Genomic DNA, 72,089 nt, shown 5'->3' on the forward strand with positions numbered 1-72,089 from the left:
GTGAAAGTCCGTATATATGATTTAATACATAAACATTTTATGATATATTAAGCCGTTTATTATCGAGTTTATGGCATTTAGATCTTCAGATCATGGCTTCTAATACTAGATGACGCTTTTGATTAATGAAGCAGAATAAGTGATTCGCACTTATACAGGTTGATTTTGAAATAATCATCCGATTTCAAAGTTATTTATTTGTTTACATTTCAGCGCAGAATCATAAGTAATACATGAATATAATGGGAAAATGTTTGAGTTTTTGTTTCAAATGTCCAATATGACTTTCCTTAGTCACATGTATATTATACGTGGGGCTAAAGTACACACGCCCGGACCTTATGTTTCGTATAAGGTCCAGACGATATGAAAAATCTTGAAAAACTCGTTTTAATAGAAGTCAGATGCAGACATTGTCCACCACAACATCCTCTTGCATGTAAAGGCAGAAGTCTTTTCAGTTCATCACTGAACTTTGGAACTTGTATGGTATGCAATTTGTATCACTTGTAGCCCAATGGTTTCCCAACGCAAGCCAAAAAAGTTCAGGAACACTCTGAACGTTGATTACCAGCTGAATAATCTAAACGGAAAGGATACAGAAATCTTTCTGCTAACTGTAGTTAAGTAAGCTATACATGGCCGGCCTGCATCAGACCGGGAAGCCAGAAAGGATCCCGTTTCGCACAGCTGCCGAAGCAAATGCGTAAATATTTTCGGATTGGGCAACCACCTGTGGGGAAAACGATCACCGTACATTCATGCGGCTTCTGTGGTACTTGCCGTTTGCAGCTCCGTAAATGAAATGCGTGTGTGCTTTTTCAGTATTACTAAAGCGCACTATTATCCCGTACGTTACAACTGTAGAACGGTTGCACGTTGGAATAATTTCACAGGACTGGAGTCCACGCTTTTTATTCACTGTGACGCAGATACATACGGTTATCTTCTTCCCCAGGTTACAATCGCATGCATAGTGTTCTTGTTCTCCCGATAAATTTCAACAGGGGTGCGGTTTTAATGTTTGCGGAGCGACCGTCTCGAAACGAGCTAGCGCGTTTACGTTTCACGTTAGACCCTGCATTTTTTGATGGCAATTTTTTGTATTGGTGTGTTCTATCATCTCTTAAAATTTTTTCCCTCTTTTCTGAATCACCCCGTAGATGAATGTTATTTCACTTTTTCACAAAAAATCTTCATAAATGACACACTAGAGTCATTGAATGTTCATGATCTAAAACTTAGATTTACCCTTTATATTCATATATTACTTGCCATTCTGTGTGTTTGCAATTTCAAAAAATATATATATGATGTTGAAATCTGATCATTCTTCCTGAATCACTCTGTATATGCTGCTATTAATAATTCAATACCCAAAATATTTGCAGATGAAAATTATAAGGATCTTGATTCCGTTAATTATAGATTCTGCAATGCTAAAATTAAATATGAAGAAATGATTTTATGAAAAAATACAACATATTTACTTTATTTTTAACTTGAAAGGAATTTTAAAAACAGAAAATATTGTCACTAATCATATTAGAATGTGAATCTCGCGAGGCTTAATTAATCCTAAAACGTTTTTCTTAAAAATTAGAAACATTTAGTTTCTCTTTTGGGGTCATTCAAGTATTACTTCAGCATCGATGGGGAAGGGGGGGGGTCCGATTAGCTGACTTTTGATGACAATGGGGGAGGGGGGGTTTGAATTATGCTTACGTCATCAACCACCCTTTATGAAAATGTGAAATATTCCTAATGGCATCTTACTCTGTGCGAGAAAAATCTTCCGCTCGTTTGTGGGCACCTGAACTGACATACATTCTCCCTAATGATAAATCCCTTACAGAGACACTTCAGCGATCTCTAAATGTTTCATGGATCCTTAAAGTGCTCTGGAAATATGTCCGGGCAGCTTGAATGCGCTGAAACTGTGCACCGCATCACTCAAGTGATCCGTAATTATGCCACGGATCACTTAAGTGATCTAGAAATGTTCCGCGGGTAACTTGAGTGATGTAGAACCGCACTGGGTGGGGAAGGGGGGAGAGTGCTCGAACATTGTGCCACATGTCACTCAAGAAGTCTCTAAATGTGCCACGATCGTTTAAGTGTTCTAGAACTGTGCCGCACGTTACTTAAGTATCTTTGAATGTGTCACGGGCCTACTTCAGTGATCTAAAAATGTGCCGCGGATCATTTAAGCGATCTGTAAATGTGCTGCTTGGTTCATTTTAATAAAATCGTGTTTGAGGTTGCAACCCATATCAAATAACCTTCAGGGCCACATTTGGTCAGCGGGTCAAGGGTTTACCGTATATGGCTTAAAGGGTGGGCCGCAATGAATGTCTTAAAGAGAAATTTTGAGTTCTTAACCTTCAAATAGCACTGAAATTAACAGAAATCGATAATAATAACATATAAAGGTATTTTCTTTCGAAATTTTAATTTTTTTGAAAGGTTTTTTATATTAAAAAAACAGGTTTTTTTTCGTCTGGGGGGAAGTGCCCGCGCGCGAGCCTCCTCCCTCCCGCGTACGTTTCTGATTCCATCAATATGTGTTAGGGGGTGGGGGCAGTGCTGACGAAATTTTGCTGACAAGGGGGGGAAGGGGGTTGAAAAATGGCTGGAAATTTGTTGACGCAATACTTGAACGGCCCCTTAAATGAATTTAATGATATTAAATGAATTTTAAAAAATATGACAAATATGTGAGATGAATATTCTTATTTGTGTTCGTGATTATCGTAATGCAATTTCTGAGTTGGGAAGGTAATTTTAATAGTTGATTCGAAGAATAAAAGGTGGAAAAAAAGTGAAGTTGGCTTTCGGTGAAAAAAAACGTGAAAAACTGACATTTTTTGCAAAAAAGTCGGCACAGCTAAAAAAGCAGAAGAAACCTGGACTGTCCCGTGAAATACGGGACATATGGTCACCTTACACAAACTGAGAAAGGAGGTCGCCTGCGCTAGAACTCGTCTTAGAGTGCGCGTGCATCCTTAGTGACGTCACTTATCGAATTTTCCAATACATGGCGTCACTGTTCCAACCAATAAAAAAAACCAGCCCCAAGAATAATTTTTCCCAACTCTAAAACAGAACCACTAAAAAAAGCAGAAATAGGAAAATTTTTTTTGGAATTTTTCTTTCCGGGGAAATGGAGAAAAAAATCCCCCAGAAGAAAAGAGAAATAATTCCGGAAACCTGAAAAAGGAGGACAAAAAGGCGAATTTTCCGAAACTTAGGAGGACGCTTGAAATGACAGAAAAAAGCGGACATGTCCTCGTAAAGGAGGACGGTTGATAACCCTAATCCTGCATGCGGGCTATTACGTCGAAATAGGTTTACCAACTACCCTCCTTTAGGAGAACATGTCCGATTTCTTGATGTCATTTCATGCGTCCTTACGTTTCGGAAAATCCACTTTTTCGTCCTCCTTTTCAGGTTTACGGCATTATTTTTTCTTCTGGGAAATTTTTTTTCTCCACTTTGAAACACATATTTATTAACATGAGTGTATTTTGATTTTTTCCCACACGCTACCACCAATAGCCGTCGAAATTCCCGAAATTTTTTTGTGGTTTTAGCGGTTCTGTTTTAGTTGAGAAAAATTTATGCGTAGCCGGTTTTATTGATCGGAATAGTAGTGCCATCTATCGGGGAAATTGGGATAAGTGACGTAACTAAGGGTGTAAAAGTAAAGGTAAAAGTACTCCTTTCTCAGTTTTCGTACCAGGTAACCCTACCCTAGGTCCATGGCCAGTGCCATCTTAAGGCATGGGCCCACCCGGGCACGGCCCGGGGGCCTCAAGAGAAAAGGGGCCTCACAAAAATGAAATCTGGTTGGAATTTTCAAGAATTTGCCTGGTAGGGCCTCAGAAAAATCACTTGGCCCGGGGGCCCATGATGCTTTTAAGACGGCCCTGTCCATGGCCCCCACAAGGGGAAGGCTGACAGGTCTCCAGCCCTGGGGCCCGGGACGATTCTCATCATTTTTTTGTTTTTTTCACGCCATAAATTCACTAAAGGGACCCTACTAAAAAGTCAAGTCTGGGTCAAAGTCAGTCCATTTGGGCATCGCCAAAGGTCCCATCCTAGGGGCCCCATATCAGGATGTGGGGGTCATGCCTAGATCCTGACTGAGAAAGGAGGACGTCTGCGCGCATCCTTAGTGACGTCACTTATCCCAATTTGCTCAATACATGGCGCCACTATTCCGTCAGATAAAACCCACCACAACAATCATTTTTCTCAACTCTAAAGGGCCCTACACACGCTCAGTTATACCTGCGCAGTTATGCCTGTACAGGCCAACTGTGCAGGCATAACTGAGCGTGTGTAGGGGCCGTCAGTTGACCTGCACAGGCGACCTGAAGGGAATGGTTTTTCGATTCGGTATAACTGTGCATTTATGCCTGCGCAGGTATCACTGAGCGTTTGTATGGGCCATCAGGTATAACTGCGCAGTTTTTTTTCCCCGCTTTCTTATATTCGCCCTTCTCTCTTTCTTCCCTCTTCTTTTGTCACTGATAATGTAATAGAACAACTGAATAACTTGTTTTGGAGAGGGATTCCATTTAATTAGAAGAAATTTTTCTAATGGCGTAATTTTCACGATATTTTCTTGCAATTTCATATCGAATAAAAAAATCGAAATAAAATTTTAGAAATATTTCGACCATTGTTAAAAATCGCAATTTTGTTTCTGAAATCACTCTTTTCAATAAATTTGCCCGAAATTATGCACCGAAACACACAAACTCTATATTCAAATAATGTGCTATAACTATTAATTGTTCATTGATTATTTAGAGAAGAGGTTTTTAACCAGGGTTCTTGGAGATTTTAGGGGCCCCGTGACATCAGATTATTTTAGTATTCTTTCACATGTACTTCCTTTAGAAATCAAGCAGGTGTTTATACGAGTCAGTTAATGTTTGCAATTGTTTGCAATTTCAAACGCCGGATTCCTACTCCTTTCTTGACCGAAAACCAGCAAGCATCAACAGGACAAAAATCACTGTAATTTACCACTTTCTTTTACATTTCTTTTACATTTAATGAATCTCATTGAATTTGTTTTATGGACACATCTCGTCAGATTGCAACGAATTTCAACTTTCAGCTCAAACATTGAAAGAAAAAAATTCAGATGAAATTACGCTAGTTAAACGTAAGGAAACAATCGAAAAATTCTTTGAGAGAGATATACGATTGATAATATAATTATATCATTGAGTAATACTGTTAATATACATACTATGCTTAATAATAAGTCAATTTCTGAGTTGAATTAATCGTAAGAGGTCGCGTGAAAATGCAGTTTTCTTTCAAGGAAAAACACTATGTAAGTTACCGTAAAAATTTTCAAGTCAAAAAAATTATTTTTTTTTAAATCGACGCTATCGCGAGAAAAAAATGCTATCATACGAGCATGTATCCCCTATCTGTATATTCAGAGGAGAAACGATGCTTGTTTTCGAAGATACAGTCGACGCTCGTTATGACAACTTCCCGTTATAGCGATCATTCACGTTATAGCGACAAAGACTGTTAGGGTAAGTCCCAAATGTTTTATGTTTTACTTATATAACGACCGTCCCAATCAGGCCCGACCACAACCCCAAGTCTCCCCCTCGCTACGACCTTGCTCCAAATATAACGTCCATTTTCGATGGGACGAAGGGGTCGTTATATCGGGCGTCGATTGTAATACCAAAATTTCTCTTTTATTGCCTATACGTATTGTCATAATCACTGTAGATATGGATAGCAATCTTGATAAGCATGAGTAGGCAGTAGTGCCTTTTACTTAAGTCATGAAAATCGGTCATTATGAGAGGTTTTAGTAACATCAAAATACATTATTGTACTTATGGTGCAGATTCAACAAACATCTTCCGTTACAGCAGTCTTCCTCAAAGTGTGCGTCGCGGCTCTTGGGCGTCATCCCCCTGCCCCTTCCCACCCACATCCTGCCGCAGGGCACAGAGCCTATTCTCTTTGCCGAGCCGCCACTATAGTGAATTTTTTAACGTTGGAAAAAAGAATGATTGGAATCATCTCGGGCTCTGAAACCAGAATCCTGATCCCAATCCCATCTTTGTGGGGGTTGGGGGAAATGGCTCGAATAATGACAATATTCATTAGTAAAACCAGCCCCCGGGGATGCAGGACCCCAGATGGTGTGAAGATCTGTGACAGTAGGCTTTACCGATCAATTTACAGTTACAATACATCTGGAATGTACAGCGCACATTCAAAGGGAGCTTTAGTTCTGATGAAACAAGTACGAATTTCTGTGTGCAATATTAGTTTTCTTTTTTCTTTTTTTTTTGCCCAAGGCCCATATTTACAAAAGCTTCCTTGGTAAAATGGTCTGAGTTTTCGAAAACTGATGTTTTCCTCTCGTCCCCCCATCACCCCCTTGTGTCCATTCATAACCTGAATAGTCCTACTTTGGGAAACACCGATTTGAACACTCCATCAGAGTTTAGTTCAGAGTTCAGTTTAGTTTTCACGACTCGAGGTTTATAATGACGAGCGATCTTCGAAACGGGCAGCGCGAATGTTTGGAAGAATTCATTGAAATGTATAGGAATAAGAAATGCTTGTGACAGGTGAAAACTAAAGATTACCATAACAAAATTAAGAAAGATGATAGTTATGAGAGATTGGTGTGGAAAATGAGAGAAATAGATCTTCTAGCGAAAAGAGACAGTGTTGTTAAAAAAATAAACAGTTTGCGAAGCAATTTCCGAAAGGAACTGAAAAAAAAAGAAGCTTTGAGTAGGTACCTTGATCCATTCTGAGAAAATTATGCCAATCTTTTGGTGCAAATCTCAATTCCTGTAATAATTTAACGTGCGAATATTGTTGCCTTTTTTTTTTAACCAATCTTTGTACCACGTTACCCGGTTTTTTTTGAGTTAATAACTTTCAGTGCCATAACCAATCCAACTACACCCAAAGCATCATCTGTGGAAATCATACTAGAAAATTCCGAACTTTATAGACTATGAAAAAATCCGAACTGATCAAAAGACCGCGAAGACAGAGATCGAAGAATGAAAATATCCCCACAGATTGCCTAGAACCGGTTCCAGAAACTTCGCCTGCACAGGTATAACTGAACGTGTGTAGGCCCCTTATCTGGCTAAAAATTACTGCCTATCAATTCAAAGTACTCCGAATCTTGAAAATTTGAACATCTTATTTTCAGGAGGTCTGCCTCTTCTGCACCTCCCCTCCCCGCGGACGTGCCCATGCGTAAGACTGCACTGGTGAGTAGACCAAATAGCAATAATAATAACAACGAGAATGAGATTCCTTCCCCTTCAAGAGATGCATTCAATCCGAGGTAAAAGAGCAAAAAATAATAGTAAATAAAAAAGAACGCAGGGAAAGGGGGATTGTAAAAGCCTTTTGTGCAAAAAAAAAAAAACCCTTGCAAAAGGGGGAAAAAGAAAGCGTGGCCAACGCCTTCTTAGAAGGGAGGGTGGGGACGCGGCTCCCGGAGGCCTTTTAAAAGGACACTGCTCACTTGAATTTCTACGGCTCGCGGCTCGTCACGGTTCATTTGTAGCCAATAGGAGCAGGCATCACAAGCGAAAAAAGAAGCGATTCACGGTTCATTTTCGACCAATTACAGGAGGCGTTTTAACAGGAAACGGTTCACTTTCATTTCTGCGGCTCACGGCTCTTCACGCTTCATTTGTAGCCAATAGAAGCAGGCAACACAAGCGAAAAAAGAAGCGATTCACGGCTCATTTCTGACCAATTACAAGAAGCGTTTCAATGGGAAATGGTTCACTTTCATTTCTGCGGCTCTCGGCTTGTCACGGTTCATTTGTAGCCGAAAAAAGCCTGCAATATGAGCGAAAAGTTCGTATTCCGCTCATGAGCAGTCACTTATCAGTTTAATAAATATTTGAAATCACAGCGATACTCCCCCACTGGGGGAGGGCTGAGTTCGCAGTTATTCTTACCAGGACCGTAACTAGAGGGGGTGGAGGGTGACGGTCCCGGGCGGCAGAATTTAGGGGGGCAGTTTTAGGTGGGCACAAAGAACACCATTACAAGATAGTCGAATTTTATCATTATAAATCGTTGTGGGGCAGCGAAAATGATGTTTGTCCCGGACGGCAGAAATCCTAGTTACGGCCCTGATTCTTAGTTTTCTACTTTCTAACACTATAAATTAACTATAGAGGGGGCCCTTGAAAAGTCCCGGTCGGGGGGCTTGCTACAGGAGGGGGGGGGGTTCATGATGACAGACAGATTTATGGTTTTTTACACCCTTTTTTCCCCAATCTTTTCATACCTCCAATCTCCCAGATTTGAAGTCCATTTGATGAATACATATAATTCGTGTCTGAAACATCTTTTGGTCTGGGCCGATTTCTGCATTGACGAGAGGGGCGTTTGCCCAGATATCCTTAATTATGTTGGGCCTCAGAAAACCCAGGGGCCCATGAAGCTCTTAAGACGGCCGGCCCTGTTAACGAGTACAGACATCCTGGAAAGTTTTAGAATAGCCAAAGATTTTAACGAACCACGCCTTTATAATTTCTAATATATCATGCTATCATTTTTATAATATATAATAATAATAATTTTAAAATCAATAACGCGACGACCGTGAGAAAACCGTATTGAAAACCACGTAACTGACATAAAATGTGCATAAAGCCATTGTTAAAAACAAGGTAATAGGCATGCTATGCTGCATTATTATTATTACTTTTTTGACATTTTCGGCTATTCTATCTTTCAAGTTGAGTCTTGTTTTGGTACATGAAAAATTGGTCAATCATTAGAAAAATGTGAACACGAACGAAAACACAACACACACACACACACACTCCATAGCCTTTTTTTTCTATACATTTATTTACAGAAGTTGTGGGCAATCGACAAACTTTTTTCACATAATTCATAAATAAAAAATTGTGGGGAATCGGTTAAAGCCGTCCGGATATTACACATATTTTTCCTTGTGGTGGGAAGAGAAGTCAAAGCCGTCTGGAGATGACACTCGGTGTTTTGGTTGAGGTGTCACATGTTGTCGCGTATGTGTATGTCCGTTCCATGCGTATGTAGTGATTTTTGTGATTTGTTTTAGTTTAATAAATAAATTGAATAGATTTTATCATCGTTAATCACTACAACTGGTGACCTATATTGTGAAGAGGACAGGCAACCAAAGGATTTAAGCAAAACAAAATGGCAGATGAAAACGCAACTGGTTCGGCAGAGATCGCCCATGTTTCCGTAAAAGCTCCACCGTTTTGGCGAGCAAATCCGGAGATCTGGTTTAGGCAGATGGAAAGTCAGTTTCTTCTGGCAGGAGTGACAGCCGAGGTGACCAAGTATCATCACATCGTATCTGCCTTGCAACCAGAGGAGCTGTCTGTTGTCGGGGACATTATCACCAGCCCACCCACCGCAACATCTTACGCTACGCTAAAACACCGTTTGTGCACGCAGTATGCGGACTCGGAGGAACAGCGGTTGCGCGACCTAATTTCTGGATTGCAACTGGGTGATCGGAAACCATCACGCCTTCTCCTGGAAATGCGAAGTAAAGCTGGGCAACGGGTGAGTGAAGTCTCTTTTCCTCCAGCGGCTGCCTACAAATGTTCAGCAAATAGTAGCAATATCCAATGATAGCCTGGATAAATTGGCAGAAATGGCTGATGCCATACTTGCCGCCGCGGAAAGCTCCACTGCAATTCATGCGGTGTCAGCTGAAGCTTCGCAAATGCAGACCATTCTAATGGACATTTCTTCGCGTTTGCAGCGTCTCGAAACGCGTGCTCGATCCCAATCAAGAAATCGCCGAGGATCTCGTCAGCGTTCCAGCAGTCGTGACGGAAATTACCAGCACTGCTGGTACCACTGGCGTTTCAAAGAAAAAGCAACCAAATGTGTCCAGCCTTGCAGTTTCAACCAGCAGGGAAACTAGTTGGGCCGTCACTCGATACTCAGAGTGACGGCAAACTCGAGTGCTTCCGGCTATATCTGTCTGACCAGTCATCTTCCGTGCAGTTCCTCATAAACACTGGCGCTGATGTATCGGTACTGCCACTACGCAAAGAAGATTCCCGACGTCAGCCAGACAAGCTTCAGTTGTTTGCTGCAAACGGAACTGCCATACATACCTTCGGTCAACGACTGTTAAAACTAGACCTAGGACTTCGTCGTGCATTTCATTGGTCATTCATCGTTGCTGCCGTTTCACGTCCAATCATCGGATCTGACTTTCTGCGGCATTTCGGACCGCTTATAGATGTTCGTCGCGGTCAATTAATCGATCCACTCTCTCAGCTTCGTTCACATTGCAAGATTGCTGGTGCGGACGTACCATCCCCAGCAGTGAAATGCATCCGGGACAATAGTGAATTTCATCGAATTCTCACCGAGTTCCCTGAACTGACAGAGACTGTAGCAACGTTTAATGCTGTTAAACATGACGTCCAACACTGCATTGAGACCAAAGGCCCGCCGGTTGCATCAAAACCTCGCAGGCTTCCACCGGACAAGCTGCGTGCAGCCAAGTGGGAATTCGATCATCTAGTTGCCCAAGGAGTTTGCCGACCATCTCAAAGTTGCTGGGCAAGCCCACTGCACATGGTACCCAAGTGCAACGGCGATTGGAGACCATGCGGCGACTACAGGAGACTGAATGCTGCAACTATCCCTGACAGATATCCCGTTCCGCACATCCAGGACTGTCTCCAGGTGCTAGAGGGGAAACAAATATTCTCCACCCTAGATCTCGCAAAAGCTTTTCATCAAATCCCTGTGAGACAAGAGGATATTCCGAAAACAGCCGTAACAACACCATTCGGGCTGTTCGAATTTCTCTTCATGCCTTTCGGACTATCGAATGCAGCTGCAACATTCCAGAGGTTCATACATATGGTGTTGCAGGGTTTCACCTTTTGTGTACCGTATTTCGACGATGTTCTCGTGGCATCTACAAACGCTGAAGAGCACAAGGAACATTTGCGACAAGTATTCAAACGTTTTTCCAAATTCGGAGTTCGCCTCAATGCTGCTAAATGTGTTCTGGGGCAACCATCAGTTCGATTTTTGGGTCATTTGATCTCTGCAACTGGCGTTGCACCTCTTCCTGAGAAAGTGTCGGTCATCGCTCAATACCCAAAGCCAGACACAGTCAAAGAGCTCCGACGATTTTTGGCCCTCCTCAATTTTTATCGTCGCTTCGTTCCAAAAGCAGCAGAGACGCAGGCACTCCTGTATAAATTTCTAGCGGGTTCCAAGCGAAACGATAAGAGGAAGATCGTTTGGACCAAAGAAGCCGATGAAGCATTCCTGAAGTCTAAGCGGGATCTGGCAGATGCAACAGCTTTGGCATTTCCAGTGGCAGCAGCATCTTTGGCTATTGTGGTAGATGCTTCCGATATTGCCATGGGCGCAACTTTGCAACAACGTGTGTCAGGATCTCGGCAGCCACTTGGGTTCTACTCCAAGAAGTTATCTCCTGCACAAAAGAATTACAGTGCCTATGATCGAGAGTTGTTGGCAGCTTACTCTGCTATCAAATATTTCAGGCACATGGTTGAAGGCCATTCATTCGTCCTGTACACGGATCAGAAGCCTCTCACATATGCCTTCAGACAGACTACTGACAAATGCTCACCTCGTCAGCTTCGACACTTGGATTTCATTGGCCAGTTTACCACAGAAATCCGACACATCAAGGGTGCAGAAAATGTTGTGGCAGATGCATTGTCTCGGATATCCATATCTTCCATAGACACACCATCTCCCACCGATTTCAAACGAATGGCAGAGGAAGAACTCAAAGATGAGGGTATTCAGCAACTACTCACCAATCCTTTATCTACTTCCTTGAAAATCCACTCTCTTCCTGTTGATGAATCAAAGCTTCAGCTGTACTGTGACGTCTCTACAGGACGCATTCGACCACTGGTTCCATCCTCGATGCGTAGGGACATCTTCACTGCCTTGCATGGACTGTCACATCCTGGCGTGAAGGTCTCCGTGAAACTAGTTCAAGAGCGTTTCGTGTGGCCCGCACTGAAGGCTGACGTGACCACTTGGTCACGTACATGCATTAACTGTCAGAAGTCTAAAGTGAGTCGGCATACGAAGAGCCCACATGGGAATTTTCACCACCTGATGCCAGGTTTGAACATGTCCACATTGATATTGTAGGCCCTTTGCCTCCATCAGAAGGCTACACATATTGCCTCACCTGAGTGGATCGCTTCTCTAAATGACCTGAAGCCTTCCCTATGCCGGATAGCTCTGCTGACACCGTGGCCAAGGTTTTCTATTCTGGATGGGTTGCTCGGTTCGGTTCACCTAACAGAATCACCTCAGATCAAGGTGTCCAGTTTGAGTCCTTTTTGTTCAAGGCTCTAACCAAGTTCTTGGGAACCAATCGCCAGAGGACCACATCATACCATCCACAAGCAAATGGTCAAGTAGAACGCTTTCATCGAGACCTTAAGTCTGCTATCAAGGCTCACGCAACTAACCGCTGGGTAACAGTACTTCCTACGATTCTGTTGGATTTTCGAGCCGCCTGGAAGGAGGACTTGCAAGCTACAACTGCGGAAATGGTGTATGGTGCACCTATACGGCTGCCAGGAGAGTTTTTCGTACCTAGTCGTCATCACCCAGATCCATCAAGCTTCGTTGATCAGTTGAAGACCACCATGGAAAATTTAAGCCCAAGACAGACTGTTCGCCACTGAAAACATTCTGTTTTTGTGAGCAAGGACCTGCTGTCTTGCTCATATGTTTTCCTCCGCACGGACAGAGTGAAGAAAGGCCTAGAACCTCCGTACGAGGGACCTTACCAAGTACTGTCAAGATCAGAAAAGGTCTTCCAAATACTAATAAAAGGTCGACCAGTATCTGTAAGCATAGACAGAGCCAAACCGGCTTACATCTGCGGTGATGACCTGCCCTTCAATGCCCACAAGCCTTCCAACGATCAACAAGCAACAACAACTTCACAGCAAGCAACAACAACTTCACAGCAAGCAACAACAACTTCACGGCAAGCAACCACAAGTTCAAAGCATCAGCAAGCAACAATAATTTCAAAAGATCAACAGACTTCCAGTGACGAGGACCAACCTTTCATGACCACCCGCTCAGGTAGACGGGTCAGATTCAGGTTGCTTTGCAGGTAGTTCTCTCGCTATCGCTGGTGGGGGGACTGCCTGTGGAGAATCGGTTAAAGCCGTCCGGATATTACACATATTTTTTCTTGTGGTGGGAAGAGAAGTCAAAGCCGTCTGGAGATGACACTCGGTGTTTTGGTTGAGGTGTCACATGTTGTCGCGTATGTGTATGTCCGTTCCATGCGTATGTAGTGATTTTTGTGATTTGTTTTAGTTTAATAAATAAATTGAATAGATTTTATCATCGTTAATCACTACAAAATACATAAAAATGAAATGAAATACATTGAGTAACAAACCCCTGCTTGCGAACTAATCTGGCTCACTTAAGTAAAATGTACCCATGAATTTCAAAACAAAATATTATAATTTGAGAAATTATGCATTACCAAGTGAGGTCGAATAATGTGTTCGGAATAGAATCATGTTATGCATTATACATTTTTTTGCGATTACAACAGTGAAGAATATAAGTCAGTACGACATCATCATAGGCGTAAAATAATAGGAAATGTCGGGAGCAGTAAATAGTGGTTGGGGAGGAGTGTTCAAAACCCAATATTTGGGTAGAAATTTAGGAATCACAGAGATAGAATAAATATTGCTGGGGGTTTGGGGTGATGCTCAGCACCTATCAAACATTCAGCTTACGCGTACTCTCAGCACATATTAAACATTAAGTTCACCCTTATGCTCAGCGCTTTAAAACATGTGTTGAAATTAATTTTGTCTGTTCTTTTTTTCCCATTGATATTTCGCTCGTGGAGTGGTCTAACAGCCAAATTGCACATTTTAATTTCTACTTCAATATTTCACTATTTGGGAAAATTGTAAAGTAATAAAATATCAAACTGAAACAGTATTTTTGTGCTCACTCATCAGAATTCAACAACTTGCAAAAACGTTAGTGTGCTTCTAAGCACCGCAGCCGAATGGGCAATGCTGCACTTTCTTAAGATTATCCTGAATATCATACAGTTTAGATAACGATTGTGGACTCTTTTTAAAATATTGCACTGTTTGCTTCACTTTGTTCACGGTCTTTTGCATTGATTTAGCGACCACGTTCTGGACCACAAGATTTAAGGAGCGGGAAAAACACGATACGTGACGCAAATTCAGTGAAGTGGCTGCAGCTTTCATGTTTGCGGCATTATCAGTTATTATTGCAGATACTTTACAGTCAATTTTAAATTATTTGGTTACGTGCCCTACCCACGCCGAGATATTTTGTGAGAAATGATTTGCTTAAACTCATTACATTCCAGTGGATTAGACTTCAAACATGGGGGGGGCTTCATTTATGGAATGAGCGGTTACCACAAAAAAGCTCACATTTAGACTCGTTCAACCGTCGGATGTCAAGCTGACCGCTTTAGCCTGTTTCAGTTCGTGTTCGACTCTTTTTAAAAACACGTTACACAATATTGGCAACAAAGAATTGGATAAAGTTTTCCTGCTTGGTAATATCTAAGTTGGACAGAACAGATTTACAAAATTTTGAATTCCTCATCTTCCGCCTGGGAAACGGCTGGTTCTCCGTACAAGTCATTTTTAGAACTTGCGAATCTAATAATCTGCCCTTATTTGCGGGGATGGGTATCGTGATTTGACACTAAACTTTTTTTTTCACTTTATCGCTGGTCTCCCGTATTGACTTAGCGACGACAAGATTTAACGAGTAGACAAAACAAGAAATGTGCCGCAAATTCAATGAAGTGGCAGCAGATTCAATGTTTGCAGCTTTACCAGTTACTATTGCTGATATTTTATAATCAATTTAAAAATTTTTGGTTGTGTTTTCTACCCTTGTCACGACGTCGATTTTTCGGCCCACACCCTATCAGCCCAGAAGTTGGACATGTTTTCGTTCGATACATTGGATACAAATATGATAATTTGCTTAAATTAACACATGAACATGAGAAAATTTTAATAATATAAAACATTAAACTCTAACAGCACGCACTCACTCAATGAAATTCAATTTGTGATATGCTAAACCATGTTGCACATACTTTTTTGTTTGTAAACTTTATTTCCCCCCCCCTCCCCATGTTGGCCCCCAAAGCAGAATATGCTGAAATTCTCGACGTACGTCGCAGATCAATTGGTGCTACCGCGGAACGATATGTAAGAATTTTAGGAGAAAACGCGGACAACACTTCTACGGGATTTACCGCAGAAAATTTCCAGTCAGCAGAGGGCTTGCTGCAGGACAAAGCAAGAAATTCTGCTTTGAGACACGTCGGGATATGGTTATTTCTGACCACGACCTTGGGCGGAGGTACAGGGGGCGGGGGACATTGCCCCCCTCCCCCTCCAGCATCAAAGGAGAAGTCGACTGATCTAATGCATATATGTATAGATGAATCACCCTCCCCCCTCCAGACTTCCAAGTCTATCTCCGCTTATGACCACGACCTATTAGCCTATTAGCCGAGCAGTTTGAACTATTCTCATTCGAGACATCGGGTACAGATAAAATCAGATAATTGAATTAAAATAACACGTGACATAACACATTCACATTAATTCAAACTTGCAAATTCGGAAAAGGTAATGTTCAATTTGTTGAAATTCGTAAAAATGGGTTTAGTAGCAATATACACATAGAACTGTCTTTATAACAATTCGCAGTTCTGATTCAGAAATAAAATTGCTGAAATGTTTTTGGACGATAGACGGTTTCTTTTTTCCGTGCAAATTTGTCCTGCTTTCGAAAATATTCTTTCGCAGGGCACGGAAGTAGCAGGAATGCAGAGCCTTTTTAACACCATTTCATACAAAATGGATAAACGGTTATTTTTGAATTCCACCAAACTATTGGGTCACTTGTTCGTGCAAGATAAGGTTCTGCCATATATTTGTCGAGTTCGACAATTGCAGCAGCTGATGGGTCGTGTTTAGTTCGTACTTTAGTCACTACTTCGTCAAACTCCTACCAAACTGAGCCTGTTTGGATGACGGTAGACGAGACTAGGGAATGGGCCGTTTCCGGCTGAGAGTTCTGCTGTTTGGAAATGATTGCTCTCATCTTTCCAACTAGACCTTGGTAAGCATATTTGTAACTACTCCCATCCGGAAAGCCCTTTTTTTTTAACCTAGGGTCCAACAAAACTGCCTGTGTAACGAGTTCATTTTGCTCTTTGTTCCTGATACGCGTATTTAAGCCCTCAAGAAATTCTAGTGCCAGCCGTTTAACATCCTCGTTGACCCTTGGATGTTTCTCCATGTATGTATGGGTCAGTCTGGCCAAAATACGTCCCAAAATAATAGTTTTGGACAGTGTCACATTTTTTTCGGCCGATATTTCAACCGTTACTTCGTTGAATGGCTTTAGAAGTTCTATACTATCTTTCATTGTGTCCCAGTCTCCTTCACTGAAAGCCACTCCAATTTTAGACCCTAATAGGGCCATCGTGGACACAATAGGTTCCTTATTAACATAAAAACGCTCAAGCATGTCAAACGTGGAATTCCATCGAGTGGGTACGTCTTGTTTGAGTTTAATGCGTTTTTTTTTTAAGACTATCCTGCATATCATACAGTTTAGATAACGATTGTGGACTTTTTTTGAAATATTGCACTGTTTGCTTCACTTTGTCCACGGTCTTTTGTATTGATTTCGACCGCGTTCTGGACCACAAGATTTAACGAATGGGCAAAACACGATATGTGCCGCAAATTCAGTAAAGTGGCTGCAGCTTTCATATTTGCGGCATTATCGGTAACTATTGCAGCTACTTTAAGGTCAATGTCAAACTTTTTGGTTAAATGTCCTATCCATGTCGAAATGTTTTGTGCGGAATGGTTTGTTTCAAATTAATTGCACTCCAACAGGTAGGACTTTAAACATGCGGCTTCATTAATAAAATGAGCAGTTACCGCAAAAAAGCTCACATTGTTTGGGCTCGTCCAACCGTCAGATGTCAGACATACCGCTTTTGCCTGTTTTAGTTCGTGTTCGACTCTTTCTAAAAGGTCGTTGTACAATGTTGGCAATAAAGCGTTCGATAAAGTTTTCCTGCTAGGCAATGCATACATTGGGCAGAGCAGATTAACAAATTTTTTGAATTCCTCGTCCTCTACCAGGGAAAATGGCTGGTACTCCTTACAAATCATTTTTAGCGGTTGCGAATGTATTAATCGGCTCTTATCTGCCGCGATGGGTCTGGTGATATCCATAAACCTGGTTAGTGTTTGTTGACTTCTAGGCATAGAAGATGATGAAGATGCAAGTTCTTGTGAGTTTAGTGAGCTGGTTGCCTCAGTTGCGGATGCATCACAACCTGCTGCTTCTTGAACACTGGAAGTAGCTGCAGCTTCATCGGGTATCGTCTGGTATGATGTTTTGGAAATATCTGGATTTGCCCTATCAAGAGAAACGGTTAGATGCCGCAGCTTCAAATGTCTCCTTAGATTTCCGGTTGATGCGTTTGGCACGGCAATTAGTCTTTTGCAATAACGGTATTTTGCTTTCCCATCCTCTCTTGTGAAGTGATACCAAATGTCGCTAGCCTATCGTACGGTCGACATCTCGTCTAAAACAACAGTGAAATAAGAAGAAAGGGAATGGGATTATTTTATGTGAAACTTCAAAAAAAAAAAAACATTTCGAAAACTCAATGATTATCTGAATTTTGAATGTTTCGTGTCTGTGAAAAAATGGGTATTTAAATTTTTACCTGTTCCTGTGATTTCAGCGGACATTTAGTTTTATTTCGCAAATCCAGCCCGATGTCATAAGAGGATCATTGGCCCCGAGCAAAGTTGTTTTTCTGACCCTCCCGCTCCCCTCCCCATTGACTAGAAATATGTTATTATTAATTTATATATGCTTGATCGCTGAAATTTATATCAGGTCTCGTAATCATTAGCCCCCCGAACCGTCAACGGGTGAACCCATACATACAGTAGACGGCACTACCAATAAGTAACCATTAGGAATGGATGGCTCTAGTATTGAATTTGGAAGGTGAACAGAAAACAGAAAAAAGTACTTATCATAAACATTTATTATTGGTTCTTTTTGCTTTAATTTTAATTCCACTACAAAGGGCGATCCGCATGCATTAGAAAATGAAGAGTAATAAAATCAATATAACCATTGCTGTACGTACGGGCAAATGAAGCTTCTTCTCTGGTTGCTGGAAATCGTTCTTCCTCGTAATTCCTCTCTAATAAATCATCATGCTTGAACTGTTAGTGCGATTCATCACCTGCAAAGTCACGAACGCATTTTATTTACTGTGAATCGTCTAAACATCAAGTCACATTTCTCATGCATATGAAATTTTAAAAATCAAAATTCATATTCGCGATATTTTCACAGCAATCTCATTGGAAACAGATCCAGAAAATCTGCCAGCCAACTTCTGTGTACTAATTTACTCCCTTTCACCCGCAGGTGCCTGAACTTAGGGGTTGAGACAATTTCCGCCCCAGCCCCAAAAAACAATTCTTTTGTGAGGGGCTGAACCCCCAATAATTGTGAAAAAAACAACGCAATTTCCATTTCTGCTCCTGCGTACGTATATTCGAGACTACCGGAAACTTTCAGCTCTTCCAATGTTTCCTTCATGTCGGCGGTGCTACCTCCACCCGATTTTATTCCTCCATCCCATTTACGTTTTGTCTTCCTCGGTTTCACCGTGTCCGGAAAATTCACCGCCAGCAATTCACCGACAACAATTCACCGCCGGAAAATTCACCGACCAACAATTCACCGCTAGGAAAATTCACCGACCAACAATTCACCGCCATGCAATTCACCGCTAGAAAAATTCACCGACCAACAATTCACCGCCATGCAATTCACCGCTAGGAAAATTCACCGACTAGCAATTCACCGACAACAGTTCAATGCGAGGGAGTGAGCGATTGAGTTACTGAGTGAGTGACCCAGTGAGTGACTGAGTGACCGAGTGAGTCAGTGATTGAGTGACCGAGTGAGTGAGTGACCAAGTGAGTGACCAAGTGAGTGACCGAGTGAGTCAGTGAGTGAGTGACCGTGTGAGTGAGTGACCCAGTGAGTGACTGAGTGACCGAGTGAGTGAGTGACCCAGTGAATGACTGAGTGACCGAGTGAGTAGGTGATTGAGCGGGTGAGTGACTGAGTGACCGAGTGAGTAAGTGATTGAGCGGGTGAGTGAATGATCCAGTAGTGACTGAGTGACTGAGTGAGTAAGTGATTGATCGAGTCAGTGATAGAGCGGGTGAGTGAGTGACCCAGTAGTGACTGAGTGACCGAGTGAGTAAGTGATTGAGCGAGCGAGTAAATTGGTTAGTGATTGAGCGAGTGAGTGAATTGGTTAGTTAGTTAGTTTTTAACCTAGTAGTGTCACAAATGATTAAAAAATCCGATTGTTCCGAAAACGTATTTATGATTAAGTGTAGACTTGAAGACACTTGGATCGGGCGTCCTCTTCGTCGTGGCGGTCGTCGTCAGCCGCGCTTTGACATCGACATTTGGAACTGCTTTAAAGGAACGCGTAACGATTTCCCTAATACCAACAATTCTAGCGTTCCAACAGCAATTATCTGCTCACCACCCAGATATATGGAAGTTCATCGGTGCCATAAAAAGAGAACAGAGTTTGAATGAAGTTTGGATGGAGCAAATTGTAAGTGGACAAAACCATCACATTGATTAGGAGAAAGAAATACCGGGACTCTGCGCAGAGATTAAAGAATTTACCCTTGACCGAATTCGCAAATTTTATGGGGTCCCAGACTGGATATACCTTGGACTTCCACTATCGCAAGGACCCCTGGAAATGAAACCTTTTAATTTCCCCATGAAGGTATATGTGCAATCCCCGGGTATCCCGACCCTGTATGTTGGGAGCACTGGTGATATATGTATATTTTACGTATACATACCTCTCGGCATGACCCCCACGAGGGCAGGGCTGACAGGGGCCGGAACGTTTCTTATCGCTTTTTGATATTTTCACACTATAAATTAAGCACAGAGGGGCCCATGAAGAAGCTGGTTTGGGGGCCCGCCATCCATTTCAGCTTGGGGGACCTGCTGTAGGATGTGGGAAACTCGGTGTACATGCACATTACTTGGTCCCGATGTGTCAAATGGGTCCCGATATATGCAAGAGTTAAATGAAAACTTGACCCCAAAATCGTAACCGACTTCCGTAACACAAAAACGTAACAGATTTCCATCACTCAAAAAACGTCACCGACTCCCGTAATAAAAAAATCGTCACTAATTTCCGTTGCATAGGAAGTATATATATACGTATATAGTAAATATAGAGTACATATACTAGATACGCACTAAGGCGGGATTTTTGAAAGTTCATCACGTGAAATCGCGGGTAACAGAAATCCATTGGTTACTGATGATCAGCGATGTTTTTTATAACATCAAAGTGATAACAGGAGATGATTTTAAGCATTTTTATGAAGTTAATTCATCGCGTATCCACTTACTTTATTATCTTTTAATTCTGTTATTATCCCTTTTAACATTTCATTAGAAGTTTCTCAGTAAAACAGAGTTAATGGAATTTTGTTGAATATACTACCTTGTATTGGGCAACAGCAATTTGTAATTTATACAAATACAAGGCCACAACAGGCAAAATGCCCAGCGAGGTGGCTGAGAAAAAGATGCCCACAATAAATATGGATGTCATATATTTAAAAAATACAGCAACCCGAATCCGTATCATCTGAATTTCTTCTCATAAAGTCATTATTTAAACTTTCCGCCATATCTTTAGGACATGGCACTTACTCACTCAATAGATCACTCACTCACTAGATCGCTCACTCACTAGATCGCTCACTCACTTAGCAGCTCGCTCACTCACTCACGGACTGACTTACTCGCTCATTGAATCAGTAACCCACTCGCTCACTGAATCACTTACTCACTCGGTCACTCAGTCACTCACTCACTCAGTAACTCAATCGCTCATTCCCTCGCTAACTGACTCGCATCGAACTGTCGTCGGTGAATTGCATGGCGGTGAATTGTTGGTCGGTGAATTTTCCTAGCGGTGAATTGCATGGCGGTGAATTGTTGTCGGTGAATTTTCCGGCGGTGAATTTTCCGTAAACCCGGTTTCACGGGGTACATTTTTAATTTAATCAATAAAATTAATGAGAAAAATTGGGGTAAGGCTGTGTCATAAACAAAATCACAAGTTTTGACGTGAATACGTTCTTTGTGCATTGAATTGCGTGGCAGATAATGACTTGATCAAATGGATATCATCGGATTTATGCATAGGATCGCGTATTTATCAAACGATACCACTGGCTTTCACTTGAGCTGTGAACCTCTCGAAATATTGCGGAAACGTTTCATTACGAATGCGGTAAACGAGCCTGGTGCACACACCTGACGGTGTATTGCATCTTTTTTACCAGAGTTTCGCCTAAGGATTTGTCTTCACGAGATCTATTCGCAGAAATCAAAAACATGGATACATTCTGGATGGTTTTTGAGATATGAGCCTTTGAAGAAGTGGTTCTTAACCTTTTTTTCCATCTCGTCCTCCGCCCTGTGCGAAAAAACATTTACTTTCTCGCTCCCCCTTGGATAATGAACTTTTTAAAATTTGGTTCTTTGTAATTACATTAATTACCCATTAATTCGATTTTTCTGAATGTTTTTATATATTTTGTAGTTCCTTTTTCTGCCGATGGTTTTGGGCTTCTATTTCTTTAATCTGTTCAAAAGCCAAACTAAAACGCCTTGCTACTTTTTAACATTTCTCAAAATTCGAGAGAAAATGATTCAATGAGTTTTTCTTCACTTATTGACTTCAGCCCAAACAACAATTTCCATATGTATTTTTAGCACCTGATAATTTCTTTAACCTTTTTCCTGCTTACGAAAGTATCAAATTCAAGCGCAGCATGCATCATATCGGCACACATGATTGTATAGAGCAGCGGTTCTCAACAGGTGCTGCGCGGAGCCCTTGGGGCTCCATGTGCACTATCTAAGGGTACGTCCATAGTGCACCGCTTCCCGCTTCTCGCTTTACTGCTTAAACCGCAGCAGTTGTAGAAGGCGAGATGATCCCGCGCGATTCTAGCTGGCGGTGGTTATAGTGCACGACTCGCGGGAGCGTCTGCCTGCATGAGCAGTTGCATCATGGAGCTATCACGTGGGGATCTATTGTGTTTTTGTTGGCAGCAAAAAATATTTATCATAAAATTAAACATGAAAGAATGACGAATGTACATGAAATGAATAGAACTCGCCTTGAAGTTGCAATGGGATAGTGTAATCACCAATTATAGTTAATTAATTGATGATAAATCAGCGATTTTTCGCTTTTAGTGACAACAAATTTTCGATTAGAAAAACGAGAATTAATCGTTACAAAATTCCGTTTAATTTAGTTTTATCGTTAATTAGTTTATTAACGATAAAATTAAATCATGATCCATAATTAGTTAATAAACTAATTAACGATAAAACTAAATCAAACGAAATTTTGATTAATTAACGATATCATTTTTATTATGTCAACTAATTAACGATTAATATTAACAATAATTAGTCGTCATAAAAACTCCGTTGGATTTAGTATGATCATTAATGATCCTTAATTAATTAACGATTTCACTTATTATTATCGTAACTAATTAACGATTAGTATTAGCAACAATTATCCGTCACAAAAACTTCGTTGGACTCAATATAAGCGTTAATTAACCTTAATTAATGATTACTTAATGATATCGCTTTTATTATGTCATATCTAGTTAACGATAAGTATTAACAATAATTATTCGTCATAAAAACTCCAATTGGATTCACTATAATTGTTAATTTTCCTTAATTACTTAATGATTAACAATTTCGCTTTCATTATGCCATAATTAATCAACGATTAGTAATAACTATAATTAATCGTTACAAAAACTCCGTCGATTTACTATTCCACTATAATACGAATAACGAAACGAATACGAGGAACATATCCGTTTTAAAGTGCAAGCGGTGAGCCGGTCAAGCGAGAAAAAGAAATAATGATTAATTCTGGTAAAAGCGAGTAAAAGCAGTTTGAGCCGGTAAATGCAGGTAGGCGGGCGCAGTAGAAATTATATACCAGAAAGGGCTTCGCGAATCATAGAAGGTTGAGAACCGCTGGTCTAGAGACGTAAAGGGGTCACTTCTCTTTTTTTCCCCTTAGAGGGAGGAGATTTCTTTTTTGCTGGGAAAAAGCCTCCTAAGATCACAGCTGAGTTGGCCCTACCCCCTCCTCCACCAAACGACAGCGAGATTACCTACCACTGTGACTTCTATGAAGCTTCTTTTCTGAAGCGTAGGAATAAATACGCAAAAATATTTTAAAAAACTAAATTTTTGTGAAAAAATTCTTAATTCTTTCTTTCTTGTGTATATTGGTATAAGTAGAGACAGGTCCGGATTAATCATAAAGGGAAAAAAAGCACATGCCTAGGGAGGGCATCAGCAGAAAAAGAGCACCACAAAAATGATCAATTAGTGCAATTTTTTGTAATGTATTTTTTTTCCGTAACATCAACCATCCGGTGGGAAATCCTAAAATTTGAGAGCACTCTTGATCGAACAATCGAAGATCTATATCGAAAGGTTGACCAGGACCGCAGCTGGGGAGGGCGGGGGGTCTGATGTCCCGCGGCGCTGGACCGGGAAGGGAGCTGATTATATTCTTTTTTCCGGTAAAAATTGCTTGGGGGATGCCGAAGTGGATACAGATCTCGCAAGTGACAGTAAATTTTCGTTTCTAGTTGCGGCCGTGAGGGAAGGAAAACAGAAGAAAAAATAGCAGAGGAAACTAAGTTAAAAAATTGCGAACAAGAGCTCGTGTTAATACTCAGTTTTTAATTGAAATTCCATAAAGTAAGCCCAGAGCCGTCTCTACAGCGCCATAGTTTTCTGACCCCCCCCCCCTCCTCCATCTTGCTATAAATGCCTGCCCACAAATTCCACGCTTTCTCTCCAACATTTTAACCACATAGAATTGTCACATGAAGCCTCAACGGCACTTGAAGCTCACGAGCAGTGGCATCTGAGTCCTCGAGCAAAATGATTTTTCGGCCCACCCCCTCCCGACCTAAAAATACCTGCCTACCACTTACCATAGATATTATCGAAAATTGCAAACAGACCTAATAATTGTTATAAGACCCCAGGTCACGCGTAAGGGTTAAAAGTGAAAGGGACGGGGAGAAGAACAAAAATCCCTTGAATGCTCAGTGCAGGGCCGCACAGGGGCGTAGCCAGAAATTTCGTTCGGAGGGGACCACTTTCATTTCGGGGGGGGGGGGGGGAGGGGACCAAAGTGATAGAACAATAGATTTGGCCATCTTTTTCCTTTTTTCGGTCATTTTCTCACATTTCGGGGAACCAGAACCTCAGTCCCCCATCGCTATGCCCTTGCGGCCGCAACTAGGGGTAGGGGGAGCAGGCGGGTCTCGTGCCCCGGTCGCTGGACCAGAGGAGGTGCAAATTTTATTCTCAAACCTCTCCTTCAACATTATAAGGGGGCGTCAAAATGCGCACTTGCCCCGGGTGATCGAACATCTAGTTGCGGTCCTGGTTTAGGGCTTTCGTATAGGTTAATCCGGCCCTGAGTATAGAGAGAAAAATCTGCATTTTCCCACAAAATCTGACAAACAACCCCTTCCCTTCCATTGTTGATGCATTGATTACATTGCTTTCATTATTAGTGAAATTGACTGTATTATATTTATTTATATTATTGATGGATGAAATTTCGATATGGTGGACAATGCATCACCATCAGTGCGCACTATACTGTGATTTTTTTCTCCGCGAAGTAGCAGAAATCGCATCTACATATTACGAGCAAGAAATCACGGTGTGTGTGCAAGGATTAATTACTTTAACAAACTCGTGTTCACACTTCAGCCATGCATTGGCAGCATTCGCGATGCCATATAAAATATATTAAATCCACCAATCACTTCAAGGAGAGTGAAAGGACATTACACTCATTGTGTTGTACAATAAGACAAGATAACCATAAGTATCCTTTATGGGCATTGTATATAATATTCTAACATGTATACATGATTGTTTGTAATTGCATTTTTAATTGGGTTGCTGTATTTTTGAAATTTATGACCATCCGTATTTATTATGGGTATCTTTTTCTCAGTCACCTCGTTAGGCATTTGCCTGTTGGGCCGTTGTATTTGTTTTTGTACGAAAAGGGAGGATTTTTGAGTTCTAGCCCCCGTCCCCCCAGCCGAGATTATAACGTTATTTCGCAGGAAAAAACGTATACCTCCCCCCTACCCTCTTAAGAAATTTTTTTTAAATTTCCCCCTCGTGAAAATTCTGGTGTACGCCTATTATTACAGTATTCAAAAACTACTTTTATTTCTCTTAACACCAACTAAATGAAATTTCAGATTTTTCATCACATTCTGGTCGTTCTTCATTCCTTTGAAAACCAAGTCATTGCGACATAAAATAGTTGTGCAAACTATTGTACTTTTCCCGTTACTGATTTCATGGAAATATCAGGGAAATTTGCTATTAAAATCGAAAATTCGAAGTAATAAAGGTAGGGATCAAACAAGAGTTGGTCTGGTTTGACAGAAAATACAATACCTGTCCAGCAGCAATGAAAGCAATCGTTAGAATTATTATAATCCAGCTTCTATCCATATTTCAAATGCACTCAAGTGCTCATGTGCGCGTTAACTATCAGAGACATGGACATGAAGGAAACATTGGTGCGAGGGGGAGGACTGAAAGTTGCTAATCGTCCTGCATATATGGGACTCGAACGCGTACGCAGGAGAAGGAAGGTGCATTGCATTGTTTTTTTCAGAAATTATCGAAGGAAGGGGCTCTCAAATGGCCTCAGCGCCCTAGGTTTCGGCGCCTATGTTAACTATATTCCCAGCGATGCTTTTTGCTTTTTTTTGGGGGGGGGGCAGACTCTTTCATCCCATAACACACATTAAAGAAATATACAATCTCATTGTGTATTCTTATCAATATAGGGGAAGAGGGATTGGGCTTCCTGCATCCCCCCTTCCACTTTATACACCCCTGCACATTTGATGTAAGTTTATATTTTTGTGAGTGGGGTAAGTTGCATAGCATTCCCTTATATGTTCACGACATGTTTTCAAAATATACCTCGTTTCAAAACGTTTTCCTTTGAATTAGCGTACTCCATGAACACCACCTATAGAACAAGGCCTCCGCACGAAGCTTGTGATGTCAATGAAGGCCATTTGTCCTGTTGTTATTGGATATACTGCAAAAAAATGGCCTTCAGTTATGTGACGAGCTTCGTGCGGAGGCCTTGTTCTGTAGGGGGTATTGACTCCACACCTGTTTTTTTCCACCTGTGATCCATGGAACCCTAGGAGTCCGTGAGCACCTTATTGGGGGGGGGGAATTTTCACGGGATCTTCTTTTTTTTTTCATTCACTACCATTGCATGCAAGACACATTTGGTGCTATGAAATTGTAACTTGGTACTACATTTTTTTATGACATGCAAACTGTAAAAAACACTAAATTTTGGATTTAATGGGAGGTGGGCGTCGAAATTAATCTTCGGATTCTACGGGGAGTCGGCGGTGCATTGACCTTCACGACAAGAAACGTAATAACAAACAGTTTTGGAAACACGGCTCTGTACGTTCTAGTTGGTTTCTTTTTACTCTGCAGACCATTTTTTCCAAAATAGAATTCACAGAAACATAAGTTAATTCGCGACCGGTGAACAATGTGTTTATAAAAGTGAATTGAGTCTTAATGGACACCTACTAGTCGGGCTGGGTTTATCTCATTAAACGCAAATCCCACAGTTAACCAACACAATACACAGTTTCGGTTAATAATTGAATAGTAATGGTTTAAATTGGGTATGGTTTTGTAATATTTGTATTTTTCTGCCCAAAATGAATTCAGAAGTGTACCAATAAGCGACTCTCATTTGAAGCTCCGTTTTCCGTATGTTTTAAAATGAAAATTTAACGACAATATCATAAAACTAATCATGAAATATAAATGTTAATGAACACATTTATTAAAAGGCTTTTGATAAATCTGTATGCTGGAGGTAAAGGGCACTACGTGCATTTCCGCCAATATTAAAATAACGCCGTTAATGATTGGCAGTACTTACGATAGTAGTACGATAACATAGTAACGATAGCAGTAGTAACGATAAACATAGGTACAGGGCACTAAGTTCTATTTCAATTAATAACAGAGCTGTTCCACCTTCATAAAACAAACGATCTCCATATAAAGACACACTAAAAAAACTTTAAACGGCTCTTCTGCAAAATTTCCCTTTTATGTGTGTGTGACATGGTGCCCTTTACCTCCGGCATATCGAAATAACAATGACATTTTACCCAAGTTTTTTTTTTTTTGGTTCGCCAATGATTATCTGCAATTGAAATTTACCAAGTTAATACTTATCCTGAATTCATATTAATTAGCGAATAAAGGGCATTTCTAATGATGAACAATTAGTAATAAACATACAGCCAACATTGTACGTGCACATAATTACGTCGAATCTCGATTTAAACGCGTCAATGCACTGCTATGTATATGTGCGAAGAATTTTTTAAAAATCGTATTACTGTTAATATTTTTAGTTGAATTTATAATTTTACTCATATTTTCTTTGAAAAAACGGTTGGGCGTACTTACACATTTATGAACCGGTACTTTCATATCATGAATATATATATATATATATGTATATATATATATATATATATATATATATATATATATATATATATATATATATATATATGTTATATATATATATATATTATATGTTATATATATATATTACAGTTTCTCTTTTACCAGTTATTATGTTTTACCTCTTAATGGATTTATCCTCCTCAAGATTATCCTCTTTTATCTCTTTAATGGAAAGAATAATGATAGAATAGAAAAATGAAATAAATATTTGAGCATTTAAGAGATAATTGCAGAAGCTTGTTCGCAGAACTAGTGCGCTAAAAAGTGTTTGACGGTATATCGAATAATGAGTAATCGAATTTCAATCTCTGTACAGTATACAAGAAAAATGTGTTTCCTGAAATGTTATGGAACTGAGTGGGGTTTGCGCTATTTCGAGGTTCGACTGCATTTGTACGATATGGGTGTCGACTGCATTAAACGAGGGTACTTACCATTTCAGAAGAATCTTGTCCCAGCAACCTGATCTGCTCTTCTTCGTCCAGCCCAAGCTAAGCAACTCCTAGGACACTACTTCTACAACGTTAAGGCGCGTTTACACACACCGTTTTATCGTACGTTCTGGGGTGGACCAAACCGGTCTGAAAATCGTGTCATTTTTTGGGGGTGTCTACACGCAACGATTTTTCAACCGTTTTATCTTGCGATCCAGCCCAGCTTGTGACTGTTGATGGATGTCCACAATGGAAGACGCGCTCTTGCTATTCACTCTTTACCTCTTTACCAATTATATCAGTTGTAGAAGAGCAGGAAGAAAAATAAAAGAAATCGCAGGTCAGAGACATAATTTACTATATTAAAGAATCGATGAAGTGGAGGGAACATAATATAAAATTAAAATACAAAAAAAAAAAAAACCGAGCTATTCACAAAAAACGAAAATTACCCACCAAAAAAACGTTGGCGCACTGCCATGGGTGGAGATACGCCTGGGGGGGAATGCCTCCCCCCCCCCCAGCGTCAAAATTGAAGTCGACAGATATAATGTATATGCGTATATATGAATTGACATCATCATCATGCTCTCCCCCACCCCCAGATTTCCAAGTCTATCTCTGCCTATGCGCAGGGCAAGAAAAATACGTACAACTAAGGTCGGTAAAAGGCAAAAAGTGCCCTGAAATATGTCTTCTGATACGGGAATTTTATAGACTCCTTTGAATGGACGCAGACCATTTCAACTTTCGGGGGTCGCCGAGAGATGTGCAAAAAGTTTGACCGTTTTCTTCGTAATTGTTTACTTAATCCGAGGTGGCCTCGGTCCGATCCTCCTCGAATTATCGAGAGACTGCCGTAACTCTCTACTTAAGTTAAAATACCACTTTCAGAAGTTTCTCGATAAGCAAAATGGATTATGGCGTGGAAAAAAAAATTTCGTACTGCCCTCAGCCCGAAATTCCGTATCTACATATATAAAAAGTTTTAGGTGCCAATACTGAGAGATCAAAAAAGGTTTTTGACTAGTTCAGCAATTGCAGATCACAAAGTTATAATTAAAAAAAGTACTTTATTTATACAGCCAAACACGGTTAAAATAATATCGAAGTTTCTGCGAAATTTTTTTGGTACAAACGATTCGTCCTTAGTAGAGCCCGGAAGTTCAGGCAAAATGCCATAAATGCTTATTTTTACTTATTTTTAAACTTTTCCGGTAAAAATGCCGTTTGTGAAATTATCGTGCCATAAATGCCTATTTTAACAGTTTTAAGTTTATTAGTGAATTTCAGAGGCATAATCTGTAAAACTTGAATATTACGGGCATTGAAAACTTCAAAAAAAATCGATCTTTTTAAAATTTCACAAATCTCAGTATTACTTATCGTCAGAAAGCTGCCCTCCACAGCCCCATTTAGATGCAACTAAGTGATCTGAGAGATTGGTGTTGGCATGTAATAATTTTGCTTTGACCGGATGATATTAGCCGTAAATGATTTTGTTTCAGATGAACGCAGTCAGTGTTAGAAAACCGGAGGAAAGTTAGAAATTTGTTTCTCCTCACAGGCTTCATATAATATGTCTCGCTCAGGCATTGGACTGCGTTGTATGTGTATAGTGGACCGATGATTGTCCGAAAAGGTCTTGAATTGGCAACATGGCTTATGGAAGGCGGAATAGGAGCAAACAGGGCTCTGGGGCCCATGTTGTTTGGCTTTATTTTTTGCACCATAAATGCGCTGCAAACAACCATGGTTATTTATTAAACATGCACATTTAAAATCGATTAAATTGACAAGAGTTCCCCCTCCTGGGTGTGTGACAGATGCGGTCATGCAGGGCCCCACGCTTGAAGTAGTCTTGTATACGTAGTAATATAAAAATATTTTTTTCTTTTTACAAAAATAGAACACGATAGCCATGTTTCAACTATAGAAATTATAATGATTATTCAAAATGATACGACAAATAAACGAGAATCATTCGCAACTCGAGATAGCTCCACAGATCATTATCCCTACCGACCCCGCGTCTGGTAATCGTGGCCCTGGAATTGGCCTAATCCTGACGGTCTAGTAACATTTTTTTTTTGACTTGAAATCCATTTAACTTAAATAATAATGCAGTTATTATACATTGTAATTAAAATAATAGACGATCGATTGTACAATCGATTTTTCAGCTATTTTTTGGGCCCTCAATACCTTAGTTTTTAGTTATTTGTAGTTTTTTTTTTCATTAAAATTCTCTAAAAATTTTTTTCATTAAAATGTCTTTTTTTTGTGCCTATTTTATTCATTTTTAGTGCCTTTTTGCCTGCCTATTTCGACCATCTTTAGTGCCTAAACTTCCGGGCTCTAGTCATTACAAGCGAGGCTGAGGTACTTATTTTTTGGATCAAAAATGTAATCAGATGAAATCAAATATAATGTAAATAAAGTGTTCATTGACCATAATTGATCTAGAACAGTACGGTGAATTGGTATCATAAATACGAGGCATCACCAATTTTTGCTAAAAATATAACCGATTGTAGGTAGAATTATCGAAAATTGGGAAAAATGGAGAATTTTCTTAAAAAGACATGCCATAAAAACAAAAGAAAGAGTGACAAAAAAATGAATCGTTGTTACCGAGGGCGTTGAATTTCTTCGACGTTGTAAGCAACGTTCATGAAAATTCTTCTGTATGGGAATTAGTCATTCCGCCAAGAATTGTTGTTATAGAAAAATTGTCATTGAAACCGCGATCGTTATAAATAAGTCTGACTGGGAAAAATAAATTCAGGAAATTAAAATAAAATACAGTGGATGCCGCTTATAACGTTTTTCAAAAAACCGCCATGAGGAAACGTTGTAAGCGGGAAAACGCTTTTAACGGGAAATCTCAATTAGAATTACCTAGACCCCCAAAATTAGTTGCATCAAGCGGGAAAACGTTATAAATGGGAACGTTATAACCGGGATCGACTGTACACGAAAATTCATTCCATGAAAAAGGGTGCGAGGAGGGAAAAAACTGATGACAAAACGGAAACGCGTTTACACGCACCCTTTTATCGTAGGATTTCACGGAAAACTATTGCTCGGCCACCAGATTTTTTGACGCGACCTTGAACCACTTGACCTTCGACTTTTTTCCGTCTACACGACACCATCTTATCGCAGACACTCCCTCTTTTCCCCGGCCTTTACACGCCGGTTACACGCCGGTTTACAAGTCGGTCTTTTTCTCATACTAATATATACCCCCATATATATACCCCCATTTGTTATTGTCGGTGCTCCATAGAAAAATTTGTCAAGTATGTGACAACTTATCGGCACCACCATACTGCTACTTCTGTAGTTGAACGGGTTTTCGGTGCCTATCAAAAGACTTTCTAGGAAGGTGGAAGTTCGATCAGCTATATAGTGTCTAGACATGTGTGCGTTTTTGCCATGTATATGTCACTAATGTATATATAATTCAGCTTATATTTAATGCCATCTGCAACGTTATGTATCTTCTGGAAAAAAAATACTCTCTTGGAAATCCACAAACACATTAAATAATTCGAAGATACATATAATATATATGTTATTGCCAAAGCTCCAAGTTGGCCACCTCGTAAACTGGCCGGCCCAGTTGATCTGGCCAATGTCCGAAAATCGAGCTTTCGCCGGTGCTTATAATATAAGCGATATATTATATCGAGCCCTATACATCCCTACATATGGATCACTGACATATCGATATTCAGATTCCTTTGATAGTTTGGGTTGGTACAAATAGCCGTATAATATGGCTTATTACAAATAGCCGTAATTATCACAAAAAATAAGTCAATGCGGTGATTACCCCGAATTATATAAATACTCTGATATGTAGGGCTGGCCAAAGGCCCAATTTCGGGCATTGGCTGGGTTAACTGGGCTGGCCAGTTAGCGAAGTTGCCAACTTCGAGCTCTGGCAGTAACATATATCAGCGTAGGTTTACAATTATCTGATTTTGAATGATTTCAAAATTTTATCGTTTTAGTAGTCATGTTTACACATCGCAGAATAAAAGGTTATTAGTAGAGCCTGGATTATATGCAAATGCATATGTGCATATGCATTTGCATATTTTGGCCTTTTTGAGCATTTATGCATATAAATGCATAAAATCAAGGAATTTTCAGTATAAGTTCATATTTCGGAAGGTTTATTTAAGCTCACTCATTTTCGTATAATCTTTCAAATAAATATTGTTCATAATATTTTCAAAAATCGGTTTTTTTCCCCGCAGGTGAAATTTAGGGAATTAATACATATTTATAAAGTATTTTACGAATATTAACCGTTTTATTGTAAGTCTATTTCTAGAGATATGTCAAAGTGTTAAATTTTTTTTTATAAATAGTGTCGAAATTCTTTTATTACTGGTATTTTTTGTTATTGAGCAGCTACAACAAACTGAAAATTAAAAAATGCCTGAATAAAAAATATGTAGAAGTTATTTGCATATGCGGTATATATATATATATGAGGGGATATTTTTTTGTAAATGAAATACATACGCACGAAGAAATAGAAAAGATGCATTTTCTGTACACATCTGTTTTTTTTTTGTTTTTTTTTTTGCATGGTAATTTTTTTATGCGTATTTTCTCATTTTTTTGTACATATTTCGGAATTTTTGACTTTTCAAGATTTTTAGTTTAAATGCATATTTTGGTATTTTAAGAGCTTAAGTGCATGCACATTTTGGTACAAAGTTTAGATACGCGAAGAATTCACGCTAAAAGGTGTGGTATCGATCGTCTTGAAAAAAAAACAGTGCCACATTATCTTTGCCATTGTCAAAAGTTACCTGTTATCAGGACTCCAGAATCAAGAGCTCATTCAACACCCCCAAAGAAGAGGGAAGGTTCTTTTGGGAGTTTTGGTTCAATACGGATGAAAGTATTTAGGGGAAGGGGGAACGCGAGCATAGAAATGAGTACGTACGCAGAATGCCCCCGTCCTTCGCTTGGATTAGGGGTTAAAAGCGGACGAGACATATGCGGACATGTCGGAAATCGGGACATATGCGGACATTTTATGTTTACCAATAATCAAACGTTACTGGCGAGTAATTCTGGCGATTTTTAAGGTACGTTCTCTGGTCGCGATCGGGTCAAAATCGGACATTTTATGTTAACCGATAATTTAACACTTATTGGCGAATGATTCTGGCGATTTTTCGAGCTACATTTTCTAAATGTGTTGAATGAGGGGAGGGGGGAAGAATAAGTTCCTGGAAAGTTTGAAGAAGAATCAATATATGTCGGCTGCCGACCCCATGGGAGATGGTACTATGAAGAAGAATGAATTGACTGAGAGCTGGGAGGATTAGAGTCAATTGTTGCCTTGTTTTCTTCTGAGAAACGTCGTTTTCTAACATTGCCGTCCGTACCTCCAAATACGACTCTTATCCAGCCCCAGTGGCGGATTACCGCACAGGCGCATGAGGCGCGCGCCTGGGGCCTCGGCAGAGCGGGGGGCCTCCAAATAGTTGTGTGCTTCATCCTACATATGAATTTACATGCGCATCAACAAATCTCCTGAACTAAGTACAGTATCTGCTCTCCCTTTTTTTTTAACCGCAATTTTTTTTTTTTTTTATGTATACTGGGGGTGTACCACCTTCTGATTCTTAATAACCAATCATCCATACGTAAGAATCGGTTCGTAAGAATCACGTTAAGAATCGAGCTCCGAATGCAACCACGATGTGATTGTTAAAAGTTATTCTTAAGGTCACGTGACGATGGACAGGCCGATAAATTTCCCTTTTGGGGAATTTCGCCATTGGCCAATCAGCGCCCAGCTAAAAATTAACAACAGCTCGTTGTTGACGAGATAAGGAGGAAAAGAAATTTTAGAGCGACGCTAGCCTGAAAAAATGGCGGAGATTATTTCAGCAAATGTGAATACGGTTTTGAAGAAATGATAAATACATAATATTTTTTTAACATGTTACAGTAAAAAACAAACATATCCATACTTAATCATCCGATATGATTCGAATCAAAGATTCATCCCACGTTCACTGGGATGGATCCCTGCCACCCTCCATGAAGAGGGGCTATGCTGTACATGTTATGGTGAAAGTGATAAAGAGCTGCGGTTATTATATAAATATTCACCGGCCATTTAGGTAAGTTTGATAAATTTTGCTCATATACCGTGAATCTATCACATTTGTAGGTGCTAACAATAATTTTTATAACATGCTTCATGTTTCTTTAAATTAATTGTCATGGCGAAATGAACGTGGTACTGTACATGTATTGCATAGCTGCTTCGTGGCCAAAAAAAATAATATATAGTGATCAGATAATACACCAATATTAAAAATGGTCATCGCTTCTGTAATGTTGGCTTTTTCACGTACACCGAAGTATGTGAAAAAAACAGACGAAGCAGCAGGTTAATAATGATTTTTAATTTATGTACAATTATATTTCGGCCGATTGAAACTTTATCTCACATATTTTGTGGGCGAAATTCAATTTTCTCTCAAGTTTTAAACTAATAAAAAATTTCAAATCATATATGATTTGAATTTAATAATTCCATAATGTGAGTTATATTAAGTTCCCATAATATGAAAAAAATTGTGTTTACGACTCATCGATCATGATATTTATGGATTGAAAATTTGAGAATTATGCATAATCACTGGTAAATGTGATAAATGTAGCAAAATTTATCAAACTTTATTGAAATAATCCGATATTTTATCACTATTATCAACATATATGTGCTGTATATAGACTCTAACACTGTTTTCAACTCTCCCACACAACCTTCAGATAACTTTTCGATAACTTAAAAAGTCTGACGAATTCCTTATTTTGAAATAAAAATGCATTGTTAATTTTTTTTTCCATTTTTTAAAATATGAATCATAGAAAACTTCTATTAAAGAAAGAATTTAAGTTATCTCGCATAGAAGAAAAAAAATGTTTACTAAGAATCAAGCTAAGAAGTGGGTTGCCTTGGTTCTTAACTATGGAACAAAAACGATTCTTAGTTAAGAATGTGGTAGCAAAGAAAGAAGAGACATTGTAAAGCGATCATTCAGGGAGGGATTAGGGGTTAAAAGCGGACGAGACATATGCGGACATGTCGGAAATCGGGACATATGCGGACATTTTATGTTTACCAATAATCAAACGTTACTGGCGAGTAATTCTGGCGATTTTTAAGGTACGTTCTCTGGTCGCGATCGGGTCAAAATCGGACATTTTATGTTAACCGATAATTTAACACTTATTGGCGAATGATTCTGGCGATTTTTCGAGCTACATTTTCTAAATGTGTTGAATGAGGGGAGGGGGGAAGAATAAGTTCCTGGAAAGTTTGAAGAAGAATCAATATATGTCGGCTGCCGACCCCATGGGAGATGGTACTATGAAGAAGAATGAATTGACTGAGAGCTGGGAGGATTAGAGTCAATTGTTGCCTTGTTTTCTTCTGAGAAACGTCGTTTTCTAACATTGCCGTCCGTACCTCCAAATACGACTCTTATCCAGCCCATGGATAAAAAAGTAATTTTAAAACTTTGAGAAGGTTTAAATCAAAGGACTTTTAAGAAGGTGTTTTGCAATAATCTCTGCCTCAGAATTAACAATCGCTGACTTCTGCAAACATAATTTAATACACTAATACACTACATTCCCCTTAATTTTTATCCATGAAGCTTTGCAAAAAGTGACTTACACAGGGACGCCGTTATCAGACACGGGGCCATCTCAAAAATTTCGAGGCATCAAAAATGTTTAGGACACCCTTAGCCCCGATTTTATATATTTTGTGGGGGGGGGGGGGTCATCAGCTATTATTTCAGAATGTGTAGGAATGCTGAGAAATATCCTAACAAAAAATTTTACATACGCAATAAAATGTAAATAAAAAAAATTAATGATAATTCAGTACTTAAAGGTAATTTTAAAGTAATGAGAGGAAACAATATTCCAGAAACTGATGAAAATTTTAGAATTGAGGAATTGAAAATAACTAAAAATGGATCCAACACCAATGAAAATTCAGAATTAATTAGAAAAATAATAGAATTGATTTTTTTTAGAATGAACGGAAGAAAAAATTCTAGAATTGATGAAAATTCGGAATTAATGCAAGAAGTAATTTAAGAATTGATGGAAGCCTCCAATAAGTTACCGTGAGTGCGGGGCCCGGTGCAACCGCACCTGCCGCACACATCTAAGGGTGGCTCTATACTTACAGAACCATAAATTCCGTTCGGGACCACAGAGTAATAATACTATTTATATCTTAAGTCTATGTTTGGGACGCATTATAGCCAGATTGCTTTTCAGGCAGAAATTTCGAGTGGTTTGACACGTAGACTGCTCAACACTAATTTTATTGCCAAAAAATTTTTAGTGATTTCAGGGTAATTTTGAGTGCTGATTCTATGTGTGAATCTGGCATTATTTTTTTTCAAACGCTCTAATTTTTAACATAAAGTGAAAACTAAATTTCAGTAGTACTACAAAAGCAGCACACAAATCGCATTTAAATCTGCGAGCAGTTTACATCACTAGAAAGCTTGAATCAATGGAATAAATCAATTTAATCATGAAAATCAATACATAAATCGGAAGATAAGTCAATACTGATGATACTAAGGACCGGACTTGGGCAAGTGTGAAGGTTGGCCGCAACCGGGGCGTTAAATGTTAGGGGCCGCAAAAACGCGATGAAAGAAAATACTTTGATTGCATTTTAATTTAAAAACTTCGTTTTCAACAAAGCGAATGCATTTAAACCTCGCTACAACGATACTCAATATAACGATAAATTACTCTATAACGATATTTTTTCAAGCCTTGTTTGAAAATGCCTATACTCTAATGTTAAATTGTTACCTCTCGACATAACGATATATAATCCCTACATAATCTACAACGACATTTTTTCTTGGTCTGCAGAGTCGTTGTATCGAGGTTTCGCTGTAGCTTAAAATTTTGTCTAAAATCTTTAAAATTCAGACATCGAACCCTATTCCTCTTGTCTAGGGTTTTCACAGAACCCCTTCCTCCAAGTCAACTAAAGGATGGAGGTGGATCTAGTGCTCCGGACGATGGGTTGCTAAATTATTCTTTTAAAATTTAAAAAATTACACAAGGCATACATAATGCATACTTGCCCGGCTGAAAGAGTATGAAGTTAAGGTCCTGGGTAGGCAATCGGTTCCATTTCCCCGACAGCTCTCCAACCTTTAAATGTCTGGAAGCAGCGGGCAATATCGTTTAAATTTATTGTCGAATAATTTTTTTCTCTGTGACCATGAAATAGTAGTTTGATGTTCATTCTGCCTATGTAAACCTGGCGTGCTCCAGGGTGTTCATGGTTACTCAGGGATTAGGAAACTCCGTTTTCGAGGGCCACTAAATGCTTAAGCCCGTCCTTGATAATAAAATAAAATAATGCGTATTTGTAAATCAATAAATGCACATCTTTAAAAACACTCCACTCAATTATCAGATTTCAATATGCAGGCAATGCACGTCACACGAAATTTGTGGTACATTTATGTTCAGAATAAAAGTAAAACAATATATGTATGTATAATATACATACATATACATTATACATATCGTGCATGCATTTATATATCGTATACGTTCACTACACGTACACGCACATTTCCGCAAGTACCGATTCGTTTGGGGTTCCGCGGGGGGGGGGGGAGGTGTGGTGTAGCAGTAGTAGGTAGGGCCTGCAAAAAATGGCTCAGGGATCCATGATGTTCTTAAGTCAGCCACGTCGTTGGGCAATTTGCCTGTCCTGGCGTTGTATTTGTATAATATATGGAATGAAAATAAGGGAATATACTTAGGATATCAGAATAGATCAATGCAGTAATGATATGTTCTATAATGTTGCATTTTGTCCACTAAAATGAACACAAAATGATATTAAATTAATTCAAGGAGAAGCACTTGCATGATTTTCTGTTATGGGTTTTGAATGTCTTTCATAGGAGGCTTCGGTAGAGTAATCAGCCATCATACGCGAAGCTCGAGCTTGCCTTGATAATTCTGTTCCATTACTTTCATATCTTGATGAAACCGCCTCTCTCGTCATTAAAATGACTCAGATTGTCTGTGAAATTGGACCAAGTAACTAAGAAGAAAATGCGCCTTTGTGCTCATATTAACAGCCTATTTTTCAAACGTTTGAAAATTTTTAAATTCAAATTACAAATTAATCGTATTTTACTGCAATTCTTCATCGTTCTCTGCTTTGTCAAAAAATTCTCAACAACCGATACGAAACATGATCAAACTGAAGATCGACCGGATTGGACGGATATTGATTAATATCCGTCAAAAATGCTGAAAATTTCGAATCTTTAAGAAATTTATGAATTTGAGAACTATCAAAAATCCCTCTGGCAGCTTTTCATTGTTCAGTCCAGGAAACGTTTTACAAATTAATTGGAAGCACTCGCCACTTTATTTATTGAGTACCTTTATCAAATTGCTTCACTAAGCCGAGTTTTATATGAAGTGTTGGGAGATGTATTTTGTTTATGAACCGCTGGCTCTCTAAAAATATTTTCTTTGTTGTCCCAGTAAGAGGTTCATCAGCTCAAGATCATGACAAATAACGAATGTCTGATGATGTAATACGTAAATTTTGCGCATAAAATTTCGAAATTTCGCAAAAATAAATTTTTCTAAATCGGAGATTTTGCATTTATTCGCAAAAATGAACAAAACAAACGATACATTTTTCCTTCAGGTTTCATTTTGAAGCGAAGTAATAAAGTACTTAATTAAAAGCTAATATTTCAGTAGTCTCTCCATATCTCCTTCTTTAATAGTACTTCCCTCTGTGAGTAGTAACGGCGTTGTAGGTACATAATACAGTCGACTCTCGGTTTACGAAGTTAATTCGTTCCTGAGGTAGGTTGGCAAACCGAAACACATTTGCCCATAGGAATTAATGTAAAAATAGATTCATTCGTTTCTAAGACCCCGAAGATTCCTACAGTGTAAATTTTTGCACTTTTTCACGCTCAAGTGAATAACTCGAAACCTATTGAAGTAATCATACTGACACTAAAAACACTTTTTTCCAGAGAAAATCCAGACTTTACGAGAAAACGGGCATGTATGCTATATATGGGTAGAGCTGTACCCATGTCTAGTCTGATTAATTTCATCTATTAATCTCAGTGTCAAAGCTCTCGAAATTTCTGCCTGCAAAGCAATCTGGCTACAATGCGTTCCAAACCGAATTCATGGTTTTATAAGTCACTTGTTGCCAAACATCATCAATAAGTTCTATGAGCAATGTGGAACATTAAAATGATGTTTCTAGAAATAGATAGTAGTAATTATATATGTGTCAGAGGTTATTGCAAAACGTGTTTCAAAAATTTCTTTGATGAAAACCGTCCCAAAATTAGAAATGACATGCTGATCTATGAGCTGGATAAAAGGAGTCGAATTCGGAGGAATGTATTTGAAAAAATCGAAATGCGGCCGTAGACACTTCAATTCCTCCATTATCATTTCGAATTTAGTCAAATATTTTCCTGCTTGCGTGTTCGTAAACCGAATCAATTTTTGTTGTTGGTAAACCGAATTTAACGCAAACCGAGACGTTCGTAAACCGAAGGTTGACTGTGTCAGCATTCTTGCTATTAGCGGGACTACGAAGACTTTGAATAACTGCCTTTGCAAAGTAGGTAGTAGAATTTCATGTGCATGGCCATCAACAGAAGTCTTTTAGATGACTACTGAAAGTAGTATGATTCTATTTATCAATGACTTCATACCATGCCATAACGTTGCAAAAAATATTATCTTGGAAAAGCTTCTTTCCAAAGTACAAAATTTGGGTGCAAAGTTGATGTAAGTGTTGTCACGGCGTCAGATAGGCCCAGCATAAAACCACTGTATATGCTGCAGAGGTTAATTTGTTGCGTCGAATATCGTGTAAAAAATAAATGTATTTAAACTCTTCTGTCAAACTTTTTTCTGTCTTTTCGAAAAAAATGGCTGTGACTTTTGCGTTCATGAGAAAATTAACTTGATGCGCAAAACGTGCGCGAATGGATATATAGTAGTTTGGTCCTTTTATAAATAGTCAATAACATCCATAATTTTCGGATAGAACTCAGAAACGGAAGGCAACTGAACTCTTAATTCCCGAGTTAGAATTCAAAAGCATTTTGCTCAGCAAAATCACTACCTATTTTCGCTTAAAATTGTAAATGTTCGAAATTTTGAGGAAAAGTTATAAAAATCAAAATTTTCGTATTTATTCATCTACATCGGCTAATTTCACTTTTATCGCATTTATTCCGTAAATATGAAAATTACGCTTCCTTAATGATATGAATGAAATAATATTGAGAATAAGTTAGGAAAATAAATAAAAAAACACAAAAGTAAAAATTTGCCGCAAAAAATAGTGATTACAGACTGCATTGGAATGTTGAGAATATGTACTATCTCAAAACTAGTCATTTCGTCAAAACCAACACCAGTTTTGGAATCAGCAGCCCACTAAAACCTTTACCCTAAAACCGTTGAAGTTTCTTTGGTAAACTGATTTTTGTTTTGTTTTGAGCAGTGTTATAGAGGATATTTTAACACTTCTAACGAAATTAGACATTGCCTGTGTCTGCCCCAGTCTGGCTGTCTCTCTCTAAGGGAATTCGCGCGTTTTTAGTTTATTCAAAGTTCTTTATGACTTTCTTCAAAAACGCTATAAGCGGGATCCGAATTGGACAAAAACCGAGACTGTCATGTAAAGCCAACAGATCTATCCACCCTATTTTGTAGGTTAACTATCATTCTCCTTCGACGAAGAAAAAGTTTACCCCCCCCCCCCCGCACGCACGAGAAAATCTTCCGTACACTACTGAATGGAATTTACTGCACACACAATGTACTTACAGTTCCCGTTTGAACTAGACTGGGACAGAAGGAGTCTTCTCCTGAACTGGGGTCTTCCGTGTACCTATAATAATTAGCTAAAATTTTTCACAAGCATCTTTATAGTTAATTTACTGTGCAATCAAACAAAAACTATAGCATTCATATATCTGCAAACCATGTCAGTCTCCCTTATAAAGATTTCATGGGTCTTCGCAGTCCTAATCTGTAACGAATTAAGTTATTGAATTAATAACAAAGCAGGGGAGATCCGAGTCAGTGCTGTGGGTTCTGAGCACCCATGGTAATTTTTGGCATGCATCCGACACCTGCAGAATCGACAGAAAGCAAATTTATTTGTTGAAAACAAAGATGAGTACCTACTGGTTCGAAACACTTCCGAAACTCCCGATCTTAGTCCTTGGTAATTTGAGGTAGTCTCGGTGCCATTCACCCCAGTTTTTCGACCAGTGACCCCAGTAATTTTTCTCGAACGGTTGAATATAAGCAAAGGTTGTCCGGCCTCCTCCTCCGGTCCATACACCTCTGGAGCATTTGAAATAAATTTCTTAGTATATGTAGTTATTCGTGCTCTTTACCCATTTTCGGACAAGTGTAACTAATGATGGTTCATCAATAAGAGCTGCAATGTGAATCAAGTTATCAAGCATAATCAAGAACAATAAAAAAATCCTGGACCACAAAACGGGTAAGTTTATTTAAACGTGGGACGTATAGTATAACTAAAATTCAATGTCAATCATTTGAGTTTACAAATAATTTTATTTACAATTAAAAACACCAATTTTATTTATGATTGTGTTGAATTTTAAGAAAATACATATTCGCCCGCCGAGTATTCGGTTATTCGCTCAAATCACTATTCGTCCCATCCTTAATAAGACAGTAATAGAATTTCAATTCTGAATCAATTAAGCATGAAGATCGCATGTATCTAATTGATATCTATCATTTCGATTCATTATGCTCAACTCAAAGATTTTTTAATAGACCACCTATTATATGCAAATGCATAAATATTAAATAATACAGTGGATCCCGCCTATAACGTTTTCCAAAAAACTGTCATGGAAAACGTTGTAAGCGAGAACCGCTTTAAATGGGGAAATCTTAATGAGAATTACAGTCGATCCTGCTTATATAGTTTTCCCGCTTAGTACGACTTATTCTGGAGTTTCCAACTCACTAATTCGCTCTAAGATTTTCCATTAAAAGCATTTCCCCGCTTACAATGTTTTTGTGACAGGTTTTTTGAAAAAATGTTATAAGCGGGATCCACTGTACTTAGAGTTGAAACCGCAGAAATAAGTCGAACTAAGCGGGAACGTTAAAAACGGGATTGACTGTAATCGGAATAAGTGTGTGTGTGTGCACAGTTTTAGACCACTTCATTAGAATAAAATCTTTTTTTAATGTTTCTGTCGAACTTGTTCACATGTTTTCTATATTATCATATTTCTATCCACGTGTGACATCTGTGAATTGCCGTGATTTTTATTGATTAAATTTAGTTCAGTTGATGTAGTTATTTTTCTTTTCCCACGATATATCTTGCATGTACGATCAATCGATATCGTTTATGTATATGATCGTATAAGTGCTCATTAACTTATGTATGATTTTACTAATTTTCCCTCTTATGAAACAATCAACTTCCATTGGTTTGACAATGCCGCAGTCCACGCACTGTGCTGATAATACTCAGGCGACATTAGTTGTAGAGACCCTTCCTAGAATAGAAATCCCTCGGGATAAGGACTTATGATCACCTCCGCGCCGAGCCCGATAATAATAATAATAGTTCTACTGAAGCTATATATTTATTATTATAGTGTTGGTTATGTCGGCGTTTTTTTTTTTTTTACGTGTAGCAATCCATCACTTGTCAGTGGTTCAAAGAGGACGGGTTTTTTTTTACTTGTTCTGGCGACTGGTAGACGACTCACGTCTTTCATTGTTCAAATTTCATCAAAAGTTTCTCTGCATGTCTTTATAATGTCCATCAAAGAGAAAATCGCCACTTAGCAGCTTGGTGGAAAAATTAGGGATAAACCGCCAACATCGCCGGCTCGGCAAAATTTGTCCGATTTTGACCCGGCTTCTTGTTGTATCCATTTTGTCGCCATTCAACAGGTTGGAGAAACAAATGGGAGATACAGCGCCAACATCGAGGGCGCGGTAAAATTTGTCCGATTTTGACCCTATTTCCATGTTGTCCGCATATGTCCCGTCCGATTTTGACTCGCTACCCAGGGAGGGTCATTTTCAAACAGTATTTCCCTAAGGGCACAAGCAGGAGGAGGGGTGAGAACAGCAGGTCCTAATGTCTGTCCGAAATGAAAATTGGAGTGAAGGCATAAACAGATGTCTGATTCCACAGTATTAAATGCTTTTATGGGCGCCGATAATACGACAGCTTTGGTGTAAGCTTTTGTATACAGTATAATGGATGGCAAGATGGCTATCGGCAAGCGGCGACATCGACAGGAAGAGACACTCGTACTAATTAAAATGAATGTAGTAGAGCTCTTATTGAGATTTTGTCTCCCACTTGTTTGAATGAAATACTATAAGCTGGTTCAAACAACATATACATTTGCAATCTATGACTGGAACCATACGACCATATGACAAAAAAAAAAGTGGGGTTTGAAATGAATGCTGAATAACATGCATTCTGAATCACGTGATTTTTCTGTTTCTCTTTTAACACTCCCTCCCCGGCTGAAAAAAATCAAGGGGGTTTCTTTTCCTTCTTTCTAAAAAAAAGAGCTACATTTTTAGATTGGTCAAGGAGGCTTGGGTAGACAACATCTTTGTGTCAGACCGAAAAGTGTTTATTGTTAATGTAATTGTAATGTGTGTTATTGTAATGAAAAAAATTTTCATGCCGATCCTCAAGATTTCCTTTAGGATTTAGATTGCAGAATCTCCAAAAATAACGGTAAGCAAAACTAAAAATATATAAATTATCTGATAAATTTTTATTTGAGCATTTCAATTCAACTACAGTAGTCTCTCGAGAATTCGGTCGTGCTCTAATCCAGCACGTCCAGTAGTCCAGGATATTTAGGTGGTGTGGTGTCACTTTTCTCCTGATGCCCTAACCCCTTAACACGTTCTAATATTTCTCAATTGCTGATCAAGTCCTGACTATGTCTTTGCACGAAATTTCATATATTATTTCAATGGGTTTCTTCAAAGTTAATCCAGCAATTTCGGTAAAATCTGGCACACCGTGGTCTAATACGTACCGGATTAGCGAGAGTCTACTGCAGGGGTCTTCAACCTTTGAGGCATAGCAGGCCATATTGAAACATTTTATAAAGTACGCGGGCCACAATGGGGGGAGGCATAATATAGAAGATTTTTATTCACTCTGAATACAAATAATACAAAGGCAAAGGCCACAACAGGCAGAGTGCCCAACGAGGTGGCTGAAAGAGAAAATAATAGTAATCAATATAATAATAGTAAAAATAAAATAGAATAAACAAACAAAAAATAATAATTTCTAAAAAAAAATTTTTAAATAATTTCTTTCATTGACAATAATTTTAATTCATTCTGAAATAATTTCTTTCATTAAATTTTATTCATTCTGAACTAATTTCTTCCATTAAAAATATAATTCTTATATTTACTCTGATATAATTTCTTCCCTCTATTCCCTCTATTGAAGAAATGTTTTTCTATTAAATATTATCAGTATCTTTTTTATCAAATCAAGTATATTATATTTGAGATATTATCAAATCTTTATTAATCAGTAATATTAAATTACTAAAACTATGACGGATCTCCATTTTTGCCGTGTGGCTGAAGGCACCAGGACGGACATCTTAGATTACTAAAAATATGATGAGGAATTTTACTGTGATTTTTTTTTTGTAATGGGAGTGTGATTATTTTTCATCTAGTACCAGAGAATATCATTATATTTCCTTATCTTATTTTTGTGTTTATGGTTTTGGTGATGCAAAAATAAAAAAAAAGTTATGATTTTCATAATATTGTTCATTTTAGTGAACCATCTCGTTCTTATTAGGGCCAAAAGGGTGCAGTGGTGGATAAACGCAAATTTGTGGGTGGGGGCGGTGGTTGTGACCATGTGTTCAATTTTTCAGGACGGTTCTGATTTTTTTTGGAAAAAATTCTGAATTTTCCCCCTTTTTTAAGCAAATTTATTTTTCTTGGTTTGTTATTCAGTCAAAAACGTAGAAAAAACGTTTTTTTCCATTTAATTTTTCTGCTCTCGGGGGGGGGGGGGTGACAGCCCCTACCTTTAATCTGCCCCTGATAGGGGGGCCTCCAGATCAGGTTGCGCCTGGGGCCTCCCAAAATCATGATCCGCCACTGCAGAGGAGATATACAATTCAAGAATGAAATGGTTTAGGATCCTGTACCAGGCCCTGCTGTCGATTGATGCGAGAGCATCACAGGATAACATGGTGAGTTTCATTTAATTCAACTTTCATTTAACTGTATATACTCTTGTGTAATAAACAGGGCTTGCCAAATAGATAAAAAATCTAGGCACCAACCAAATATTTCAGAAGCTAAGCTTAATTTCTTTTGCAAGAGATAGCAATTACACATGGAAATTTTTATGCACAAATATCAATTTTTTTAGTCACCGTGGTGACCTGGGATTTGTCAAGCCCTAGTAATAAGCCGAGTGTTTTTTGTTTTTTTTTGTGCAAAAATTTGTTCCTATATATCAATGTTTCTCAAAGTGTGCGTCGCGGCTCCTAGGAGCCTCGTGGTGAGCTGGAGGTAATTAATTTGTGCCTTATTTATATGAGAAAATATTGACCAAACTATTCCGGAGAGCTGCGGATGAAAAGTTTGAGAACCACTGCTCTGTAACGTGAATGTTTGTATCTATGTAATGCTTGTTATAGACCTGCCATCCACGTTGCGAACTATGAGCAGGGATTCTGTCTTAAGGGTGTCATGGGCCCCCGGGACAATTCATTTTTCTGAGGCTCTACCAAACAAATTCTCGAAAATTTCAACCAGATCTCATTTTTGTGAGGCCTTCTTCGCTTGCGGCATGGGCCCACCCGGGCATGCTCTCTGCGGCGAATCTTTATAACGGCGAGATCAGCTCTCATTCGCGGCTCGGAGTTTGGAACCACAGAAAACCAATTTCTGCTGACCAACACTGCAGTGATTAATAAGGAAGGAGGTGGGTCGGCTATTATGGGTCATTCCCAAAAAAATGTACATTTCACATTTTTGAAATGAAAAAAAAATGAATTTTCAAAATAAAATTCATCTCAAATTACAGCCGATGACTTTAATGACAATTACCAAAGTTTAATATTTTGCTTGAGTTTTTGGAAGATGCAACAGAGTGCACAAAAATTGGACTAATTTTTTAAAAAATTTAAATGATTAAATTATATTTTGAAGCATATTTTGAGCATTCTCCACTTACTATCACTTGCGGATATTGATGAAAAAAAAATTCAATATGAGAATGGCATAAGAGAGTAGACAATATCTACTAGACATTTCACTGTGAAAAATCTGGTACTAAAAAAACGTAACACGAATCTTAAGTCTTCAAAAGTTCAATTCAAAAAAAGCTGATCAAGCATTAAAAATGAACCTTTCAATGAGCTCAAAAGTGTTATCGGCTTTAATGCTGTATAAAATTATATGTATATCTCAAATGACCGTAACAGACCGGACATTTTAAGATGGGAAAAATTTCGGGACATGAACAAAAAAAAATAGATTTTTCATAAGGGAGTCATTCAAGTATTACGTCAGCATCGGGGGGGGGGGGGGTGAGGGGGGTTTCGGATTTGCTGACTTTTGCTGATAGGGAGGGGGTTTGAAGGTTGCTTACGTCATCAACCCCCCTTTTTGAAGATATGAAATATTCTAAGCTGCTGACGAAATTTTGCTGACAAGTGGGGGGGAGGGGGTCAAAAATGGCTAAAAATCTGCTTACGTAATACTTGAATGGCCCCTAAGAGAAAACATTTTTTTTCCTACATTTTAATTTTATTTTCAGTTTTATTAATCTCTGGCACATATGTAAAACGTGATTCCGAGTTCTTTGAAAAATAAAATTTCAGATCAAGCTGGGGCAGCCAGGTTTGAGGTTTTGCTACAAATAATGATTTAAAAAAAAAATTAACCACATGACAGAGAATTGAAGGAAGAACTATAACAAAAATTTAAATTACCGCCAAAGTACTTTGGAATTTTGTAAAAAAAATTATCAAGTCTCGGAAAGAGTTTCTGCACTTTTTTTGGGAATGACCCTTATACACGAATGTATACGATACGAAAATTTAATTCATGCACGTAAAATTCTGTAAAAGTCATCTGGCCAATTAATTTCCCTGTGTGCTGCTGTCTGCAGCCCTTAACTAGAATTTTTGTGGGGGAAGGGCAAACGTGATTCTCTCTGTCCCCACCACTGCAAAAGTAGATGATTTCAAAGGCGCAACTCTCCAGTTCTGACCCTGATGCATGGTCCCCCATATCTTGAAGCAGGGTCCCTTGGCCGGAATCTTTGGGAGCCGTTCTATAGTGAATTCATAGCTTGAAAAACAAAATAATGGAAATTGTCCCGGGCCCCAGGGCTGGAGACCTGTCAGCCCGATGCATGTGTGGGGTCATGGCCTGATGGTACCTGTAATGACATCCTAATACATGCGCACATGAATTATTTTTTATGGGTTTAAAGCTAACAAAATTTAATTATTTTTGTGAATACATTGGAAGTGGGTGGTTGTTATCAGTCACCTCGTTGGGCATTTTGCCTGTTGTGGCGTTGTATTTGTATTTGTGAGTCTAAAACAGCGGTTCTCAACTGGTGCCCTTGGGGCTCCTTGTGCAGTCTACAGGGGATCCGCGGCTGCTTAGAAAAATAAAAAAAACAGTAAAATTTTAAAAAATAATTATAAATATTTTTAAATAGCAAAAATAAATCAGTAACTTTGATGAATAATTGAAAAATTGGCCTACGGGGCTCCGCCATAGAAATTTTTTACTAAAGAGGACTCCGCGAGTCAATAAAGGTTGAGAACAACTGCTCTACTGGAATCTCGCTGCCGCCCCGAAATCTACATATCAATGATAAAATCCGTCTGGCACTCCTTCTCAAGATACCACTTCCCGAAGGGTAGGGTCAATTCCGAGAATCTGCACAGGGCGTTGGAAGCAACACCTGTGCATATAGGTGCCTCATTTATTTCTATCCACTGATTTGCTCATTTCTGAATAAAAGGTCCAACCCAATTCCCAGACTGTCTGGCGTCGTAAATAGAAATATATTCTAGAAGGCTTCATATTAGAATTTACCCAATCAACGGCTCAGAGGGTCGAACACAAAACGTCTTCAAAAAAAGCTGCTTATTTTCACAAAATCTCTTCAAAAAAAACCAGAGGTCACGTGATTTTAGAAAGCTTTCCCCCGTACGTAACAATGGGTAACTGGCATATATGATAACCCGTCGAGAGGGGGCTGAACCCAAGTGACAGGCTGGTAACGCCCGGTGATTGACCCTTTCTTCCCAGAAATGTATTTTCTCCTTTCATTCTTCAAAATTTTTTCTATTTTCCGAACTAAACAAAAAACATGTAAAAAAATGCGGGATATACTCAAAATTTTGAACGAAATTATTGTAGAGTGTTTATAGATGCTCAGCATTCTATGGCAAATAATTCTATTAATATAATTAGCTTTAACAGGCAATAAAATTTACTTGCTTTCGCTTGTGAAATATTGATATGATTAACTAAGTAACAGAATGTCAGAACGTAATAAGAAATTACTAATCCATCCGCCAGGTATTTGAAATGCCGCAATATTTTCAAGTTGAACATTCCAAATATTCTGAATCTCGAGAAGTATTCTATGCCTCTTCGTATTTTAATTATAGTTTTTGAATCTGCAAGTGTTCTCGTGATTTTGAAGTTCACCTAAAATGTGAATTTTTCTTTTTAAAATCGCAAAGCTTTTTCGTAAATAACGTGTGTTGATTAAATCAGCGTTGTTTGAATTTGCTACTATTCGAGGCAATGCATTACAACAACTGATAAATCTATCCGAGCAAAACTACAGCAACTTCCCAACTTAGGAATATCATCAAATAATTAATTTAACAAAACTTTTTTGGGGTATAAAACTGCTTCTCATTGCTTTAACCTCACCTCCTTTTTGAGTATTCGTTTCTTTTTTTTTTCATGATATCTTATGATCGTGGAGTTATTTTCAAAAATGAACGCAGGTTTAGTGAGATTGATATACCAATATTAGATATAGTCATTTGCATCGGAATATAATAAAATAATTTTTTGAAATATATAAATTTTTTTCATTAAATCATCTTACTAAAAAAGAAATACATGAAATACAAGTAACCTACAGAGCAAGTTTTTAAATACATAGGTACTCGAACTAAATAAAATGGAATTCAAAACGTGAAAGAATGTTATAACTACAGCCCGAATTACATGTGGTAAAAAAAAGTGGCAAAATATGCTCGAAATACGCTAAAAGATGCACTAAAATTTAAGATGTATCTTCATTTTTAAAAATGTCGAAATATACCATGAAATAAAAAATACCCGATCTTTTTCAAAAAATTAGAACACCCTAGAAATTTACGAGAGCATTTCATGATTCGTTCAAGTTGGAAAGCTCAAATTAAGGGTACGGTTGTAATTTACATTTTCATCTTTCCACCTATGTGAATTACTGCAGCATCGATATAGCTTCTTAGAAAGAGTAAAAATCTTGATGGAAAAAGCAATTTCCTTCTCCATGCAAGTCTTCAACTTCTGGAATCAAAAGGTCGAGAGCCTAACGTTCACACCTCCATCCAGAGATGTTTTCTAATCTATTGGCCTCTATTTTTTGTATCCAGCAACTGAAGACTTTATTTGAAGATGAAAAACGTACGTTTTGAAGATGAAAAACGTAGATCGTATCAAGAATTCATCAATGTGTATCAAACCTCATCGATACTTCGATGGTTTCGTGATATCTGATAATTGTATCTGATACCAATCTTATCAAGAGATTGTGGACTCGAGCTAAAATAAATAAATCACTATAAACTGATCGATTGTAAACCGCTATTGGCGGTTTTTTACGACGCATTTAATCTACTTTATGCAAATTTTTTGCTACCGATGTGCTCAAGATATGAAAGCTTATATGATATGCTCATAATAGAAAAGGAAAGTTCAAATTATTTACAACTGTACTTGTGCTTCAACCTCTAATTGCGCTTTCTAACTTGAACATTTCCTGAACTTCTCTCGTAAATTTCTGGGGTGTTTTAATTTTTTGAAATATATGCGAAAAATTGAAACAAATTCATCGAAAAATGCCGAATTATGGCATCAAAAATGAAACATTCACACAAAATTGAAAAAAAAGTTATATATGCATTTGAAAGTGAAAAAAAAAATGAAAAGTTATGCATTTTTTTGGAATGTTCCATCAAATCAAAAAAAAAAAGCGAAAATACGCATATAATGCAGAAATATGCATAAAATATAAAAATATATGCCTTAAAAATGCTTTAATATGCCATAAAGGCTTTGAATGTGTAGTATTGAAAAATATACGTATAATTAATATATATATATATATATATGTGTGTGTGCATTTAAAGAGCGGAAATTTCCCTAAATTTCCGGAAATTTCCAAACGAAAGACAATATACAGAGAAAAAAAAGAAAAAAATCATCTATTTAGAAATTCAGAAATAAGTGAGAAATGAAAAATATGCTAACAAAACGCACTTAGTAGCGCAAAAATATGCATTTAAAAATTTCCAGAAATATCCCTTAAACTGAACAATAGTCAGTGGTGAAATACTTTATTTAAAAAAAATATTGAGTTATCTGATTATTGAGCGAGAAACTGAATGAAAGGTTTTCACGAGTACTCATTGTACTCGAGAATCGGTTTCGTATTTTTTTACAATACAATACAATACAATACAAATACAACGCCACAACAGGCAAATTGCCCAACGAGGTGGCTGACTTAAGAATATCCCCCCACACCCCCCAACGAATCGGTACATGCGGGAATGTGCGTGTACGTGCAGTGAAACCTGACGTGAAGTTTTTTGTTTCTCTGTAATGCTTGTTACGTGTAGTGCTGCCATCTGCTACCAGTTTTTCTAACTATGAGTGAAGTGTTATGATTGAATGATTTATCGTTGTAGGACTGTTGCTCTCTGTGGCGAGACTTTTTAACGGGGAGATCGGCTCGCATTTGCGCCTTGAAGTTGGGAACCACAGAAAACCAACTTCAGCCGACCACCACTGTGGGGTTCGAACGCGGATCCTCGCATCGCGAGTCCGTCACTATAACCACTCGACCACCACAGCGGCAAAAGTATGATTTCCTGGCGCAGGTCGGATTCGAACCCAGTTCATTCAAGTAATGTCCCTATGTATCTCACGCCATGCCTCTACCGTTTTTGAAAAATAGCATGGAATTCAAGGAAATAACTTAATTCGAATTTAAAAAATAGCAGATAACATGGGCGGAAATACGGGGGTGGGGGTATGGGGGCAATGCTCCCCCCCCCATAGCGTCAAGTGTGAAGTTGACTAGTCTAATGTATATGTGTATACGTAAATTGATATCATCATCTTGCCCCCCCCCCCAGACTTCCAAGTCTACCTCCGCCATAGACAGGGATTACACTATAAAAGTTTGATGAAAGTTTTTTTATAGAATATAACCGGTGCAATTACTGCTTGCATTTTTAAAGTTTTATAAAAGAATTTATTTATCAAATATTTATATTGTAATCCCAGCCTAAGGTAGACAACCTTATCACAAGAGAGATTTCAGCACATTTAGGAAGTTTACATTCCTCAACCTTTTTTGAGGGGATTCCGAATCTTTACAAAAAAAAAACTATTAGTAATATCACAAAGAAGAAAAAACAGGACATTCCATCTTTGCGTCAATCATTTCGACAAAAAAAGGGCTTGGCCAAAACCCACTATAGATAAGATCTATAAGATCTATCTTATCTATAGGGGGTGTTGGCATGGCTCAGCATTTAGTTGGTCCTCTTCTGAGAAAAAGCGTTCACTAGTTCTCTCTATTTCATTTTGGATTTATTTTTGTGGCACCATGGTCATTTTGTACACACTTATCTGTTGTACCTACTGTGGGTACTAGAAGAATAGCCAATTTTAAGTAGTCCGATAAAAAAAGTTGTTGTATTGACACACAATACACAATTGTAAGCACAACAGGGATAAGGTTTTTTTTAAACTCAAGCAACAGTTATTTTGCTGTATTTACGAGAGTCTGGATTTACTCATTCCAGACTCCTCATTCTTTCCTCCATGGGATTTAGAGATGGGCTGGGATTATAGAGATAGGCTGGAAACTCCTGCTGGCTGATGGTGAGAGATGGCTTCCAAGTTGTCACCGTTTTTATTTTTTTCCCACCAACCAAGGCTCAATGTACTACTGTACTTAATTGGTAAAGTGATGATGGAGGGGATGAGCTGATAGTCTCATAACAGCATAATATTCATACATACTACACATAAAATTATATACAGTCTCATCCACCCCACCCAGATGTAGGAATGAAGCTTCAAAGTTCAAGCTTCTTTTTATTACCACTGGACATTTTATGACCCCTGAACCCCAACACTTCTGTGGGGTATTTGGTACTGATTTTCAGTTTTTTTGAGAAAGCTCTTCTCCCTGACAATGCAGTCCATAAACTAAAATTTGGCGTCTTCTAGCATAGGGGTGGTCTTCAACCTTTCACACATTGCTGGCCAAATTAAAATTTTCTGTAAAGCCCATGAGTCACACTTTGGTGTGTTCTGTTGTTAAGCAGGGACTCCCAAAAAAAAAATTATTTAATACTTTTATTTACTCTGAACTTATTTATTTCATTTAATTAAATTAATCAGAATTTTTATTAATTCTGCAACAGTTGCTTTCACCAATTATGATTTTTTTTTTCTTGATTGGTTATTTCTTTTGTAAATTGTAAAATTACTCTGCGATTATTATTTCAATCGTACAAATTTTTATCAATTAAGAAATAATTTTTAAATTACTTGTGGCCAGCAGGCCATGCGTTGAAGACCCTTGTTATAGCACATGAAAATGCTCTTGGCTGACTTTGACTATAAACTTTCTGTTATGCTATTGCCCTTGTCCTATCATTGTTGCAATAAAGGATGTCATATTGCTGTTTAGAAAATCTGATTGCTTCAATCATTATTATTATTTTACTTTAACCTCCTTGCTCAGGGGTACCCATGTGGGTACGTTCATTTTTAATGATTCTTTTTTCAAATTAAGACTTGAGTTGAGGTATGCGTAAAGGTACCAACTCAAATGGTAATAGTAAAGATATCGACCCAAATTAATTAATTTTTTTATTTTTTAAGGGCATTTTGACGTACAATGAACATGAATCAGTTGATTTTTTTAAATGGTTAGTTTTTTCTTGGGTCTGAAGAGGTTAATCAGTCATCTGGCCAATTAATTTCTTATCCCTTTTTTAAAAGTTTGAAGCTAATAAAATACAATAAAATTTTCTGATTAAAATATTTTGTGAATACATTGAAACCGATTTTATCATGTGCTGTGTTTTTGAATCATCAACAAAATAAGTAATTGAAATATTTACCACTAATTCGTTTTCAAAAATTTAAATACTGAAAATCGGCATGACGTCCTATACCATCGAAGCCAGATGACTGTTTAAAAGTGGCGAATATTATAGACCAGCGGTTGTCAAACTTTTTTGACACTCGCTTTTCAGTATATAATTTCTGTGACGGAGCCCTGTTTGACTCGAGGAGCCCTTTTTTGTACATAATTTTTATGGCAGAACTTTGTAGGCCTCTCTTATTTACTTATCTATCAAATTTACTGATTCATTTTATTTTCCTCGAGTCGCCGCGGAGCCCCTGGGAGTTGCACACGAAGCCCTTGGGGCTCCGCGGAACACCGGTTGAGAACCGCTGCTGCTCTAAATCATTCTCTCTCAATCTTTTTCTCGGCCCCCTTTGCGTATGCCAATGTTAGTTGATAATTATTGTTGATTTAATGATAACTCTACAATATATTTTCATTTTAAACGTATAGGTATGTGAGAAACATTTCAAAGAAGACGATATAATCAGTGAAGTGACGGAATATGATCCTAAATCAGGAAAGGAAATCACAGTGAAGCTTCAAGTGTCACGACCAAGAGCAGGAGCGATTCCCACAATTTTTCCTGATTGTCCGAGCTATATGTCTTCCTACAGTCGCAGTAGAGAAGCACCAGAAGAAAAGAAAAAAAGAAGAGAGTTTCAAAATTTCAATAAAGCTATAGAAGACAGCAGAAAAGAAAAAGAAAGGTTTGAGAAAGAACAATTTTTGAATACTTTAGATGATTTGAAATCAAAATTAAGTGTTATTGATAGTAAAGAGTGGAGCACAATAGTTAAAGAAAATAGTGTTATGTTTTTACTGATTGAGCAATCACCTGCTCCTCAGATTAGCTCATCAGTTGTAATTGACAATGAGTTAAATGTTTCTGCATATATTAGAAATGTGCCTGTACCAAAAATTGCAAATATAAATTTACCGGTGAAAATTAGTAGCTGCCAAACATTGAGTGAAATTTTGATAGCCTTAATTGCTGTGTGTAGCATTTCAAAATCTGATACTGGCAGTGATAATATCATTCTTCTTTTGAAAAATTTATTGGAATATTTTCTCAAAGAAAATTCTAAAGATGAGTTCTTAAATTTTTTTTATGATCAGATAGTTTTGAAATCGTCTAAAAAACCAATTTATTCCCCAGAAATGATAATATTCAGTACCTTGATTCACACCCTGTCACCTCATACATATAAATTCATTAGACAATCAAACAAACTAATTTTTCCCCATACATCAACTATTCAAAGGTTATGCTCAGACTCCAGCTTGAGTCCTCATAGTGAACAAAATGATTCTGACTTTCTTAACTATCTAAAACAAAAAGTACCACATTTAAAACCACCTGATCTAAACATAATCCTAATGATAGATGAAATTCATTTAAAATCATATTTGGACTATAAAGGAGGAAGTATTGTTGGCATGTCTCATGATTCATCAAAACTAGCATCCAGTGCTCAAGTGTTTATGATAGCCAGTGTTACTTCTTCCTATAAAGATGTTGCTCATGTGCTCCCCGTGAAAACAATAACTTTTGATAAATTACATAATTTCATTAAAAAGCTAATTCTTAACTTAGAAAATATTGGATTTCATGTGTTTTGTGTTATAACAGACAATAATGCCATTAACAGAAAATCTATGTCTCAGTTTGTTAATCCACCAAATTTTCAATGCATTTACCCACACCCTGTTGATCATGGAAGACCATTATTTTTTTTAATTGATCCTGTTCATCTTCTAAAAAGTATAAGAAATAATTGGATAAACCAAAAGAACCATCAAAAATGTATGTATTTTCCATCCTTTGATGGCATGACAGACGCTCAAAATTTTCACACTGCATCCTTTAATTCTCTCAGAAAATTGTATGAGTGTGAAATGAACGGCTTGATCAAATACGGCTATAACTTAACGTTAAAAGCTCTTTTCCCATCATGTCTTGAACGCCAAAATGTAAATTTAGTCCTAAAAATTTTCAATGAAAGTATCATTAATGCCCTTTTAGAAATTGGTGAAAAGAAAGAAATTCCACACTTCAAAGACACTGCAAACTATATAAATATTCATTTAAATTGGTGGAAAATAATGAATGTCAAATCCAAATACATTGGAATTCGATTAAATGATCAGCTCAAAACCCCATTAACTTATTCAGCTGATGATGAAAAGTTGATATTTTTGCATAACTTTTTGAATTGGTTGGAGGAATGGGAAAAGATGAAATGCACTACAGGCATGTTAACAAAAGAAACACACACTGCACTAAAAGTAACCACATATGCTATAATTGAAATAACATCATATTGTAAAAATGAGCTCAATATGGATTACATCCTTCCAGGAAAATTTCAGACTGACAATCTCGAGCTCAGATTCAGCTTATATCGACAAATGGCAGGCAGTCATTATCATATAACTATTCGTCAATTGTTTGAATCTGAAAACAAGCTGAGAATTCGAGCAAATATGAAACTAGGCATCATTTCAAAAAAATATACAATCCCTGTGAATGACATAATTTTAAATGATAATTTTGGAGATATAAATTCAATTGATGAAAGATCTGAAATAACCAATTTTGAAGTAGATGAAGTAAGAGAAAATGAAATTGAACAAGCACATGAATATTTACCTGTTTTGGCATACATAGCTGGGTACTGTGTATTCTCAGTTTTGAAAAACAGTAAATGCGATAGCTGTAAAACTATATTAACAGTCGATAAAGAATTTGATTTTGAAGAAATTCACAGTTTAATTATGAAATTCGATTGTGGTAAACTTCTTTTTCCATCATCTGCAGTAGTGAATGTGGTGTTATATAGTTATCTGATTATTGATAAATTACTTAGCAATAAAGAAAATGAATTATTGAAAAACAAAAACCATCGAAACCTTCTATTCAAGGTTTCAAAGAAATACATAACTGATGAAAATCTGTTTGTGTTTGATGAGTTTTGTTCTTTTGGACACAATGCAACAGAAATTTTAAGTAAAATTTTGTGGTCATCTACAAACATATTTTTGAACAACTTCTGTAAGCAAAGAAACGATTCTTCAGTCGAAAGAAAAAGTCAGAAGCGAAAATTAAATACTTTAATTTCGCAATAAGATGCTCTAGATGGATTCTTTAATCATTGGTGCTGTTACGTAATCGGTTATAAATACTTGTATTTTTTGCTTGTAATTAATGTGGTTTTTGTGCATATTGTATATATAATATTTTATTTGTGTGTGTGTAACAGTAAATAAATTTCTAAATTTGAAATTTCAGATGTGCCAAACATTTGCTTTTATTATCTTGAAATAAAAAGTTTGTTATATCTGATCATTGATGTGTTTTAGTTTACTTACTCAAACATAATTTAGAGAGCTTTTTTTAAAATGCATATTGTTTTTTCAAAAACTGATATAATATTCTGACTATTGTTTTAATGTTCGCATTTATACACTTCTCAATCCTCTATAGCAGCGATTCTCAACCTTTTCTGACTCGCTTTTCAGTGTATACTTTCTATGGCGGAGCCCTGTTTAGTATATTATTTATTGGCGGTACCTTTTTAGGCCTCTTTTTTTTGTTAGTTTATCAAATTTACTGATTTATTTTATTATCGTCGAGTGGTCGCGGAGCCCGCACCGGTTGAGAACCGCTGTTTGGTGTATATCTGAATATACTTGGCAAATATATAGTCGGAAAAAGAAAACTCATTATACCAATTTATTTTAACGTATACGCAAATACAATACTTTTCATCCAGAAACAGTGGATCCCGTGTTGGCACATTTTTTGAGATTTTGCTGGTTGCTAAGCAAGATTTTATCGATTGAAAGATAACACGGTAAAATAAAGGCAAACTGTACGTTTCATCCTCAAAGCCATTGTAACTAATTAAAATGCCCATTAAACTTAATTAAATTCCTGTGTTGATGCAAGGTTTAAATTGGAAATATGCTATCACAAATTTCATCCGTATTTGAAGAAATATTCACTATGTTTTTATGGAAGTGAGCCACACACATCGAGGTTAATATTCCGTCAAAAACACAACCTTAAAAAAAAATCCAACAGCTAAAGAGAGAATTTTTCCCTGTCCAGCGACGCGATGCCCCACGAGTGCTGACGTCATTTTCGATTGAGGGGGCCTTGTTACTTTCGAAGGTCACGCTCTGGCACGTTATGAAACAGCCCTTATTATAACGGCCGTTACGTTACGACGACTGAACGGGAGTTTTTATTTACGAAAGTGACATTGAATAATCGACGCAATTTTCGAGCGAGTATTACTTAGAGCAGCGGTTCTCATCCGGTGCTCCGCGGAGCCCTTGGAGCTCCGTGTGCACTTCCCAGGGGCTCCGCGGCGACTCAAGGAAAATAAATATGTAAATTTGACAGATAAATAAAAAAAGAAGTCTACGGAGTTCCTCCATAAAAATTATATACAGAAAAGGCTCCTCGCTCAAATAGAGCGGTGTAGAAATTATGTACCGAAAAGGGCTCCGCGAGTCAAAAAAGGTCGAGAACCGCTGGTCTAGATCGTAATCAAACACGATCCATTGAGAGAGAATGGCATTTAAATTAATTTTACATATTTCATAAATTATTAATAATAATTAGCGTGGTCCACCTGCCGTAATGTGGCTCGAACCGTATTGAACAGGCATAAATTTTGTCATGCTTTTAAAGCGCTTCATCAAATATACGTTGCAATTCGATAACTTTGACCATTTTTCGAATTTTTTATTGCTATTTTTGTTTAATTAATGGAAGTAAAGGAATCAAATACTGAAATTCCATGACCCTCACAAGAGTGTGGCTGACAGGCAGGATCGCCTTAAGAGCATCATGGGCCCCCGAGCCAAGGGATTTTATCTGAAAAATTCAACTACGTCTCGTTTTTCTGAGGCTCCTCTTCTCTTGAGGCCCTTCGGGCACGCATGCGTTAAGACGGCACTGCCTAAGGTTCGCACCAGGCGCCCTCTTTTTTCAGTTTTGAATCTGGTGACCCTATCTGAAGACCACATAACTGCACCACATATTTGCACTTATTTGTTCGATCATCCAATTATTGTCCGAATGTTTTTGTGGAAAGAAATAATTATTTTTTTCTACATAAAATCGATTGTTGCAAATGTACGAATTTTGTTACCGAAATTTTCGTCTCATAAAAAAATTTTATGCCAAAAAATAACAAAAAGAACTCTTTTTGTTATCCCTCTTTTCATCATCGCACGAGTCACCTGAAATTTCGAGATTAAGGCGCGTATACACTAGCGCGCCGATCGTGCAACGCACGACCCCTTGCAGCGGTTCTAATTCGCTCGTGGGTACACAAACTTCCTTTGTGTTCGTTGAAAAAACCGATTCCAGGTGGGTCCAGTGTGAAAACAGCTCAAGAATCGTTCACAACACCGTACAAATTACTGAACAACCATTTGCGAATGCTTTCATTGCAAGATTCCGATCGCTAGTGTATACGGGCCTTTAGATGGCAACACCAACAGGATATAAATCAAGCCTCCATGGGGCTTATATTAATGGAGGGAGAATGACGTCTACGCCTTGGCAGTGCTGAGAACATAAAAAAATAATTTCAGCATCGATGAGATAATTCCAAAATTAATGAAAGATATAATTTCAGCATTAATAAAAGATATAATTTCAGCATTAATAAAAGATATAATTTCAGCATTAATGAAAGAAAATATTCCAGAATTAATATAACAGATAATTTCAGCATTGATAAAAGTGGTAATTCCAAAATTGATGAAAGAATTAATGAATAATAAAATTTATGAAAAATAATTCCAGAATGAAGGAAAGAGATAATTCCAAAATTAATGAAAAAGAGATAATTCCAAAATTAATGAAAAAGAGATAATTCCAAATTTAATGAAACAGACAATTCCAGAATTAATGACTTAATTAATGAATTAAATTATAATTTGAGAATTAATGAGATATAATTTGAGATTAATGAGATATAATTTGAGAATTAATGAGATATAATTTGAGAATTAATGAGATATAATTTCAGAATCAATGAAAGAAATAATTTCAGAATCAATGAAAGAAATAATTTCAGAATCAATGAAAGAAATAATTTCAGAATCAATGAAAGAAATAATTTCAGCGTTAATAAAAAATAATTTCAGCGTTAATGAAAGAAAAAAAATCCAGAACTGATGAAAGCAATTACTCCAGAAGTAATACAAGAAATAATAAATAATAAAGGAAAAAATTCCAGAATTATTGGAGGAAAAAATTCCAGAATTATTGGAGGAAAATCCAGAATTGATGAAGGCAAATTCAAGAATTGATGAAAGAAATGATTCCAGTATTAATGAAATAAATAACTTAATCTTTTTTCGCCTTTAGATGAGTTCTCTATATCCTTGTTTTTTAATCTTTTAAAACCCAATATTTAGAGACCGAATTGTACGTTTCTATGTACGAATTGCCAGGCGGAAACGTTGTTTTCGCCGAGTCACGCCTCACATTTGATGTCGCTGCAGTCGCGGCGTCTGGAAGCTCCCTCCAGTAATATAAGCTCGATGCAGGCCTCGGAATCTCTGTCGTCTGCTTCTCTCCAGGATACTTGTTTTGGGCGTCTCCTTGTGTCCTGAAAAAATTACTGAACTGGCAGTTCGAACTTCCAGTTCTGTTTGTGAGCTTTAGCTTGTAGGGAACCGAACAAACCGTCTGTCGTCTGCTCATTAAGAGGTTCTTCGTTTTGGACGTCTCCTTATGCTCAAATAAAATAACCGAACTTTCAGTTTGAATTTCCAGTTCAGTTTATGAGCTTCGTTTATAAGGAACTGAGCGGAATAAAGAATGTGGTTTTTTTTACTTTGAACTTCGTTATCACCACATGAGTCACTTTTAAATTTGACATTAGATGGCAGCACATTACTATAAAGTAGAGTGTGGGAAAATTCATTTTTTACGATCTCACCTGTCGTCTGCTTGTGTGGAGGTCCTTTGTTATTACTAAACTGGAAGTTTGATCTTTCAGGAGAGTTTATAAGGAATTAAGCTGAATGAAGAATTTAGTTTTTTATACATGAGCTTCGTCATCACCACATAAGGCACTTCCGATTTCCAAAGTACCAACAATATTTTTAAAAATGTGCACTTCCCAGGGGCTCCGCGGCCACTCGAGAATAATAAAATAAATCAATAAATTCGATAAACAAACAAAAAAGAGGCCTAAAGGGTACCGCCATGTAAATGATATACTAAAAAGGGCTCTTCGAGTTAAACAGGGCTCCGCCAGGGAAATTATTCACTGAAAAGGGCTCCGCGAGTCAGAAAAGGTTGAGAACCGCTGATTTAGAGCATAGTTTTCCAACCTATTTTGTCCCATCGTCCCCTTCTTCAGAATTTTTTTTATATCGAACAAAAGAAATTCTGAAAAAAAATTTAGTAGTGCGATACTTTTCTAGTGTAAAATACTTCACTACGTATTTTACCCGGTAGACGCCAGAAAAATGTGTGGAAAGAATATATTCTAAAGAGAAATTTTGATCGTCCAGCTTACCGTCACTGCAGTGATTGTAATTGTCTAAAAAATTATTTAAAAATTGGCTAAAATTTGTGCACGTGGGAAATTTTGTGGCATTTGTGGGAAGTTTTAATAGTTCAACAAAAGAATTTTCAAAAAAAAAATAAATTCAGTGCAGTACTTTTCAAGTGCAAAATACTTGATTACTTCCTCCCCTTCCAGTAGATGGCAGCACATTTTCCCAAATGTGTGGAAAAAATTTAGTCAAAAGGGAAATATATTTGAGGGAAATTTTTCTATTCGAAGTTACCATCAGTGTATCGATTGAAGCTTCCCGAACGTACATATGCGCGATCACGCAAGTTTTCGCTCCACCGACAGGAATTCTTATTTTATCGTAGCGGCGTGTATTTTGCTTTGGTCTGTCGGTAAAAAATTTCCCTTTTTTACCTTCCCCACCGTTGGAACTTGGATTTTTTTGTCGCGATTGACTCATCGTCTTTCTAGGGTATCATTGTCCTCGGGGATACCGCTTATACCCCCTGTGGCACAGGGCCCTGTGGCCGGGGTTATATTTGGCTCTACAGCCCATCGTCTTTGATTTTGTTTAACGGTGGTACTCGATTATCTGTGTGTTTTATTCCTGTCGACATTGACAACGCTTTCTCCGGCCAGGGTGGATTACTTAGTGCCTTCTTTCTTACAACAAACATACCGGATAAAGGTAAGCCAATAAATTTTCCAGACTGCTAGTTTCTATTGACCCACCTAAGCCCCCACGTGGCTATATAATTGTGTTTAAATATATAATTGCTTAAACCTATTTGTGACCGTATCTGTTTGATAAAGGGGTGGCCACGAGATTAATTAATTGATTTTTCTGAATTTCCGTACGCCCTGATTGATATTATTATATAGTCAAATACTATACTCTTCGAGTCAGAAATGGTGTCTCCTGTCCTTATATTCGTCACCTTCGCTATTTATAATTGAAATACATTGACACTCCGGCAGCATAGATAGGATTATTTTTTGATCGCTTTTATTTTCCAGAAGAGACCACTTTGCGTTTTAATTAATGAGCGCTTTATTTTTTCTACTCTAGCATTGTGAATGTAGGGAGGGGCACCATCTGCTTTCATTTGTGCTCAAGTTCCAACTTGTAATACAGGAGATGTAATACAGGAGCATTTGGTATCTTTGTTTTCACCAGACTGCACAGACACCCATCCGAAGACTCACCTCGAATTACGAATGATTGCTAAATAATTAGATCCCTTTAATTATAATCCGCTAAGCGCACTAGTTAGCTTTCTCTGAGGGATAAGCGAGCGAAACAACAGTTGGACCCCATAGAGAGATTGATACCTAGAAGAGAGAGAAATAGATCCATCGATAACAATCACTATTGTTATCGGGGATTATATTCTAACAAAGAAGTTTTACAACACTTAGCCTAACTACACACTGTGGTTGATCTTATCAGCAACCGTGGAATTTTGTGTGGAACACACATTACTGTTAGCAACCTGGGATTTTTATTGTTTTAATGAATGTTACGTGACATCTCGGCTAAATATTTGGCTAAATTATTTTCGCCAACTTAAGTTGGCTACGGTTAGAATGCAAATTCCTGCTCATAAATTGCAAGCAGTAAAACACCTGATTAACGGTCACTACCCCCTTTTACGACCAAATAATAATTTCGAGTTGTATACTAAAGGCAAGTTAACTCATTTTTGACCGCTCTTACAATTCGTGACCAAATGGCACAGTTTTTTGTGCATGAATAAAATTAATTAAATATCTAATTAATGGAAATTAATCATCTTAGTTTAATCATAATAATTATTTTTTCCTTATTTTTCAATATATATAATTTTTATATTTCTTATATTCTTATTTTTTTTTCCTAAAATATATATTTCGGTTTCGACGGCGTAATCACGCTACTTTATGAATGTCATTATGATCGAGTTTTAATGTATGCTCATGTAAGAAAACAAAAAAAATTCATTGGTTAGAAAAATTTGTTCTTCATCAGTTTTTTTCTATTGTTATCAGTGCAAGAGCGCAAAAAAAAAGAATTGGTTTTTATCGAATAGAACTTCTCTCTCTCTCACCATTCAGTTTCTCGAAATGTCTGAGAAAAACCTGAGAAGAAGAGCAATTCCTTTGTCCAGTGCATCCGAAATCCCATCACCTTGTAAAACCACTTAATAGACAATGGAAGAAAACAACCACGAGTCCAGCCATCACCACCTATGGAACAAGGCCGCCCCATAAAGCTCGTGACGTCACTGAAAAAGATCATTTACGGGACAACTTCTTCCGGCTTTGTACACTGTACTGTTATCGATTGTTTTGTACGAGTGCTCTGCTTTTTTTTGAGCCTTCATTCTTGGTAATTGTTGTTTTCCAACAATTGTTGTTTTAAAGATTGTTTATGTTGAAACAACTGGGTGACCAGCAGAACTGCAAAATTGTGCGTATTTGATTTTCATGTGCTGTGCGCAAGTGTCCCCGGTAAATGTCAACGATTTCCATATTGTGCGCAAGTGCCACAGCAAGACACTCACCAAACAGCCTGCCTCAGACGTTGTGTGCAAAAGCCTTAATTAAGATTCTCTTCCACGCCATCTATTATTCTCCAGGACAATAAAAGACCGAATCATTAACCGAGTCAATGAATTCCCAATTTTTCTTCACATGTGAGTTAATTGATATTTCCTACATCGTTTCCTTTCACATGTCTGTGCGATTATACTCGCAGCATCGAAAAGCCTATTGTGGCCAAGGATTTCCTTGGGATCTGAGTGGGTCGAACTTTTGATCGATATATCTGCGTTAATTACCTAATAAGCCCATCCTCATGAAATCAAGTAGACTCTGTGTTTTATTCATAATTTCGCAATAATCATACATTACCGGGGCGAAATAGACCGATTTGAAAGCGGTCGACGGAAAATTAAGGCCCGGCGCACGACCCTGGGACTTTTTTTTTTATTAAGGAGACGACGTGGATGCCACGTCCTTGTGAGGACGGGTCCACGCCGGTCGTTTCCTCGTTGTGCTGTGCGCTTCCGAAATGCTGCCGCGGGTCCCCTCGACGTCTCTCCCGTTCCTGGGTGCCCCCCCCCCCCCCTTCTAGATCGAGAATGCAAGTAGATATTGGTCTCGCGTCGACATCTAGCGGTCGAACGTGCAACCCGGACGGAACGGCGCCCCGGGAGCCCAGGATACGTCGCACCTGAAAGCAACATCTGGTCGACAAGAAGTCGTCTCGTCTTCAAAATACGATCGAGTCTTCCGACGCTATTAAAACAGACCCCAGCCAGGACATTAATTATAGTTAATTGTGATCAAATTTTAATTCGCGTCTATCCCGTTATCGCTTCTCGGCCTTTTGGCTAAGATCAAAGTGTAGTATCTGTTCTTATCAGCTTAATATCTGGTACGTCTCCTACATGGGGACAAGATATTAAACTTATTTTTGGAACAGGGCGGAGTGCTTTCAGCTTGCTGAACCTCTGCCGCGGGTCCTCTCGATATTGCACTACCTTCGAGTTGGGCCCATCCTCATGAAATCAAGTAGACTCTGTGTTTTATTCATAATTTCGCAATAATCATACATTACCGGGGCGAAATAGACCGATTTGAAAGCGGTCGACGGAAAATTAAGGCCCGGCGCACGACCCTGGGACTTTTTTTTTTATTAAGGAGACGACGTGGATGCCACGTCCTTGTGAGGACGGGTCCACGCCGGTCGTTTCCTCGTTGTGCTGTGCGCTTCCGAAATGCTGCCGCGGGTCCCCTCGACGTCTCTCCCGTTCCTGGGTGCCCCCCCCCCCTTCTAGATCGAGAATGCAAGTAGATATTGGTCTCGCGTCGACATCTAGCGGTCGAACGTGCAACCCGGACGGAACGGCGCCCCGGGAGCCCAGGATACGTCGCACCTGAAAGCAACATCTGGTCGACAAGAAGTCGTCTCGTCTTCAAAATACGATCGAGTCTTCCGACGCTATTAAAACAGACCCCAGCCAGGACATTAATTATAGTTAATTGTGATCAAATTTTAATTCGCGTCTATCCCGTTATCGCTTCTCGGCCTTTTGGCTAAGATCAAAGTGTAGTATCTGTTCTTATCAGCTTAATATCTGGTACGTCTCCTACATGGGGACAAGATATTAAACTTATTTTTGGAACAGGGCGGAGTGCTTTCAGCTTGCTGAACCTCTGCCGCGGGTCCTCTCGATATTGCACTACCTTCGAGTTGGGCCCATCCTCATGAAATCAAGTAGACTCTGTGTTTTATTCATAATTTCGCAATAATCATACATTACCGGGGCGAAATAGACCGATTTGAAAGCGGTCGACGGAAAATTAAGGCCCGGCGCACGACCCTGGGACTTTTTTTTTTATTAAGGAGACGACGTGGATGCCACGTCCTTGTGAGGACGGGTCCACGCCGGTCGTTTCCTCGTTGTGCTGTGCGCTTCCGAAATGCTGCCGCGGGTCCCCTCGACGTCTCTCCCGTTCCTGGGTGCCCCCCCCCCCCTTCTAGATCGAGAATGCAAGTAGATATTGGTCTCGCGTCGACATCTAGCGGTCGAACGTGCAACCCGGACGGAACGGCGCCCCGGGAGCCCAGGATACGTCGCACCTGAAAGCAACATCTGGTCGACAAGAAGTCGTCTCGTCTTCAAAATACGATCGAGTCTTCCGACGCTATTAAAACAGACCCCAGCCAGGACATTAATTATAGTTAATTGTGATCAAATTTTAATTCGCGTCTATCCCGTTATCGCTTCTCGGCCTTTTGGCTAAGATCAAAGTGTAGTATCTGTTCTTATCAGCTTAATATCTGGTACGTCTCCTACATGGGGACAAGATATTAAACTTATTTTTGGAACAGGGCGGAGTGCTTTCAGCTTGCTGAACCTCTGCCGCGGGTCCTCTCGATATTGCACTACCTTCGAGTTGGGCCCATCCTCATGAAATCAAGTAGACTCTGTGTTTTATTCATAATTTCGCAATAATCATACATTACCGGGGCGAAATAGACCGATTTGAAAGCGGTCGACGGAAAATTAAGGCCCGGCGCACGACCCTGGGACTTAGTTTTTTATTAAGGAGACGACGTGGATGCCACGTCCTTGTGAGGACGGGTCCACGCCGGTCGTTTCCTCGTTGTGCTGTGCGCTTCCGAAATGCTGCCGCGGGTCCCCTCGACGTCTCTCCCGTTCCTGGGTGCCCCCCCCCCCCTTCTAGATCGAGAATGCAAGTAGATATTGGTCTCGCGTCGACATCTAGCGGTCGAACGTGCAACCCGGACGGAACGGCGCCCCGGGAGCCCAGGATACGTCGCACCTGAAAGCAACATCTGGTCGACAAGAAGTCGTCTCGTCTTCAAAATACGATCGAGTCTTCCGACGCTATTAAAACAGACCCCAGCCAGGACATTAATTATAGTTAATTGTGATCAAATTTTAATTCGCGTCTATCCCGTTATCGCTTCTCGGCCTTTTGGCTAAGATCAAAGTGTAGTATCTGTTCTTATCAGCTTAATATCTGGTACGTCTCCTACATGGGGACAAGATATTAAACTTATTTTTGGAACAGGGCGGAGTGCTTTCAGCTTGCTGAACCTCTGCCGCGGGTCCTCTCGATATTGCACTACCTTCGAGTTGGGCCCATCCTCATGAAATCAAGTAGACTCTGTGTTTTATTCATAATTTCGCAATAATCATACATTACCGGGGCGAAATAGACCGATTTGAAAGCGGTCGACGGAAAATTAAGGCCCGGCGCACGACCCTGGGACTTTTTTTTTTATTAAGGAGACGACGTGGATGCCACGTCCTTGTGAGGACGGGTCCACGCCGGTCGTTTCCTCGTTGTGCTGTGCGCTTCCGAAATGCTGCCGCGGGTCCCCTCGACGTCTCTCCCGTTCCTGGGTGCCCCCCCCCCCCTTCTAGATCGAGAATGCAAGTAGATATTGGTCTCGCGTCGACATCTAGCGGTCGAACGTGCAACCCGGACGGAACGGCGCCCCGGGAGCCCAGGATACGTCGCACCTGAAAGCAACATCTGGTCGACAAGAAGTCGTCTCGTCTTCAAAATACGATCGAGTCTTCCGACGCTATTAAAACAGACCCCAGCCAGGACATTAATTATAGTTAATTGTGATCAAATTTTAATTCGCGTCTATCCCGTTATCGCTTCTCGGCCTTTTGGCTAAGATCAAAGTGTAGTATCTGTTCTTATCAGCTTAATATCTGGTACGTCTCCTACATGGGGACAAGATATTAAACTTATTTTTGGAACAGGGCGGAGTGCTTTCAGCTTGCTGAACCTCTGCCGCGGGTCCTCTCGATATTGCACTACCTTCGAGTTGGGCCCATCCTCATGAAATCAAGTAGACTCTGTGTTTTATTCATAATTTCGCAATAATCATACATTACCGGGGCGAAATAGACCGATTTGAAAGCGGTCGACGGAAAATTAAGGCCCGGCGCACGACCCTGGGACTTTTTTTTTTATTAAGGAGACGACGTGGATGCCACGTCCTTGTGAGGACGGGTCCACGCCGGTCGTTTCCTCGTTGTGCTGTGCGCTTCCGAAATGCTGCCGCGGGTCCCCTCGACGTCTCTCCCGTTCCTGGGTGCCCCCCCCCCCTTCTAGATCGAGAATGCAAGTAGATATTGGTCTCGCGTCGACATCTAGCGGTCGAACGTGCAACCCGGACGGAACGGCGCCCCGGGAGCCCAGGATACGTCGCACCTGAAAGCAACATCTGGTCGACAAGAAGTCGTCTCGTCTTCAAAATACGATCGAGTCTTCCGACGCTATTAAAACAGACCCCAGCCAGGACATTAATTATAGTTAATTGTGATCAAATTTTAATTCGCGTCTATCCCGTTATCGCTTCTCGGCCTTTTGGCTAAGATCAAAGTGTAGTGGTTGTGATTGCCTAGGATCTTACCAGGAGAAGAGGTATCTGCCAGCGAAGTTCGACGGTGCTCCATCCAACACCTGATGTGCCACGCCCCATCGAAGTTCTGCCGCGGGTCCTCTACCATCCGAAGACAAGCCGATTCCTGCTCCACAACGATGTCCGGCTAAAGGAAGACGAAGGCGTGCCTGAAACATGACCTGGCTGGCGGTTGATGACTCGTGACCACCCCTGCTCTCTTCTTCCTCCACTCCTCGTCGTGATCCCGGGAAAGGCATCTGTCACATCTCAGGCATTTCAGCCTAGCCGTCGTCCTTGGACCCTCGCCTCATTATATGGCTGGGCCTTGGGCGTGCGGTCAGCGGAAGTGCCTGTTAGCCAATCGGTGGTGTGGCAGTGTTCGGGTCAGCCTCGGAGCTTTGGCTACGCCTGGCGGACTGACTTGACACCTTTCCCTCGCGGGGCTGCCCCACATCCATAACTCGGGTTCGGCAAGTTGACCCCTCGGGGCCGCTTGAAGAATTCGGGTCTATGCATGATGCCCACTCATGTTTCCCTCCCTCCCCTCCCTCTCTCGAGGCCTCGTAAAGGTCCTCAACTTCTGTCTCTCGGGACCTCTTAAAGCGTCCCACCCCCCCTCTCTAGCGAGACCTAATAAAGGTCTCAACTCTCCCTGGGTTCTCGCGAGACCTCGTAAAGGTTCTCTTCCCCTGTGGGTTTGGCTCACGTGGGTCCTCTTAAAGGTCCCTTCCCTCTGGGTTGGTTACCGTGAGATCTCTTCAAGGTCTCACACTCCTGGGACTTCGCGTGGCCTCTTCAGGGCTCCCCTCGTCGGGCAGAGCCCGCCAAGTTGTGGAGTCGGTGAACCTTTGTCACTGGCTCCAGGGTTTGGCGGGGTATGTCTACCGAGAGTTAGAGCTCCCAAGGGGACTAGTGGGATCTTCCCCCCCGGGTCTTTTTTAAGAGTCCCTTAAGGGCTCATCCCCCCCCGGGCAAAATAGGACCTCTTAAAGGTCCTCCCCATTGGTAGCTAGGTTCCTCTTAAAGGTTCCACGGTCCTAACGGAGTCTCTTAAAGTTCTCCAACCCCCACCAATGGGTCTCATGGGGTCCTTAAGACCCGTCTCTATCCCCCCGCCCTGGTCACGGGCATTGGCCGCTAGGTGGGTCAGGCGTAGGGTGCGCCAAGTCAGCCAGCTCTAGCATCGCACCCAACTACAGTCATCGAAGTGATCGCGCAAAGTAGGTAGTCGTGGATTGTTAACCACTAACAGTCTAACCACTAACCTTACTAACATCTAACCGACACAATGCCGAGAAACCTTCGCAATGGAAGAACCCTGCAGACACCAGGATCAGCTCGCCGTGTCATCACAGAGGGACTCGACCCACGGGAGTCGGAACGCCTCTTAGTATCATACGCTCTCTTCGTTTCTCCCGAGAAGCAGCAGTCACCATCAGAATCTCCGGTGTGCCACTCGGATGACTCACCAGCCACAAGTTTGAGAGACGCCCACAACGACGGCGGAACCTCTCAAAATTCCTCGTCGCCGGGGCGATTGGTGATCGACTCTGATTCGGACTGGCTCATCGACGCCACTACAATCGCGCCGCCAAGTCAAGAGTCGTCAGGTGAGCCTGTGACGCCGTTGGCCGACCCCGAAGATGCGTCCACACGGGAACGGGCCACGAACAACAGCGTGTTCCACCTGCACTTCTCTGCGGAAGACTCAACCAGGCTGGACCCCATGTCCTCCCCAAGAGCCTGGTGGGCGTCGGAATTACAGCCGGCAACATCTGGATTACAAGAGTGCCCAGCCCAATCGGCGAGGTCTTCCCCGGAACGCCTGCCAACATCGTCAGACCTGGAGCGTGACCTGTCCCTATCGCCTGACACCTCAAAATCGAGTGCATTGTCCGCACCTCTGCCCCCCATGGCTTGCAAAAGTGATGGTGTAGAGAGGGGATCGAAAGCAGGCTCGTGTGACGAACCTCCGCCGGCCAGTGATGTTTCGTCATCTTCCTCACACAGCGATGCTGCAACGCAGACGGACAGACCGGCTCGCCGGAAGAAGAAGAGGAAGAAGAGGAAGAAGATCGGACGGGATGTCCCGGAACTGGTACTCGCGGGCCCCTCAAGGATTCCTGAACCCTCAGCCCCCTCACAGACCAGCGCTCTGCCACTCGCCCACAGGACGAAGAAAGCGTTGCAAACCAGGAGTAACCTCCCGGTTCCAGAGAGCCAGCTGGATTCGGATCCGCCGTCGCCGCCAGGTATGAGAACAGTAGTGCCAGAGTCCCAAGCCCCGCCGGTTATGCCAACGGCCGAGAACCAAGGAGGGTCCAACGTGCAGGCACTACAGTCTCCCCCTGGGGTTACCAGGCAACCTGTGAGTGACGACAGTGCACCAGAAGGGTCAGGTCCGCAGCAGATCATGCGACCGCCACTACTGCCAACGCCAGCGTGCGGTCTACAAACGGGACCACGTGCCGCGCTGCTGCCCACCCCGGCTGGTCTAGGAAACCCGCCTGCCGCAAATGCGCACCCGATATCCCCGTCTCCGCCGCCCACGACAGGTGCGCGATTCCCCGCGAGTCCCGATCCAAGGACGTGCAGGAGGGATGGCCTCAGCCTTCACCTAACATTTCCCGTGGGCTGCCCAATGAAGTGTCCGGAGGAGGACTGTACCTTCGAATTTCGGGCCAAGGCGTGGACCGCAATGAAGCAGTCTCTCCTCAGGCACTTCCTCGCCGAACATCGCATCGACATAGAGAGTTCCGTGTTCTGGTGTAGCATGTGTCAGCAACAAATAAGGTGCCGAAGAGTGAAGAACCACCGCTGCCTTCGTATCATGCCGCTGATGGCTCCCGCCAGCAGCCCATCGAAGCACCAGTGCCCTGCATGCCCGGCATCGTTCCCCAGCAAGAGAGGCTTGGTCAACCACGCTCGCAGCTCAGGTCATAGAAACCAGCCCAACGACCTGCAGAATGTGGAACCGTTGAGTACAGCGGAGTCTCAGCCACGAGACAACCCCCCTCCCACCAGCAGCAACGCGCCGTACTCGCCTGCGAGAGCCGCTACAGAACACGCCATTGGCCAAGCTGGGTCGCCCACGCAAGCCGCCCCTCACGACGTGTCAATCGACCATGAGGACGAACCTGACGCGCAACGGCATGAGGATGAAGGTGGCCTGGACGTCGACTTTGAACCAGACCTCCCCCCAGCCAACACAATACCCAGAGATCCGCAAATCGACGAGGCCCCCTCCGGCCCGTACCATCGTCGTCTCCGTGCCCTGCTTCAAGACTGGAACGAGGAAAGCTGGCCCGCCTTCTGTGAGACCATACAAGAGTTCACCACATTCGCACAGAAGTATGTGAAGATTCCTGACCAGCCGCCCAACTCCGCAGCGCCAAGGAGAACCGACCCGCACAACCATAGAGACATCCAGCGGCTATACAGACGGAACCGCCGCAGAGCCGTCAAATGTATCATTGGTGACGAGTCGAGAAGATGTGCGGTCCCCCTTGACGAGGTCATAGCCAAGTTCCAGTCGAGAAGCACCTTTGATGCCACCCACCTTCAAAGTATCGGCCACCCACATCCTGCCC

At 39.6% G+C, this 72,089-nt stretch overlaps 2 protein-coding genes and 5 non-coding genes across 7 annotated transcripts; 6 read left to right on the forward strand and 1 right to left on the reverse strand.

Annotated features, from left to right (window-relative positions):
* The first annotated feature begins 9,231 nt into the window (after positions 1–9,231).
* LOC149071231 (uncharacterized) lies at positions 9,232–9,675 on the forward strand. Its single transcript, XM_089248105.1, has one exon. It carries the CDS (start codon positions 9,232–9,234, stop codon positions 9,673–9,675), a length of 444 nt encoding a protein of 147 aa, XP_089104231.1.
* Positions 9,676–15,352: 5,677 nt separating this feature from the next.
* Positions 15,353–28,456, reverse strand: LOC149071232 (E3 SUMO-protein ligase ZBED1-like). Its single transcript, XM_089248107.1, has 4 exons — positions 28,377–28,456; positions 18,317–18,415; positions 16,139–17,737; positions 15,353–16,016 (listed from the first exon to the last, which is right to left on the reverse strand). Exons 3-4 carry the CDS (start codon positions 16,738–16,740, stop codon positions 15,818–15,820), a joined length of 801 nt encoding a protein of 266 aa, XP_089104233.1. The 5' UTR covers positions 16,741–17,737; positions 18,317–18,415; positions 28,377–28,456; the 3' UTR covers positions 15,353–15,817.
* A 36,457-nt stretch (positions 28,457–64,913) lies between these two features.
* LOC149071233 (U2 spliceosomal RNA) lies at positions 64,914–65,105 on the forward strand. The gene has a single exon (XR_016194747.1). It is a non-coding gene; the product is annotated as a U2 spliceosomal RNA (small nuclear RNA).
* Positions 65,106–65,619: 514 nt separating this feature from the next.
* LOC149071234 (U2 spliceosomal RNA) lies at positions 65,620–65,811 on the forward strand. Its single transcript, XR_016194758.1, has one exon. It is a non-coding gene; the product is annotated as a U2 spliceosomal RNA (small nuclear RNA).
* Positions 65,812–66,326: 515 nt separating this feature from the next.
* LOC149071235 (U2 spliceosomal RNA) lies at positions 66,327–66,518 on the forward strand. Its single transcript, XR_016194769.1, has one exon. It is a non-coding gene; the product is annotated as a U2 spliceosomal RNA (small nuclear RNA).
* Positions 66,519–67,033: 515 nt separating this feature from the next.
* On the forward strand, positions 67,034–67,225 carry LOC149071236 (U2 spliceosomal RNA). The gene has a single exon (XR_016194780.1). It is a non-coding gene; the product is annotated as a U2 spliceosomal RNA (small nuclear RNA).
* A 515-nt stretch (positions 67,226–67,740) lies between these two features.
* LOC149071237 (U2 spliceosomal RNA) lies at positions 67,741–67,932 on the forward strand. Its single transcript, XR_016194791.1, has one exon. It is a non-coding gene; the product is annotated as a U2 spliceosomal RNA (small nuclear RNA).
* The last annotated feature ends 4,157 nt before the right edge of the window (positions 67,933–72,089 follow it).

This window comes from Pholcus phalangioides, unplaced genomic scaffold (assembly GCF_987345545.1).
Source record: "Pholcus phalangioides strain wild (caught in Gottingen) unplaced genomic scaffold, Ppha-v1.0 ptg000019l_1, whole genome shotgun sequence".
In the NCBI taxonomy this organism is placed as follows: domain Eukaryota; kingdom Metazoa; phylum Arthropoda; class Arachnida; order Araneae; family Pholcidae; genus Pholcus; species Pholcus phalangioides.

Coding starts and splice junctions, on each gene's coding strand:
- LOC149071231 (XM_089248105.1), top strand. CDS start 9,232: ATGGCAGATGAAAACGCAACTGGTTCGGCAGAGATCGCCCATGTTTCC.
- LOC149071232 (XM_089248107.1), bottom strand. CDS start 16,740: ATGATATGCAGGATAGTCTTAAAAAAAAAACGCATTAAACTCAAACAA. Junction 16,017..16,138: donor ATCCAAACAGGCTCAGTTTG/GTAGGAGTTTGA, acceptor GTGACCCAATAG/TTTGGTGGAATTCAAAAATA.